This window comes from Megascapheus bottae, chromosome 17 (genome assembly GCF_031878675.1).
Source record: "Megascapheus bottae isolate mThoBot1 chromosome 17, mThoBot2.hap1, whole genome shotgun sequence".
Taxonomy (NCBI): domain Eukaryota; kingdom Metazoa; phylum Chordata; class Mammalia; order Rodentia; family Geomyidae; genus Megascapheus; species Megascapheus bottae.
This window is the reverse complement of record NC_143525.1, coordinates 36,793,437-36,863,744: the sequence shown is the minus strand read 5'-3', so window position 1 is coordinate 36,863,744 and position 70,308 is coordinate 36,793,437. Positions and strand designations below refer to the sequence as shown.

The 70,308-nt window shown below is 51.3% G+C and overlaps 2 protein-coding genes across 2 annotated transcripts; one reads left to right on the top strand and one right to left on the bottom strand.

Moving 5' to 3' along the window:
* Positions 1–5,371: 5,371 nt before the first annotated feature.
* Positions 5,372–9,057, top strand: Dlx3 (distal-less homeobox 3). The gene is made up of 3 exons (XM_090351734.1): positions 5,372–5,699; positions 6,672–6,862; positions 8,557–9,057. The coding sequence occupies exons 1-3, from the start codon at positions 5,372–5,374 to the stop codon at positions 8,902–8,904; spliced, it is 867 nt and encodes a 288-aa protein (XP_090207860.1). The 3' UTR covers positions 8,905–9,057.
* Positions 9,058–26,884: 17,827 nt separating this feature from the next.
* On the bottom strand, positions 26,885–31,449 carry Dlx4 (distal-less homeobox 4). Its single transcript, XM_090351733.1, is given in 6 exon segments — positions 26,885–26,975; positions 26,977–27,122; positions 27,747–27,778; positions 27,781–27,801; positions 27,804–27,941; positions 31,179–31,449. Coding segments are annotated over 6 exon segments (699 nt in total).
* Between the last annotated feature and the right edge of the window lie 38,859 nt (positions 31,450–70,308).

Genomic DNA, 70,308 nt, shown 5'->3' with positions numbered 1-70,308 from the left:
GGAAGTGGAGAGAAAAGGGTGAACAAATGCAGCAGCGGTGCTCACTGGACACTGTTGAAAATGAACTACATAGCTTGTGGTGTGGCTGGGAGGGAAGAGCTGGGAGACAGCAAGGGAAGGGGTGAGAATGTCCCCCAAGAAATGTACTCTGTTTTGTTTTGCCTATCCTGGGGCTTGAATTCTGGGCCTGGGCACTGGTCCTGAGCTTCTTTTGCTCAAGGCTAGTGCTCTACCACTTGAGCCACAGTGCTACCTTCAGCTTTTTCTGCGTGTTTTATTGGAGGTAAGAGTCTCAGAAACTTTTCTTGCCCAGGCTGGCTTTGAACCGCCATCTGCAGATCTCAGCCTCCTGAGTAGCTAGTGTTACAGGCGTGAGCCACTAGCACCTGGCAGAAATGTACTCTTTACTTATGTAACTGTAACCCCTCTGTACATCATATTTATAATAACAATTTAAAAATAAAATTAAAGGCTGCCAAAGTACATAAAGAATCAGCTTCAAATCCTAGCTACTCAGGAGGCTGAGATTTGAGGATCATGGTTCAAAGCCAGCCCAGGCACTAAAGTCTATAAGACTCCTACATCCAATTAACTACCAGAAAACCTGAAGTGGTGCTATGGTTCAAGGGGTAGGGCAGTAGCCTTGAGCTGAAGAGCCCAAGGACAATACTCAGGCCCAGAGTTCAAGCCCCATGACTGACAAATTATATGAGCTATGTTTTAAAATAACACTTTCCCATCATTTTAAAAATAGCGCTTTTTTTTTGCCAGTCTTGGGGCTTGAACTCAAGGCCTGAGCACTGTTCTTAGTTTGTGTTTCAAGGCTAGAGCTCTACCACTTGAGCCACAGCATCATTTCTGGCTGTTTTTCTATGTATGTGGTACCAAGGAATTGAACCTGCATATTAGGCAAGCACTCTATCGCTAGGCCAGATTCCTAGCCCTGGCCTTTTCATTTTTTTTTCTGGTTGTGGGGCTTGAACTCTGGACCTGGGCACTGTCCCTGAGCTCTTCAGCTCAAGGCTAGCACTCTACCACTGAGCCATAGCACCACTTCTGGTTTTCTGGTGGTTAATTGGAGATAAGAATCTCACGGTCTTTTGTACCCTGGCAGGCTTTAAACCACAATCCTCAGATCTCAACCTCCTAGGATTATAGCTGTGAGCCACTGGCATAGGGCTTAAAAATAGCATTTTTAATAATACTACACTAATTCATTATAGAATATTTAGAAAATATAGTAAAGCTCCTTTTTGGTCAGTCACTGGGCTTGCACTCAGGGCCTCGATGGTGTCCTTAAACTTTTTTTTCTCAAGGCTAACACTACCATTTTGAGCCACAGTGCCACTTCTGGTTTTCTTGTGGTTAATTGGAGACTTCCCTGTCTAGGCTGGCTTTGATCTGTGATCTTCAGATCTCAGCCTCCTGACTAGTTAAGATTACGGGCGTGAGCCACTAGTTCCCAGTCTGAGGCTCAGATTTGAGAATTGCTGTTCAAAGCCAGCTCAAGAAGAAAAGTCTGTGGAAGTCTTATCTCTAGCACACGATTAAAATAAATCTTAAAGTGAAACTGGGGCTCACGTGGTAGAGCACTGGCTTTGAGGGAGAGAAAAACAAGTCAGGGATAGAGTCTAGACCTTGAATTCAAACCCAGAGATGGGGATATTTTTTTAATGCTTTCTCCTGCTCAGGACTTCCAGTGCTGAGTCCTAGTTTCCCAAGTCCACACTTTACTGCCATGTTCCAGGTAGTCCCATGAGCCTCTGCGTGGCCTTTCCCAGCATCTGGGATCCCCTCCTTCTTTCTCCTTATCCCTTGATATCCCAGCCCAGTCCCAACACTGTGTCCATGAAGGGTTCAGGTCCCCCTGGGCTGTCACAGTAGAGTGAACGACTCCCATTCCAGCACCTATGACATGGCATTGAGTCTGGTGGCCCATGTGCTCCTGTTCTCTGCTGAGCTCCACAGAGAGGGATGCCATGTCTCCCTTGACTATCCCATCTGCAGATTATCCCATCCCCAACAAGAGGATGACTGTAGAGGCTCCCAAGAAATTCCACGCAGATGACTGACTCAGGAGGGACGTACAACCTGCTGGTGCTGGAAAGGAGTAGGTGAAGAGGGGGTACATCACCCCTAAGAGACAAGGGTGCTAGAACTTCACATAAAGGAAAACTAGAGCTGGAAGGAACCTCACAAACCATCAAGCAGTCAATCCATTTTCTAGTTTACAAATGAGAATCTCAAGAGAAGGAGCCACTGGCTGGACCAAGATGGTGGAGAGGGGAGGCAGAGGCCAAAGAGTAGCTAAAAGCAGTGATTTTTTTAAATGAATCTTTAAGGGCTGTGAGTGTGGCTTAGTGGTAGAGTGCTTGTCTAGCATGCATGAAGCCCTAGGTTCAACTCCGTACATACACAGAAAAAGCCGGAGGTGGTGCTGTGGCTCCAGGGGTAGAGTGCTATCCTTGAGCAAAAGAAGCTCAGGGATGGTGCCCAGGCCCTGAGTTCAAGACCCAGGACTGACAAAATCATCATCATCAGCAACAACAAAAATCTTTAGCGCTGACAGGGCCCCTTGCGCCCCCCACCCCCTGCAGCTCTCTCCAGCGGAGCTGGACACCAGTTCCGCACTATGTCCACTAGGTGGCGCCAGCTCCCCAGGCAAGATAGAAAGACAGGGCTGCCTGCACATCTCCCAGCAGGCATGGTCTCTGGGCTTCAGGAAACAGATCGCTTCAACAAGCACCTCCACCCAGTGCCAGAGGCAGAGGAGCAATGGACTTCGAGCTGGACAGACGCCAGCACTGCCCCCTCTCCCTCCTCCCAGAGCCTGCCCTGCTTCACCCCTTCACCAGGGGCAAGGAGTCAGGCCAGCTGACACTTGCTCATCTGGCCAGACCAGTGGGTGGCACTGGCCCCACTGCATCCTTCAGGTACCTCTCCCACCCAGCCAGCAGCTGGCAGCTCCATGCCTGCCTGTCTGATGGCGTTTGGGGGAAACCTAGTGGCTCCCCGGATGGAGGCCTCCTCCCACCAGGCAGGCCTCAGCGTCGGCCACACTAGCGAAGCATCAAGACCACTCAGCCCCTGTTAGGGAGTCACATGTAGTCAGTCAACAAGCATCCAGTGAGCACGATCCGAGGTATCTGAAGGCGCTGGGGAGCTGGACAAGGACAGGCAGTGGAGGGACCTCAATTCCCAAGGATCGTTTGGTGAAGCTCACGGCAGTTTCAGGCCCCAGCCCAGCGCGGTGGCCCTCGGGATTCCAGGCGCTCTGCGCGCACCCCGTGGTCAGGGGTGGCTGCGGTGAGGTGAGGAGGGAGGCTCCGTGTCTTTGAGTCACCTGACTTTTTTTTTTTGCTCTCAGTTGATGAATGAATAAACGAACCCTTGGGACAGGGCTTGCCCGACGCCATTCCCTCGGTGTAGGGAGTCGGGGGCCCTGCCTGCCGCCCCCGCTCGCACCCCGGGAGGGGAGCCTGCCGCCCAGTGCCCTTCCTGCCCCCAACGCCTCGGGCTCCCCCGGTGCCCTCTTGGCAGCAGAACACAGGGCATCCAGAGCGGGTGGCAACTCGCCCCGACACTGGCTCGCAGCGGCGGGCGATAGGCGCTGGGGGGACGCGCAGATAGACAGACAGATAGCGCTCCCCTCGCCCGCCCCCGCCCCCACCTTTCCCACGCGGTGGCCAGCCAGCACCCCCGCCCGCCCGCCCCGGAGCCCAGCCTGCGGCCCGCTGTCCTCACCAGCCACGGACCTCACAAGCATTTCAGGCCCGGTAGCCCGACTCCACGTCTGACTGTGAAAAGGGGCACAGAGCCCCCCTCCCACTCCCCCATCCTGGAGACCCCTCTTCCCACCCTCCATCCACCCCTCCACAGGGCTCGACGCAGGTCGGGGCGCTGCAGAGCCCGTCGGTCACCACTAGGTGGCGCGCGGGCACTACGCGTCCTCATAAGCTGGCCAGGCTAGGCAGGTCTAGGGAAGAGTGCTGGGGGGGGGGCAGTGGTCTAAGAAATGAGACTAGGCGATGCCCCCTTCTCCAAAAGTGCAGGACAGGAGGTGAGTGGGGGAGATGAAGTGCTCCTGAACTGCTAAACTCACCTAGGATCTGGGTTTTATAGGCCAGGCTGGACTAGAATGGGGGAAGATACTCTTTATCAGAGTCTTTGTGGCAGCAAGGAGTTCAGTAGTGCATTAGAACTACCAAGCAGGGGACTGGGGGGGGGGGGGACTGAGCTATGCACAGTGCTCATACCCACAGAGATGCATGCTGGAGTCCCAGCAGCCCTCTGGACGTCCCCACACACTGGCACTCCTCCTCCTGCAGGCAGCATCCGCACACATCCTGCACTGAAGTCTATCTGCAGTGTCCCACCCAGCCTTCATTCAGCCCTCCACCTCCCTCCAGCCCCCCAAGTGGAACCCACATAGTTCTGGAGACAATTCTGGCGTCACCCCCTCCTCCCCACTACCCTGTCCCACCCAGTAGGATCCCCTGGTGGCACTTTTGACCTTAAGAGGCCCAAGGTGCTTTTGCTTGGTGGGCTCCTTCCTCTGTACGCGTTTGAAAACTGCACTTCATGCACAAACATTTTCTTCCATTTAGACATCTTCTTTTTTTTTCCTTCTGATTTGAAGAGCGATTAAAATCTTTTCATGGATTCTGGGTCTTTATCACATTTTCATGTCCTTGTGCAGTATATAAACATACACCACACACACACCCACACCCGTCCACGTCCACCACTGTCAGGGCCTGGACCTGGCACTCATTGGGCCAATTCCTTTCCTGTCCAGTAGCACCTAAGCCCACCCACCCTCCAGTCACAGAACTGGACAGGGGTGGGTGATACACACACACACACACACACCCCTCTAGTTCTCCCACCTATACTCCAGCCGGATGAGACCTTTGGAAGGCGTGTGTGTGTGTGTCTGTGTGTGTGTGTGTGTGTGTGTGTGTGTGTGCCCGCGCCTGCGTTGTGGGTAACAACAAAGAAGGGGGGAGCGAGGGAGCGAGCGAGGCGGCGAGCGTGTTTTGCCTCGAAGGCAGGACTCGCAGCCAATCAGCGCGCAGGAGCCCTCCCTCCCTCCCTCCCTCCGCGACTCCAACATTGAGTCTATAACCGGCTGGCCGGGCGGAGCTGGCAGCATTTGGCTGTGGCTTGGGACGCGGAGAGTGGCGCGCAGCGATCCCCCCGACGGCTGGCTGGGGTCTCCGCGCCGCTCGACCGCCCCCTCCCTGGAGACGCGGCGGGACCCTCCCCCTCGCCCCCTGCGCGCCCGCACCCCGCCTCCCCGGCGGCGCTCCCGTCCGCTCCGGCCCCGCTCGGCCGAGGCCAGCCCGGGGGAGGCGCGGCGCCCGCCAGCATGAGCGGCTCGTTCGATCGCAAGCTCAGCAGCATCCTCACCGACATCTCCAGCTCCCTCAGCTGCCATGCGGGCTCCAAGGACTCGCCCACCCTGCCCGAGTCTTCCGTCACCGACCTGGGCTACTACAGCGCGCCGCAGCACGACTACTACTCGGGCCAGCCGTACGGCCAGACCGTCAACCCCTACACCTACCACCACCAGTTCAATCTCAACGGGCTCGCGGGCACCGGCGCCTACTCGCCCAAGTCGGAATATACCACCTACGGAGCCTCCTACCGGCAGTACGGCGCCTACCGGGAGCAGCCCCTGCCCGCCCAGGATCCCGGTGAGCAGCCGGGGGCCGGAGAGGGGCCCGGGAGGGGCCCGGGGAGGGACGCCGGAGGGCTCCCAGGGAAGGAGGGGGGTTGGATGGCAGCCGCAGTCCTCCCCGAGGAGAAGCGAACCTCCGGACGTTCCAGGAGGTGGGGACCGGAGACCTTGCAGTCCGGGGCGCGGGGCGCGCCGTCGGGGGAGAGCGCCGGGAGCGCTGCTCTCGGGGAGACTTTCCGGGCACTTGGCCTGGCTGGTGGTGAGAGGTCGGGAAAGGCCGGGAGCGGGGCGGCAGTGGAGACTGGAGGCCGAGGGAAGCCCCTTTTTCTTGGGACGTGGACTACGAGAGAGATGGGAGTCGTGAGGGGCACGTGGAGCAAGACTCGAGTGCAGAGAAGCTGGAGAGAGGGCGGCGGGGAGTGCAAGCCAGGGTGGAGAGGACGGAAGAAAGGGAGCGAGAAAAAGGAGGAAAGAGCGAAAAGGAAAGGGGGAGAGAAGGAAGGAGAAGGAAAGAACAAGGAGATGGGGAAGGAAGGAAGGAGGGGAGGGAGGAGAAGAGGAGGGAAGAAGGATCTGCACTGTGGCAACTCTTCTAACACTCGACGGCTGTTCGGAACTAGGTGACGAAGGGAAGCGGGGCTGTGGAGAGCGGGCCGGGCGCGGGGACGGCGGCGGGCGCCGGGCGGGAGCGCGTGCGGAGCGGAGCCGCGCCGCCTCGCCTCGCCCTCGCCCCGGCCGCGGCGGTGGCTGGCTGGCGCCGGGAGCAGGCGCTGCAGGGCCGGGGCGCGGGGCTGGGAGCGCCGCCGCGCCGTCGTCGTGGGCGGCCGCCGGTCCGGCTGGGCGGCTGCAGTTCCTTCCCGGGGCGCGGGCGGCGGAGAGCGCCGCGTGGGGGGGGGGGGGGAACCTCAGGGCCGGGGCGGCGTCGCCAGTGCTGGAGGGCGCGAAGGGGTCGCAGGCTGAGACTGAGCCCCCCCCCCTCCTCCCGCAGTGTCGGTCAAGGAGGAGCCGGAAGCCGAGGTGCGCATGGTGAATGGCAAACCCAAGAAGGTCCGCAAGCCGCGCACCATCTACTCCAGCTACCAGCTGGCCGCCCTGCAGCGCCGCTTCCAGAAGGCCCAGTACCTGGCGCTGCCCGAGCGCGCGGAGCTGGCGGCGCAGCTGGGTCTCACGCAGACGCAGGTGAGCTGGCGGCCGTGGAGAGCCCGCGGGGCGGGGGCGCGCCGAGGACCCCCGGGTGCCCGCCGAGCCCCGCGGGCGCCTATGGCATCAGTGTGCGGAGGGGGGACACTGGGGGACACTGTGCGTCTGTCCCAGCGAGAGGGCCCCTCCAGCCCCACAGTCCCCAGCTCTCCCGCGACCGAGACACCAAGCCGAGCCATGAGGAGTCCTTGCGGTGTTTCTCTTGCAGTCTAGGCCTGTGAACTAGGGGTACCGGCCTGTATGTGCGCAGACATGCCAGGGTCTGCACACAGCTGGGGATACTCACACCAGGCACCAGCTGCCTCACGCCCATAGACTCCTAGCTGCTCAGGAGGCTGAGGTCTGAGGACCGTGATTAGAGGCCAGGCCAGGGAGGGAAAAATCTATGAGATTCTTATTTCCAGTTAACCACCAAATTAAGAAAAAAAGATCTGGAAGCGGTGCTGTGGATCAAGTAGTAGAGTCTCAGCTAAGTAGAGTCTCAATGTCCAGGTTCTGAGTCTAAGACCCCTCAGTACCAGAACAACACCAACAAAAAGATGGAGAGCAATGATTGTGCACCACCTAAGTGAACGCACAAAAAATGCCCACTTGTATCAAAGCACCACATTCCTGCTTGGCACTCATATGGCCCATTGCTAAGTGAAGGGGTTGCCAACCAAAGGAACATAGGGAATCCAAAATGGGAGCCCAACCCCCCAAACGCCTTCCACCTCTCCCTAAATACCACCCCCTCCAAAAACAAAAACAACAACAACAAAAAAAAAAAAACTAAAAAAACTAAACTGTCACTGCTCTGGGGAGGAATGCTGGGTGCCTGGCTGGGTACAGGTGTTGACAGGCGGGCCTCGGTTGCGGCTGGCTGCGTGGGGCCTAGTCCGCTGGGAATCTGGGTCACCTGGTGAGGAGCTGATTCATTGTTTGTACCAGTCATGGGGTGGAGAGCAGCAGGAGGAGGGGGAGATACCCCAAGGGAAAATTGGGGGAATCGTGGCTCACCTGCTCCTGAGTCCCTAGGTCACCTCTGCGGCCCCCTCTCCCATTACCCAATGTAAGCTCCAGAGTGTGTGAGTGTGGGTGCTGGCATAGTGCTTATCTGGGTGTATCTGTGTATGTGTGTAGCTTTACAGTGTCTCTGGGAGGCTGTGAGTGAGAATGGCCCTGCGTATGGAAGTGCCTGGGTGTGGGTGTGTGTTTGGCTGTGTGTGTCTGTACCCTTCTGTTTATGGGCATCTCGTGTGAATGAAATGTCAGACTATCCATGTCTCACTTTTTATTAAGTGTTTACTGTATACCTGGCAGCTCTCTGCATGTGTCCTAACTTATTGAGCCTCATAATGACCCTTTGAGGTGGGCTAACAGTGCTGCCACCGGTTCCTTCCCAGTTTGCAAATCAATGGAAAGTGACACCAGAGAGGTTAAACACCTAGGCAAGGTCAGGCTTAGTGAGGGGAGGCAGAGCCCGGACCAGCCAGTCCAAGGCTTCTGGACATGGTTTCCTCCATCACGAGGGCCAGAAAGATGCTAGCCTGGGAATGAGCTCTCCCACCCCCTCCGACCTGCTTTTCCTTAGGTGACAGTAGATGTTAGCCTTGCTCTCTGTGGGCTGGACTCAAGGTGGGTTTTCTTTTGGCTCCCTGGAAGACTCACCCCTCCTTTCTTCTCTGGTCCAGGTGAAAATCTGGTTCCAGAATCGCCGCTCCAAGTTCAAGAAGCTGTACAAAAACGGGGAGGTGCCCCTGGAACATAGCCCCAACAACAGTGACTCCATGGCCTGCAACTCGCCACCGTCCCCAGCCCTCTGGGACACCTCCTCCCACTCCACACAGGCGCCTGCACGGAGCCAGCTGCCCCCGCCGCTCCCCTACAGTGCCTCCCCCAGCTACCTGGATGACCCCACCAACTCCTGGTACCACGCACAGAACCTGAGTGGACCCCACTTACAGCAGCAGCCACCGCAGCCGGCCACCCTGCATCATGCTTCCCCTGGGCCCCCGCCCAACCCTGGGGCTGTGTACTGAGCACCCACTTGGCCTGTACCCCCACGAAGGACCCCAGGACCAGGCAGAAGGAGCCCTGCCCTAGCAACACTCAGGAATCATGGAGGAGCACAAGGGAAAGGGCCCCTCCCTTTCCCCCTTCCTTGCCCTTTCCTCCAGGGACCCAAGAGCTAACAGATGAAATTTGCATGGACCAACGATGTCCCTTGAACCTCCCTGCCCCTGCTCAGAGCAGGGGACACCATCCAATCCAGATGTCGAGGCGTTCCACCCCAGTGAGGACAGTGGACCCTTTTGCTCCAGGAGCCTGGATTGGCTTTGAATGGCTCATGATCTACCAGCTTCTCCGTCCGTAGTAGGACTCGTTCCCCAGACTGGAGACCTTGGGGATGTGGAGATCGGGAGTGTTTGCAGGTCCAGCCTGGCCTGGGGCACCAGGCATCTGTGGATCCTATGGCCTGCCATACCCAGTTCCCTCTAAGCTACCTGGGGCCTCCCCACTCCTGAGCAGCTTTCCTGCCAAAAAGACAGTGGATATTGTGACGGTGATTGATACACAGGGTAGGGACTTGACCTAGTACCCGTTCTGCTCGTCTAGCCCTCATTTAAGACTTGAGGGTCAAGCCAAAGAAAATCTCCAAGTGAGGGAACCTCATAACATCTGGGATTTCAAGGAAGAACTAAAGGAGCCGTCTCCCTCTCCCCGCCCCACCCGCTGTTGGGAGGGGAGGGTCTCTCACTTCTTTTCCTAAAGACCTCTTTCTTCTTCTTCCGTGTATAGGACTTTGCACAACTTTGGTTTTAAAAGCTGTTGAAAAATAGGAAAACAAAGGGCATTGTTGACAGATAGGACCCAACCCCTTCGCCTCACCCGCTCCTCCCTCCTCCCGTCCCCCCAACACAGAGGCAGATCATTCTGCTCCCCTTCCTCCCCTCTTCCTCTCCTCCAGTAAATTGGCAATTTGGGGCGCCAAACCTCAGCTCTCCAAGTAGACATATCAGGCAAGGCAAGCCCCTCCAGACACGGGCAGTTTTGGAAACATTGCTCCTACTCAGCTGAAGAATGGGGGTGAGGTGCTTGGGGGAGAGAGAGGGAGAGAGAGAGAGAGGGGAGCTAGAACTCAGTGCCTTAGCAGAAGGGCTGGCCTCCTAGAAGGCTGGTGGCAGTGCCACTCTCTGGCTCAGAAATCCCCCCCCCCCCATGAAAGCTAACTTCTTTCCACCCCTCATGTGGTAAAACATCGAGGAAAAGAGGTAAAAAAAAATGTAGTGTTATATATATATATATAGTCTGCTTTATTTTGTTTTTGTTTTTGTTTTTTAAAGAGCAACAGAGAGAAACAGCCTCCTCCTTATTGTGGTTTCCTATTTATGTGACCCTTTTTCCTCCTGGATGGATCTCCTTCTGTATTGAGCTGAAAGAGGAATCTGGGCTCGGGCTGGATTTGGGTTTCCTGGAAGGTGCAAGAGCAAAGAGAGACATACAGTGAGTCTTTCAGGCCTACCCCAGGGGGACAGCAATGAAGCCAGCTCCCACCCCCTTTCAGCCTTCTCATTTCTGCTTTCTTACTGGACCCGTCTTTATATATAATGTTAATAAAAAAAAAAAAAAAAGAAAAAAGAACCACTGCACTCTTTGAACTGGAGGTTGGTTGATGGCAGGCAGCTCTTGGTGGTTGGGTGGGAGGACTTGGACATTGGTTAAGGTGTTGAGTGATAAGGGACCTTGATGTCCCCATGTTGGGGGGGGCTTTGCAAAGACCTGGGGTTACTCCAGGATGGGGGCGGGGGGGGGGGGAAATGGATGGCTGCTCCCAATTGGAAGTGCCCAGCCAGTGCCTCCCTGACTCTGCTCTATGGCTTGGCGTCCCCTGTCAGCCAGCTGCCCTCCACTGCTGTCCTGTTACTGCCACCAACCCCATTGCTGCCAGCTCACCTCAAGGCTACTCTTTGATCTTGAGCTCACACGCAGCCATGCTTTCACACGCGTGTAAACCCCCTACCTCCACGCCCAGACACTCCCAGCCCCTCACCCTCCTATCTGTCCCTCCCAGCTTGGGTGTCCAGGTCAGGCCCTGATTCAGAACTTTCTAGATGTTGACATGGACTGGAGCTGGGGCTGCTGCCATCCGCCTCTTCCAGCTCCAGGCTCCATAACTGCAAGAGAGAGACAAGCTGGAAGGGGGAGAATGAGTGCGTGGGTGTGGGCGAGTGGGGGGGTAGTGAACCTACAGCTTGACATAGAGTAGATATCATGAGTATGTGCACAACTTCTTCCTTTTCCCCTCTCCCTCTTTTTTTTTCTAGGTGTGTTGTATACACACACACACACACACACACACACACACACACACAATAGCAGTGACATTTCCCCATAGGCCCACATACACACATCACACCTGAGGCAAGTGGGCCATCCCCTAAACACAAAACTACACACCTGAAACACTAGAGCATCACATGCTCGGAGAAAGCCAAAGCCTCAACACCACAAGAGATCTAGACCCCTATCACACAAAGGCACAAACAGTCCCTCTAGCCCCAGACGCATGCGCACACCCACCTGGAAAAAAAAAAAAAAAAAGCCTTGCTCTGAAAATTAGCCCTATCACCAATGGCACTGTGACCCAGTTCAGCCTGGAGTCTCCCAGACAGGCCCTTAAGTGTCCTCTTCTGACAAATGGGGCCAACAGTCCCCACCAGGCTGGCCTTTGGGTATCCTATGAGCCATCTATGGAATACAAATTTGAAGGCGGGAAGAAGGCTCACTGATGGGACTTGCTTGATAGTTACAGCTGCCCAGAAGTCAGGCTCTCCCAGTAGAGCTCCAGATCTGGGGCTCCCCACTCCCCCTCTCTCCTCAGAAGCAAGCCCTGGCTCCCCTATGCCTAGGAGGCACAAGGGAGGAGGCCTTCAACCCAAGGACGCCAGCGGGCGTGGGCTGGCAAGGGTTAAGTTGGCAGCTGCCAGGCGGGGCTGAGCTGAGCAGTTTGGTTTGAGGGCTGCGTGCCGGCAGGAGCAGCGAGGCGGCAGTCGGGCAGACTCACTGGAGACACTGCATTTTATTAGGGCTGGGTTGCCAGCAAAGGGAGGGAGAGGGAAAAAAGGGCAGAGGGAGGAAGGAAGAAGGGAGGCTGGGCGGGCAGGCGGCGGCCACGGGATGAAAGGATGTTGTAAGCTCCCTAATTCCTCCCAGCTCCTCCTGGATCGGTCAAGCAGGATTAACTGCCCAGGTGACCTCCTGCAGGGGTCGGCCCCACCCCTGACCTCCCCTTCCTCCTCTTCCCAGCCCAGCCAGGTCACCTGCACCCTCTTCACTGGGCCTGGTAAGGGACGCTGAGGGGACAGCGACTTAGATGGGGACCTGGCATCAGGAACTGCCAGCTGTTTCTTCCTCCTCCTCCTCCTCCTTCTCCTCCTCCTCCTCCTCTTCCGATAACCTCAGATATTAGCCTCCTGAGTAGCTAGGATTGTAAGTGTGAGCACCAGCAGGTGGTCTTGATATATCCCGATTCATGATAATCCTTAGGGAGGAGCAGGGGCAACTACGAACCCCCAGGCTGCTCCAAGGAACACAGCTCTTTAAGTCTTAGAAGCTTGGCAAGTTAGTTGAATAGCGCCCATTTTTTTCAGATGAGGAAACAGTGTGTTTAGCATGCATGATGCCCTGGATTCAATCCCCAACACTGAAAATAGAAAGGGGAAAAAGAAAGAGGAAGGGAGGAGAAGGAAGAAAGGAGGAAGGGAGGAAGGAAGCCCAGTCTAGCTGGGCGATCACGGTGGCTCATAGATGTAATCCTAGCTACTCAGGAGACTGAGATCTAAGAATTGCATGTTGAAGCCAGCCTAGGCAGACAAAAAGTGAAGGGAGAGTGGAAGGCCCTGAGTTCAAGCCCTGGTACCCACCCCGCCCCATCCTGAATGACAATGCTGGGATGTGGACTCTGGTCTGCATGGAGACTGGGTCATTTTACTGGCTCTTCTTCATATGTTTACTAAGATGTCTTGGACAAAGTGTGAAAGAACTGGGGCCACTGCAGCTCCACCTACTGGGTGGCTAATTCTTCTCCTGGGAAGGGAATGGAAGCGGGGAGGGACTAGACTCCTTCCTCTGGGCAAGTCCTCAGAGAAGCTTAATGCTACAGTCAGGAATGTGCATGCTGGAGTCAGCTGAGCTGGATTTGAATCCTGCCTCCACCACTTTAGTAGCTGTGTGACCTTGGGCAAGTCACGTAACCTATCTAAAGTTCAGTTGCCTCCTCTTTACTGTAGTAGCAATGCTATCTACCCAGTATATTTAATCTGAATAAAATGAAATAATCTGAGTACAATGCTTAACTAGGTACTCAGCACTTGGTAAGACTGAGTTCCTAAATGTGGCTGCCAAAAATCCAGCCACTCCACACTTCCAATTTGAACCCAGACCCTGGCTGCCCTTGTCACATGGACTGACCTATCTCTGGGTAGAAAGTAACAAGCCAATTTGCATTTACCTGCTGTATACCAGGCATGGATGTCCAAAAGCCTAGAGAGAGCCTGTGCTAGGAGCTGCAGGGTCAGAAGTGGGACCAGCCAGGAGAGGCTCAAGTAATGCCAACCTGACAGAGTCCAGGGTAGACTAGACAGAACCCAGGAGGAAGGACAGGAGCTGGTGGCAGGTGGAAGGAAACCCAGAAATGCTTCATGGGATGGGGAGCTTTTGAATTTGTTTGATTTTTTTGATGGAGGAAGCAGGACAAGATGGGTTCTGAGAACCAAACTCTCCAGGGCCTGACCTGCCAGTGACTTGCCCAGGATTCCATGGGGCAGAGAAAAACCAGGCTTGAGAGCCAGCCTGAAAACAACTAAGCCAGGGCTAGGCCAAGGAGGAGTCCAGAAGGTCCCCAAATCCATCTTGGAGACTGGGTTTGCAGAAAGTTTGTAGGTTGGCAGTTCCAGTCCCTCAGATATGCCAGTAGCCTCCCTGCCACCTTGAGCTTCACAAAAGACTTAGGAGGAGCCATCTGGGGAAAGCAGCTGAGAAGCACGGTCTCTATCTCTGCCCTGAGGCTCAAGATGGTATCCCAGGCTGGAAGACCTTAGAGACCCCATCCAAGTCAGCCAGCCTCCATTCATTAACCCCTCTGTACAGCCCAGTCTCATTCTGCTCTCCCACTACAAACGGGATTGTGTAAGTGAAATGGGTAGGAGCGGCTTCAGAGAAGCCAAGCGAAAAAGACCCCTACCCAGCCACTAGCCTAGTTTTCAGGCTTTGATTGGCTAAGTCCATGGAGTTGCATCAACTAAGCCCAGAGGGGACTGAGGGGAAGGGGAGAAGGCAGGGGGGAGGAGGGGGGGAACCTGCAGCCAGCACCCTGGTCTCTGTTTTTCTAACTTTAATTGCAGCGTTAATCACCTTAATAAGCTGTTTACCAACCACCCGGCAGCCTGAGACTGGGAGGCTTAGAAGCTAAAAAGTGCTTGGAGATGAATTTCCTCTGCCTCAGGGAAGGGGTGCAGGAAGACAGGATGGATGGGACTCTGGTAGGACTGGGGGCACAGGGGATGGGGGCGGGGTCTGCAGGAGGAAGCTGGTGTTAGGATATCTGGGAAGACATAGCAAGGTGGACAGCATTCTTCCCCAGAATTCTAACCTGGGTCCTCAACCTGTGTGTTCGTTCGTTGTCACTCATCTACGCTTGTCTCCATCAAATCAAGCAATCTTTCCAGACCTTCCTTTGCTACTGCTGCTCAGCCAGAACTCCACATTGAGCCCTTTCAGGCTTCACCCTCAGTCTGTGGCATGGGCCTAGAGGGCTTTATTCTCTGACCCTGACCCCACCTGTGTCTAACTCAGGCTGGAAGCAAAGGATGTACAGGAGCACCAGACCCAAGAACAAAGCAAGAAGTGACAGAATTCTACCACTTGAACCACACCTGCATTTCTGGCTTTTTTTCTTTCTTTTTGGTGGCTAATTGGAGATTCAAGTCTCGTGGACTTTTCTGCCCAGCCTGACCAGCACACCTCGGGACAGGCCTCCTCAAATGAGCCCTTGCAGAGCCAAGAATGTCCTCTAAAGCACAGCTAGGTTGGGCTGAGGGCATCCTGGAAGGAGGTAGACCTGGGGTAGGGGATCCACAAGAGTTAGGGCCTCCAGGCCCAAATTCCTGGGTTGTCTCCCTGGGCAAATCAGAGCAGGACTGGAAGTGTCTGCTGAGTAAGCAGAGAGCAGAGCCTCCACGCCCTGGAGGATTAGTTGGGGGGGGGCATCCCCCACCCGAGGCAGTTTACCTCGCACCTGGCAAACTCCAGTAGCCTGCCCTTCCCTGAGCACTGAGGCGCCCAGCCATGTCATGCAATGCGTGTGGCACCAACCCACACCCACCTCTGAGGCCAGTGGGGCCTGCCTGGAGCTCAGGCATCACTAAAGTGTCCCTTGGCCCAGGAAGGGGGACAGCTAGAGAATTCAGAGAGCTCCAGGGAGCAGGAGGCAGACTGAGAAGGAAAAAAAAAAAAATAAGTAGAAGAAATTCTCCCAAGTGCCGCCAGATTCTCTCAAGCTCTGGGCAGCGAAGGTGCTCATTAAGAATTTACTGTGTGGCGGGGCAGGCGTCACCTGTAATCCTAGCTGCTCAGGAGCTGAGATCTTAGGATCAAAGTTCAAAGCCAGCCTGGGCAGAAAAATCCATAATCTCTAATTAACCACCAAAAAGAAAAAAGCCAGAAATGCAGCTGTGGTTCAAGTAGTAGAACACTACTCAGCAAATCAAAGCTCAAGGATAAGTGCCCAGGCTTGGAGTTCTAGCTTCAGAGCTGGCAGCCTCTCCACACCCCTCCCCCCAAATCTACTATGTGCCAGGCTCTATACCAGGCCAATACCATGCTTTCTTATTCATTATCTCATTTAATACTAACAAGGCCCTAATGAGGTTAGTGCCATTCTTAACTCATTTCACAAGTTAGATAAATAATTGAGGCTGTGTAACCTCAGGTCAGTCACCTGCCCTCTCTGAGCCTTACTTTCTCTCACCTATAAAATGGAGTTAATCATATCTCTCTTAGAGGGCTGCTGAAAAATATCAATGAGATAATACATCGAAAGGGCTCAGCACAAAACTTGGCACAGGGATGCGATCTTCAACAACTTGTACTGTCAGATTGAGAATAAATCAGCTCTGGGCTGAAGAACTCAGGGTTAGGGACCTCTATGTCCCCTCCATGGGTACAAAGTTGTCCCTTCCTCCCCTGCAGGGAAGATCTCCTGTAGGACTTTTCCCCAGACTAGGAAATTGCCTTGATGGTTTAATACAGGTTTGTTGTGGGCTGGGCACAGATGAATCATGCTTGTAAGCTTAGCTACTCGAGAGACTGAGATCTGAGGATCATGGGTTCAGAGCCAGCCCAGGCAGACAAGTCTGAGACACTCTTGTCTCTAACCAGCAAAAAGCCAGAAGTGGAAGTTTGGTACCAGTGGTAGAGCACCAGCCTTGAGGAAAAAAAAAAAGGGAGGGGGAAAGCTTGAGGTCTTGAATTTAATATCCAGTATTGGTGTATGTGTGCACGTGTGTGTGTGTGTGTGTGTGTGTGTGTGTGTGTGCACCCGCGCGTGTCCATTATGTTTCAGAGATAATGGAGGACTAAAATGGTTATGTGCTTAGCACCAACAGAAGGGATGAGGGTAGGTTCACTTTCTGATTAGCTAAAGAGGAGTTCTCCATACTTGCATGCTTATAGTAGTTTGTTGTTCTTCATTTCTATTATAAGAGGGATGCTTTTCTTTATTACTGTAATAGAAAACAGTTACTGATATATTTATCTTTTATCCAGCCAGTATACCACAATACTCTAAGGTTTTTATCTTTGTTTTTGGTCATGGGGCTTGAACTTTGGTCATAGGGTTTGGATGCTTTCCCTTACTTTTTTTTTTTTTTAATGAGGCTTGAACTTTGGGCCTGGGCCCTGTCCCTGAGCTCTTCAGCTCAAAGCTACCACCCTACTCCTTGAGACACACTGTCACTTCTGGTTTTCTAGTGGTTCATTGGAGATAAGAGTCTCATGGACTTCAATGCCCAGGCTGGCTTTGATCCACGATCCTCAGATCTCAGCCTCCTGAGTAGCTAGGGTTATAGGTGTGAGCCCCACCGCGCCTGGCTTGTCCTTGATTTCTTTTAGTGCTCTACCACTTTGAGCCACAACTCCACTTTCTTGAGAGTCTGCTGCCTGGGCTACAATTCTCAGATCTCAGTCTCCTGAGAGAGTGTGGGAGCCTTGTTTCTTTTGTTTTTCTTTTCTTTTCTTTTTTGATCTTTAGAATCTCAAGTTTTTTAGATATCTAATCAAATATGAGTAAAAAGAAATAATTTTATTTCTGTTGCTTTTTTTCTCACAGTTGGAGGGATTCTTGGGTTACAGGAGAGGAAATTATTTATAATAAAGGACTCAGTAGTCTGTCTACCTATATTAGCTGTGTCTTCACCTCTTCAGGTGTCTTCTCATCTGGGGTGCCCAGGGTTTTTCCTAGGTTCACAATCAAGACTTGCCTCCCCTCCTCACAAAGCAATTTCTGTCTACCTAACTACTTGTGCAGCTAGGTGCCTAAGGGAGACAGCCTAGCCAGGCTCTGCTCATTGCCCAAAGCTTGGTAGGAACAGAGACTCCCCAACAGAGCAGAATGACAGAGGAGCAGGGGTTATTGGGTAAGATCTCTCATGGACAGAGAAAGTTTTGTTTTCTTTTCTTTCTTTCTCTTTCTTTTCTTTTCTCTTTTTCTTTCCTTCTTTTGTACCAGTTCTGGGTGTTGAACTCAGTCCCTAAGGTTTTTTGCTAAGGGCAAGCACTCTACCAGTTGAGCCACAGCTTTACTTCCAGTTTTCTGGTGGTTAATTAGAGATAAGAGACTAGCAGCCTTTCCTGTCTGGACTGGCCTCAAACTGTAATCCTCAGATCTCAGCTTCCTGAATGGCTAGGAGTACAGGCACCCAGCTCAGAGAAAGCTTTCTTAAATGGAAACTGCTGTCTTATAGTGTTTTTGTATTTTAATTCCTTTAGTTCTCATGACAACTTCTTTTTTGGGGAGACTGGGGTTGCTGAGCATCAAGCCAGGGTCTCATTCATGCTAGGCAAGCACTCTGTCCATTGGGCTACAGCTAGTCTTGGTCATCATCACAACTTGATAAACTACATGCTATCATCCTCATTTTCCAGGTAGAGGAAGACATGTTTGAAACTTAATGAAAAGTCATGAAGCTGGATTTGAACTTGGGAATCTAGCTCTGTTTTAATTTTGTGTTTCTAGGGTAGAAGTATACTCTGCACTATTACCTGGTAAGCTGGCGGGTGAGAGGGGAAGTTTGGTGGATAACAGGAGAGAGACATTCTGGAACAACCTGGTATGGCCAGTGTGAAAGAATATGCCATTGTATCTCTTGGCATCCCCAATATGTTTCATAATAAATTTTCAGAGGTGATCTTTGAAGCATGAGTTTGGTTACTGTCCCTGTAGCATAATTGAGAAAAAAAATAATAAAGATCCAGAGAGAGCCAGGCACTGGTGATTCATGCCTATAGTTCTAGCTACTCAGGAGACTGAGATCTAAGGATCTTAGTTCAAAGGCAGCAAGGGCAGACACATCAGACAGAATGTTGTGTTCAATTAACTAACAAAAAGCCAGGAGTGGAAATGTAGCTCAAATGGTAGAGCTCCAGCCTTGAGTGAAAAAGCTAAGGAACAGTGCCAGGGCCCTGAGTTCCAGCCCCCCAGTATGGGAATGCACATGCACGCATGCACACACAAACACACTAAACCCAGAGGGTAGAGTGACTTGTTCAGGGATTTAGTTGAGAGTACAAATCCATGAAAACCATGCATTCTGTCTGGAGGAGGAGACAAACTTGGTTTTTCATGGGGACATTAGGATATTTCTCATTTCTCACATGGGGTTGGCCAAAGGCCTGGGAATTGGGAAGGCCCCAATGCTGGAAATGAATCTCAAGACAGATTTCTGAGTTTGGGAGGGAGGCAAAGACCTGGGGTCACGGAGTGGGGAAAGGAGTGGAAAAGGCCTTCATTGGTGGAGCCAGCTGATCCCCCTGGGCTCAGGGAATGTGACAGGAGCTGGGCAGAGGCATGTCAGAATCCTCGTGCAGTCTGGCTTCCCCCAGGATCTGTTGAAGCAAAGAATTCCCGGGCGCTCCCGGGCTAGGAGGAGGAGTGTGGCAAGCCCCAGCTTGCAGAGACAAAGAGAGCAGCGCTGGAGTCCAGCAAGAGGGGTGGGCTAATGGTTCTGCAGACCTGGGGCCAGGGGAGAGCCATGAGAAGAGACCACATACCTTCCTTCACATTCATCCCTCTCCTCTACCCAGTTCTGGGAGCTGGGCCCCTTCCCCATTCAAGAGAGTGGGGGCATCAGGGGAAATAAAGAAGCCAAGGAGCCCAAGGGCAACCAGTGTGAGAGGGAAGGTCAGTGCCCTGCTTTCTGGCAACCTCATCTGAGGGAAGAGGACAAGTCTTCACCGGTCAGGCTAACGTGCAAAACAGGACAGAGAAAATGATCCTGATGCCTTCTGGATACAGGGGGTTCTCAGGGAGCTTTAGGACCTAAGTGGGGGTCACCTAGAGGCTCACTAACAACCTCGTTATTTAGTTTATATCTTGTTTACTAAGTTTGAAGTGGGAACGAGTTGGGGTGGGGGGCGTAGGCCGAGAAGAATCTCCTGATGACAGTGAAAGTTCATCGTAGGATCTCATGTCCAGTTCAGTCTGACAGGGAAGGGCTCGGATGGGCTGAGAGTATCACATGCCACAGCGATTCGCAGACTTCTCCTGGAAATGACATCATTACTTCATTTGGGGGCCAGGGATGCTGAGGGCTGGTCCTCAGTGAGTGGCGCTGAATCATCAAAGCTTGGTGTTTGGAGGAAGTATGAGACCCACTCCCTGCCTCTTCCTGGGCTGGCCAGATAATGTCCCCCCAAGATGCCAGTCAATCCAATCGAATGGAAGACGTGGAGTACCAATCCTGAGCAACCTTCAGGCAGATGGACGAGGTAATCTACCTAGCACAGCCCCCAAACTGGAGTGGAGGACGTAGAGTAGACTCAGACTACTGCTTTCTCTGCCCCAAGACTTAGCGAGAAAAATCATGCCAGGCCTTCTTCTCCCTCCCTGGGGGCTGGAGTCAGTGTCTGAACAAGGAAATAGAGGGCTCCCTTAGCTGAACTTTAGATTCTTGTGGCAGAACTGGACTCTATGGCCATGTCTGAGAGCTGTGAGCTAAGCCAAGAAGACCTAGGAACAGACAAGAGCTCTGCTTTCTAGAGCTCAAGAAAAGAAACAGGCAAGGCTTCAGGAAACAAAGAATAAAATCATCCTAAAATTATCAGTTTCTGTAGCTGTGCAGCCTCCCTCCCTAGATGCTCACCACAGAAATGTTTTCAGAAAATATGAGCCAGGAAAAGGGGAGGGCAAGAGAAAGGGTGGGAGAAGAAGAAAGATCTGCCCCCTAGCACACACACACACACACACACACACACACACGCACACACACACACACACACACATCTCCACACAAACAGGGAAGCTAGTCTACAGATTCCTGTGCATGTATTGTCTGTTTATGTTGAAGCCCTGGGTATCTCCTTCCTGAGCCATTGCTCTGGTACTGAGCTTTTCTCTGTGAGCAAGGAAGCTGTAGATGAATTTTCCTGTGTGTGTGTGTGTGTGTGTGTGTATGAACCACTGTCGTAATGCTTCATGCACACATGCAAATATGTATCTCTACCCACAGCTCTGCCCACTCTGAATGTCTTATATGTGTCCACCTGTGCATATTCTGTGAAAAGGTGTCTTGGTCTTTGGGTCTACCCACTGTCAGACATTTGTATGAGGTCTTTTTTCTCTTTTCTCTCTCTCTGTCTCTCTCTCTCTCTCCTTCCTTTTTTTTTCTCTTTCTTTCTTTCTTTCTTTCTTTCTTTCTTTCTTTCTTTCTTTCTTTCTTGTATTTGAACTCAGAACTTTAAGTTCTCATTGGACTGTCTTACTCATGGCTGGTGCTCCACTGTTTTGAGTCAATAGCTCAGATTTTGTTATTGTTTTTCTGGTCTATGGGAGATAGAGTGTCAGATTTCTTTCTTTCCGCCCCCTCCCCCCTTTCCTTTCTTTTCATTTTGCCAGTCCTGTGTCTTGAACTCTGGGCCTGTATGCTATCCCTGAGCTCCTATTTTCTCAAGGCTAGCGCTCAAGCCACAGTGCCCCTTCTGGCTTTTTTTGTGATTAATTTTAGGTAAGATTCTCATGAACTTTCTTGGTGTGATCTCAGCCTCCTGAGTAGCTAGGATTATAGGCATGTGCCGCCACCACCCGGCTATAGATATCTTTCCTACCTCACATGGCTTCTAACAGTGTATCTCAGACTCCTGAGCTAGGATAGCGAGGAGCACAGGCTGAGCTACCAGCGTGGCCCTGGGGTCTTGTATTTGGAGATGGTGGGTCTTTTTTTCCTGCTTTTTGTTGGATCGGAGATGACTAGGGAAGAGAAAGTGGAGGGCAGCCCATGAAGCTCTTCTTGCCCCCTGGGCTTGTTCACTGAGGAGAGACAGCCGTCACCAAGGACATTTCTCTCCATTCCTCACATCCTGCAGGCTAGCTGCTCTGAGGAGCTGGTGCCTGGGGTAGAGCAGAGAGAACTGGAGGTAAAGGGACTGCTTTGGAGGGGAAGAAGGCATGAAAGAAATACTTGAGTAGAGACCTTTTCTTTTCTACCATGATTGTTATGGGCAGGGGCTCCCAGGGTGGGCTGGGAGTATTTTAGAGCCTTTGTGTGGGCAGGGCTGACAGGCTTTGTGGCTGCTTGAAGCCCATCTCAGCTCCTGCCTCCCAGCCTAACCTCTAGGTCCTTCTGGTTTCATCGACTTCCTCTCTTTATCTCTTCCTAGGTCACAGGTGAGGTGGAGGCTTGGAATACCTGTAGGATGCTTGGGGGGGGGGCGGGGAGAAAGACACTTCAGTAGCCCTGAGGACAGAGAGCTGAGAGGAGATTTGCCAACCACTACAATGGTAGGGATTGAGATTAGAGTCAGGTAGAACCAGAAACCGCGGGAGCCTGGGAGGTGAGATGATTGGAGAGGGAAGAATGAAAGGGAAGGAAAAGAATATTTTAGCTGAAACTCAGAAGCAGGAAGTCACTTGTCCACCTTCTCTGGCTCTTCTCATCTCTTCTCAGATCCCTTATAAATTTCAGGGAAGTCCTTGATCTCCAAGGCCCCCATCTACACAGGCCTTAGCTACCTGGATAACATTCCATTGACTCTGGATCCAATCCCAGAGGCAAGTCCAGGCATCCGAACTCCAATGAGGCTGCAGCTGAGTAACCAGCTGCTGCAACTATGCAGACATTTTGTCGGGGAGCAGGGAACACCCCACCCCCACCTCACACAGGAGATTTGGGGTGGAGGAGGAGCGGACTGTCACTCCAAATCTTCCATCCCCCTCCCACCACCACCACCATCTCCTCCTTCCCACCTGCAAGTAATTTGGCCAATGGGAGGGCAGCTTAGATTGCAGTGTGGAATCTTTCTAGATCTGTGTGCATTTGGTGAGGAGGGGTCTACCTCCCCCCCCCACCCCGACCCCATGTAACCTTTTCCTCTTCACAGAAGCAAATTACTCGTAATTATCTCACATTGAAAGCCTTCAGGAGCTGCTTCCAAAATTGCTTTAATTGAATTAATTGAATCTCATTTTGTCAGAGGACAGAATGAGGGGCATACCTTAAAATAGTATAGGGGTGGAAAGGGAGGGAAAGTGAGTGACCCAGGGGGAGGGAAACCCCAAGGCGGCTTTCCCAGCACTGGAGAACACATTGCTGTTCCCTTGTGCCTGGACCATTCCCGGACACGCCTTCCATTTTCCCCCCGTCTCAGCAAATTTCAGCAAATATCAACTGCAGGGCCTTGTGTATTATTTAGGACCTCGCATGGGCCCTGCTCTCAAATGGTGCTGCCCAGATCCCTTTCCCCTCTCTAGCCTCAGGAGGCAGGTCTGCTGGAGACCAGGAGGTGAATGGGTTGCTGTAACTCCTCTCCTCCTTGATAATCATAACAGCAGCTATAAATGCCATTTATTAAGCTTACTGTATTCCAGCACCCAGTCAAGCATGCTACAAACACTATCTCATCTCATCATCACAACCACACCAACTAAGCCAGTCCTGTTAGCATGCCCTTCCTAAAGTTGGGGGAGGGGGGCAAGGCCCAGAAGGAAGTTAAGAAATGTGCCTAGCCTGGTGCAGGGTGACTTCTGCCTATAATCCAAGGTATTCAGAAGGCTGAGATCTGAGGAGCATGGTTCAAAATCAGCCCAGGAGAGTCCCGGAGATACTCATCTCCAGTTAACCAGGAAGAAGCTGGAAGTAGAGGTGTGGGTCAAGCAATAGAGTGCCAGCCTTGAATGGAAAAGGCTAAGGGACAGTACCCAAGACCTGAGTTCAAGCCCCAGTACCAGCGTATGTCTGCATGCGTGTGTGCACACACACAGGAAATTTGCCAAAAGTCACACAGCTAATGAGTAACAGGGCTGCGACTCTTTGGGTGCTAAAATCCCTACTTAGTTTGGTTCCCCTTCCCCGATGTTTCCAGTGGGGCTTGCTCATAAGAAGCAGCCTTGGGGCACCGCTCAATAGCCATTTGGGTTTGAGAGAAGTGGGAAGGAGCACTTCTAGGTACCTAGTACGGGAGTACACCACTTCATAGGCCTGGGAATTGGAACTGGTTCCCAAGTGGAATAAGGAATTCCTGTTTCCCCTGGAAAGAGGATGAGGATGCGGACAGGAGCTCTGTGGGCTGGGCTCAACCAGTCCCTGGCTGCAAGAGCAATTACATTTCTTCTGCTACTTAACTTTACAACCTGGGCTGTTGTTTTAACGACAGGACGCGTGTTGGGCTGTCCAATTAATCGGCCTGTGGAGGCTTTCTGAGATGGGGCGGTAGATTTTATCTGGGTGCTGTGGAAAGAAGAGTGTGCAGCCTGTCTGGGAGGGAATAGCTGCCCCAAGGGCCTGTGGCCTCAGAGAAGACCCAGAGAAGGGATCTCAGGCCAGGCCACCCCCAAAACAATAGAGCCAGGACTTCATGGGGGTGGGAAGCATGGCAAGGAAAGGCACTGGAAGGGAGGATGAAAAAGGGGCCTCTCCTCTGGGCACTCTGACTTCTCACAGCTCTGGGTCCTGGCTTTGGCCTGTTCTGTGTTATTTGCCATCCCTAAGAGAGCCCTAGGTGTGTGTCTTGGGTCATTGGGGGTGGCCCCTGACCCAGAAGAGGGACAAGGAAGGATTGTTTGCAGGCATCCTAAAGGGGTTAGTGGTTCCACTGAATGTGACACCTCTCCTGTCCTACATTTGAACCCAAGTCAGAGCTTTTTTCTCTCTGGCACTGAGTTGAATGGGCTTTTCAGCCTGGGGCAGGTCGCCCCCACTTCACAGTGCTAGAGAACAGGTTTAGGCAAGGCAGGAAGCTCTCCTAGGAAGCCTTTTGCCTAGAATTGGAGGCCCCTCCCTAGCCCCTGGGGATACTGTTGAGTTGGATTCCCTGGATGATTCTCCTTGTCCTCTGCCCTCCTCCCACAGCCCTCCTCACCCCATGCTGTGTGTGTGTATGTGTGTATGTGGTGGGGTACAGTGGCCATGAATCACCACTGGGGCCTGCTGCTCCCAGCAATGGCCAGCCCTCTCACCCAGCATTGACCCCCTCAGCACCCACTGGACTGAACTAGAAGCCCTGGACAGTGCCCACAATGCCACCTATCTTGTCTGTGTCTTTGTCTCTTGCCACACAGCCTCTGGTCATTTGTCTGGCTCCCTCTTAGCCTGAAGCAGCTGCCTCAGTCACTATGCTATCCCAGGATCTATCACACCGCAGGGCTCATGGCTGTTAGAGAATTCCACTTCTGGATGGAGTTTTCCTTATCCTCCTTGTTCCTGGTGGTGGGCAGAGGCCATTCTACTTGGAAGCAGGACATTTGTCTTAAAAGACTGGTCAAGGCTGGGCACTGGTGGTTCACACCTGTAACCCAACTACTCAGGAGGCTGAGATTTAAGGATCGTGGTTCAAAGTTAGCCCGGGCAGGAAAGTCTATGAGACTCTTATCTCCAACTAACCACCAGAAAACCGGAAGTGGTGCCGGGGCTCAAAGTGGTAGTGTTAGCCTTGAGCAAAAGAGCTCAGAGACTGTGCTCAGGCCCTAAGGTCAAGCCCTGTGACTGACAAAAAATGAAATTAAAAAAAGGTTCAGTGTGTGTCTTCTCCCCGGGGAAGCAGGGCTTCTGTTTGGGGCTGCAGGTGGATTGTGGGGGCTATGAGGTGCTGGCTCCTCCTCCAAATGAAGCCAGGGCAGATCTGCTGGCAACAGACCACTCTGACCTTGGTCATTCTCAGCATGGGCATCCTCTCTCATGTCATACCACAGCATATGAACTACAGGCATTAGTACAACAATCTAGAACGAGAACCATGGAGCTAGGAAGTGGCAGAGGCAAAATTAGAATCCAGGTCCTCTGATTCCTGAAGCAGATGCAACAGAGAGACAAGAAGCAGACAGTGGAGACTGCTGTAAAGTCAGGAGGCAGAAACATCAAAGACAGGACCCAGGATGGTAGACACGTGGAAGTGGACTAATTCAGCCTGAGGATGAACTTGAATGATTCCTCTGGGCAGAGAATGCTGTTGCTCTGTGGCTGAAGTGTCAGGCCAACCCCACCTCGTTAGGGTAGGCACTCATCTAGAGAATCTGTGTCTGTATTTCCCTCAACTGTTTACCTTACAGGGTTTCCAAGAGTCTGGTGTTTGCGAATATGTTATGCATATAAGGTTGAGAGTTGAAGGGAACAAAACTCTTAATACCTGTTGAATTATATGGATAATTCTATCCCTTCTCTACTCAAAATGGGTAGACATGAGGAGAAGAAAATGTTTTTAGGAGAGGAGCATAAAGCTGGGCATTGTGGTAGTAACATGCTTGTAATACCTGGTACTCAGAAGACAGACTGTTTCTTGCTCTGGAGCCCAGGCTAGCCTCAAGCTCAAGATCCACCAATTTTTTTTTGCTAGTCTTGGGGCATGGGCTCACAGCCTGGACACTGTCCTTGGGCTTTCCTCAAGGTTAGAACTCTACCACTTGAGCCACAGCACCACTTCCGGCTTTTTCTGTATATGTGGTACCCAAGAATCAAACCCAGGTCTTCGTGCATGCTATGCAAGCACTCTACCACTAGGCCAAATTCCAGATCAGCTTAAATTTTTTTTAAACAATTAAAAAGGAGATGAGCGTGGATCAACAAAGTCTACATTTGCACAGTTTTAGTTGGCTTGGTGCGGGGATAGAACTCAGGCAGCTCGTGGATGGAGAGCACTTGGTCTACAGTGAATTATACCCCTAATTACAGAAGTAATGAGCTGACCACCACACAAAGAAAATCTGTAGCTGGCTGGAACCTGACGGAGGTCAACTGTGTAGACCCCAAGTGTCCATTTCTGCTTTATCTCACAAATGAACATACTAGAATCCAAGGCGCATGCTGAGAAAACAAACAACAAAATATATATATATACTCAAATGTTTCCTCCTGATTTTGACTCCAGACTGTGGTGGGGCTTCAGTCCTTTCAAGGGGGAAAGGGAGTAGGCGCCTCTGGGTTCTGGAGGAGTCAAAACTGGGACCAATGATCTCTCTCTCTCTTGAGCCTCTGTCTAGTGGAGAGAATGCATCTAGTCCATGGTAGTGGTGGGGGCAGTGGTGAATGCTGAAACCATTCATTTAGCTGTTTGAGTCAGGCTGGGCGGTGGGGGGGGAGGGGAAGAGTGGGGAGGAGGGGAGGAGGGGGGAGGACTCCACCATTCCTTTTCCTCCTCTAGCTCTTCAACCTGAACAAACTCATCTGGAACTGGTTTCCTCTCATCCCAGAAGAGGTACAGGTGTGCTGGGTCCTGGGCTTGGCAGGAGGGCCAGGGCCTGGCTAGCCCTTCCTCAGCTCACATCATTTGAGGTAGAGCCAACATATCTGGGGAGAGATGCTGATACCAGGCTTCAAAGCTGTTGCCATGGCCGCTGGCAGACAGGGTACTTAGGGAAATCCCAGAGAGATGGAAGGGGTGGGGAGCATGAAGATAGGGAGAGAGGTCTCTCAGGGAAGTCCCCTTCTTCACCCCCAGAGTTCTGTTTCAGGAGCTTCTTATATTTAGAGCGTTTGTTCTGGAACCAGATCTTTACCTGAGGGAAAGGGGAGAAAGGGACGGAAGGAAAGATTAGGAGTATGTATGGAAGAGTTTTTTTTTTTCAAACTTGCAGAACTTATTGGAAATACATTCATGTTAACATTTACTACTCTGAATTTACTTTTAATATGTTTACAGACGTTTGATATATATATATATGTGTGTGTGTGTGTATGACATGTTGGTTGCAATTATTTAAACCTACTTAATTTCTCTAATAAGGGGCCGGGAGTTTGGCCTAGTGGTTAAAGTGCTTGCCTAGCATGCATGAAGACCCGGGTTCGATTCCTCGGTACCACATACATAGAAAAAAGCCGGAAGTGGTGCTGAGGCTCAAGTGGTAGAGCTCTAGCCTTGAGAAAGTCCAAGGACAGTGCTCAGGCCCTGAGCTCAAGCCCAGGACTGGCAAAAAAAAAAAAAAGTATGAAAAGTTCGTGGAAGGATAAGATGTTTAATAAAATGTGATTTAAAAAAATAAATAAAAATAAAAACACCTCATTGTCTGCCATGTATGGAAGAGTTTTTGAGGACGAGGAGGGGACTCAGCTGCTTGGAGCAGCTCTTCTTCAAGAGCAGAGCAAAGGCTGAGAACATCTGCAGAAGGGTGAACTGACCTCACCTGGGTCTGGGTGAGGCGGAGCTGGGCTGCCACTGGGCCCTCTCAGGCAGCGCCAGTACTGTGTGTGCTGGAAACGCTGGTTGCGGTGCTGCAGCTGAAGGCTTGAATAGATGGTCCTCGGCGTGCGCTGCTTCCTGAGGAAGGTCTGGGGGTGCTGTTCTGAGGGCTCCAGGGATAGCTTCACCTTCTCAGATTCTGGGAGGTGGCACAAGAGGGCAAGGACTGGAAAGGTCAGGCATTTTCTTTCTTTCTTTCTTTTTTTGGGGGGTGGGGAGAACTCTGGGCCTGGGCAATGTCCCTGAGCTCTTCAACTCGAGGCTACTACTACCCTACCCTTGAGCCACAGCCCACTTCCCATTTTCTAGTGATTAATTGGAGAGAAGAGTCTCTCGGCTTTGTAGTGCCTGAGCTGGCTTTGAAGCACGATTCTCAGATTCTCAGCTCTCAACCTCCTGGGTAGTGAAGCTTACAGGCACGAGCCACCTCACCCGGCTAGGTCAGGCATTTTCACAGGCTCATTTGCACCTCACCTGCAGGTCCACAGAAGACTAACAAAAAGTACTGTCACCACCTCTGAGCCTCGGCTTCCCGCCCCTGCCCATCTCTTATTTTTTTCAGTCTTCTAAGTATCCAAGGTACTAGACCAGACCTGTTCTTGCGCTCCAGGAGCTCACACTCATGGGCTCTGAATGCCATAAGGGTCAGGGGCCAGAGCTAGGGTACCATCCAGGAGCCTGCGGTGGCGGGGGGTGGGGGGTGGGGGGGGATCAGAGTTCAGTCTTCCAGGGCTAAAGGCTGGGTGGAGGACTGAGAAGGGTACTGGAAAGCCATGCTGGTGCGGGTTGGGGAGGGGGCAGACAGAGATAGTGTTAGTGTGGCATCCATGGCTGGAAGGGTTATAAAGCTCTGTCTGACTGTGCCTCAGTTGGCATTCGATTCCCTTACAGTAGCAGATCTCCCCCCTCTCCCTGCAGGCGCTCCCTGTAGGAAAATGACCATTTCTCTCCTCCACGGATGGAGAGAAAACTTTTTTTTTTTCAGGGCTCTCAAGCCAGGCTAAGGGAAAGGCAGTCCTATTCTCCCGTGGGCTGCAAGAACTGAGGGATTCCTTCGTGGCTGGGAAGGTGATGCAGCATCCCAGAGCACGGCATGAGACCACGAAAGTCACCAGGGCTGCCTGACCTGGACTTTGCGGGGCAGGGCGCTCCACGGCAAGATCTCTCCAGCTCCCCTGGTTCTACAACGGCGGCTGGACCCTAAAATGTGGTGCAGGGGCCAGGGAGAGGAGGGTTCCACAGTTTGTTTCTCCAGCGGCTAGTCAGTCCCAATTCGTGCCACTTGGAGAAGACACTTGGAGAAGAATGTGTCTCCAGGCATGACTTCTGTCACCTCTCATGTGACAGCCTGCCATGATCTCCAGATGCCTTTACCTCTCCTGTACACACACATACACACTCCCTGGACCCCTGCCTCATCCAATTCCCAGAAAAACCATTGGGTTTCTGCTCCCGTGCTTGTCCAGCTTCCCCAGCTCTCAGCCCGGGACTGGCAACCCAGCGACCAACCTTGCCTTTGTGGCTGTGTAGACAGCATTATCCCTGCATAAAGCACAAAGTCCGCCTCTGATGCTGAACTCTTAGAGCCCTCCACACCCGACTTTCAGAGCAGAACTGCCCCCCACACCCCAAGTTCCTTCCAGGACAAATGCCATTTCCATCCCAGCTGCAACAAGTCACAACTGGATTTACCCTGGTCTGGATAATGGAGCCCCAGGGTCTCTCTGGAGGCACAGTTTTTTGTTTTCCTAATGAAACTTCTGGGGTATGGAAGATGGACAGGCAGTAGAGGTAAAAGGCGGACCCCTTCTCAATCATTCACACCCCGTTCACTCTAGAGCAGTCTGAACACTCGGTTCCAAAAGAGAAAAGCTACAATCTAGTTTAAAGACATTCTTGTGTTTGCCTGGTGAGCGAGTATGTGTAGCTTTTCGTTGGACCCGGGTAAAGTCTAACAGAACGGAACTCTTCACTCCAGGATGTCTTCAGATAGAGAAAGGGAAGGCAGGAGTGTGGGCGACAGGACAGACAACACTTAGCACAGTGGGTAGTTTTCCCTGGGCTAGTCTCACCCCCCTCAGTCCCCCAGGGTACATGCACACACCACATTGACATAGCTTTAAGGAAAGTTCGGGGGATTCACTTGTAAGATCCCCCTCCTGTCTCTCCTCCAATGACCCAGTAATTTGAGAGGGGTACCCTCAAATCTGTCACAGAAGGCACTTAGCAAGGTTCTGAGAAGTTCCTTAAAGTTCTCTTTTCTGACCTCACACAGTGAAAGTGGCTTTGCCTATAGCCAGAGGCCTGGAAACTGGCAGTGTCTTTGATCCATGTGAACCTTTTCCTCTTGCCTCAGTTTGCTCATCAGTAAATCAAGGAAGTTGAGCTCTCAAATGCTAAGGTCACTTCAGATTCTGATAGTTCTGGAGTTCAAGTCGGGGCAACAGGAGATGGAAGGGAGTTGACTGAAGTAAAGTCACTTTTTAGATGCGCATCCTAGGAGGAGACTGTACCAAAGACAATGCTAGGGGCCTGGAGGTCATTTTGGGAGTGTATAGAGGGCACTAGTACTGGGGGGGGGGCACTATGTCAGCTCAGCTGTGCAAATTAGGACCAGAGAAGACCTGTTAGTTCCTTGGCTTCATTGACAGCACTTTCTCAGGAGCTCAAAGTTGGTCCAGACAGCAGGAACTGGGGCCTAAACTACCCTAACATCCAGGGTGGGGATGACAAGGTTGCTGCCACCCTATTGACTGGCCAGTCAACTCGTGGCTCGGTTCTTTGAACAATGGGTGATGGGGTACTAAGCCCAGATTTTGCTAGGCCAGCTTCCAGTTAAGGTCCAGCACAATCTGGGGGAAGGAGGTGGGGCCCAGGAAGTGGGAGGAGAGTACCCCGCCTTGATGTCTATTGCTCTCCAGCTGGGAACAGATTTGAGTTCTTAGCAGGGTTTGCTTTCCTCTACAATAAAGACCAACAAGGGGCGGGGAGTACAGGTTGGGGAGAATCCTGAGGAAGGGGCTGGGTCCCCACTCCCACATCTGGATTGAAGCGGCCACCCTAAGGTTCACACCACTCAGCAGCTCTAGCGGGTGGGGAAGGGAGACCTCCCGCCTGACTTCACACAATGGCAAATCAAAACCTGACAGGTTTTTGAGATCAGGATCAATTCGTCCCTCAGCTCCCCTCCCCCTACCCCCCCCAAAAAACCATCAGGATGCTTCCCGCTCCATCCCCTTTGCCCTCCCTCCCCCAGATCCCAAAGAATCTGAGTAAGGTTTGAATCCCGTTAGCTGCTTGCAACCTAGCGAAGGCGAAGTTTAGGGGCGCAAGGAACCGGACCTGGGAAGTGTGGAGAGCTGCCACCGCCACTTACCAGCCTCAGGTTCCTGGGGACCACAGAAGGGCTGGCGTGGCGCCCCTGGTTGCTGGCAGGACAGGTAAGAGGCTCCCGAGGTCCCCGGTGCGGTGTAGGAGGAGGACAGAAGGTGGCCATATGGCTGGGAGGAGGACATATCAGGGAGGGCTGCGGTTGTGGGGGACAGGCTAAGCGGGGAGGCAGCCACGACCGACGGGATGGGGGCGAGGTCCGGGAAGTCAATTTTGGAGGCGTCCTGGCCAGGGAGGGGGCAGGGCAGCGAGGCCATTGTGGCCGAGGCTGGGGCTGAGGGGCGCGCTGTCCTTCTGCCACTGGCCTTTCCCAGCCTCCAGTGTTGGGGTGGACGAGCCCCCCGCAGCCGGCTGCCCCGCACTTAGGATCCCGGGAAAAGGATCTCTGCGCCTCTTCCAGAGCAGGGCACGCACCCGGGAGCGGGGCTCCGGGGGGGCCCTCATGGCTTCCCCCTCCCCTCCCCCGTCCTTGAAGTTCCCCTCCTTTGGTTCTTGGGGTTCGGCTCCCGAGATTCGATGGGGGCCACTCCCACTAGGACGTTCGCGATTGGCTACCTCGCGGAGGCCTGGAGCCGGCATCCGCCCCTCGCGGGGTCGCCGGCCCCCGGGAGGTGGGAGGGGGGCTGGGTGCCACTTCCTTCCATCCCGGGGTCTCCTCGGTCCGGGGTGATGGATCGCCAGATGGTGGGTACGTCAGAGATCCGGGGAGCTGCGCCGAGCTTCCCCACGGCTCTGGGGTCCGCACGGCTCCCCCAGCCCAGCCCAGCCCAGCGTCACCCCGCACCCGGGAACCCCGAGCCGACCGCCAGCGCCGGCGGCTTATTCAGCGCGTCGGTATGCGTCGCTGCTGAGCCCTGGCAGTTTGTTGGTAAACAGACGCCGGGACCGGGAGGGTGGGTGGGAGGGAGGGACGGAGGGAAGGTGCCGCGGGGCGCCCGGCCTGCCCCGCACGCGCGCTGCGCCCTGCGCCCGGCACACCGCCACCGCCGCCACCGCCACCCCCGCAGCGCCTCGCCGCCCCGCGCCTCGCCGCCCCCTCCTCCGCCAGCTTCCGCTTCCTGCGGGGGCCCCAGTTTGGTTGCGACACCACCGCAGGCCCCCGAGGGTGCGGGAGGGATCTGCTGTCTGGGATTTGCCGGTCGCGCTGCGCCCCGCCTTTCCTGGCGCCCCAGGAGCTGTGAAACCTCCTAGGAATTGGGACAAAATCTGGGAGTGGGGATGAGTTTAGCTTGTCGGTTCCTGGGTGGATGGCATGGAAACTACAGCGGGGGAGATCTCCCCGGCTGTGCAGAACTTGTCTCCTCTAAACTCGGCTACCGAAGGCCTCAATGGATATGTGTCCGTGTATATACATGCATCTGTTGCCACCTACACACAGATGCACAAGGCCTCAAATACAACCCATGTCTGCTCATAGCAATACACAGGTGTCTGCACGTGTGTTCACATTCGCATTCCTCCATGAAAAGCTTCTTTCTGGATCTGCAAACACAGAATTTTGGCAGTGATGTAAACCCAAAGATGAAGAGCAAAGTCCTTGAATAAAAGCACTGTGAGTTTGTCACTTACACAGACAAGTATTTTACACAAGCAAATCAGTTTGGGTACACACTCAAAAATACAGAAAATCCAAGCATTTATGCATGTGTACATACCCTGTAAAAGACATCCCAGCTGCTTCCTGCTAGGGGAGACAGCCAGATTCCCTCACAGATTCTCCTGACAAACTTATACTCCTTTTCCCATTATATGCAACTTGGCAGGCATCTTCTTGCTTATGCATACACATCACAAGACCGCAGACTTGGGGGATTAGGGAAGGACAACTATCAGAGAAAGGAAAACCTGAAAGAATAAGAGAAGCCAACTTCCTGGGTGGTGGTCAGGCCTTCTATGTGAGAGAAAAATCTCAAGGTCTATGGGAGTGGTTGAAGCCCATAGTCAATTATCAGCAGTAGAGGAAAGAACCAACTTCAAATAATACTACTCCCCCTTCTCTTCTCTTCCTGCCCCTGGAATGGATAAAAATGAGTTTCTCCAGGAAAATCCTTTTCTGGGCCTTGGCAGAGTTCTCTACTCTGAAGCCTTGAAGCTCTTAAAGGAGAGTCTCTGCAGGAGAGCCTCCTCTTCCAGGTGGCTGGCAAACCCACTCCCTTTTTGTCTGACACAGTGCAAGGTTTTGCTCATTGGAGGCATGCTACTTCCATATGGGATGCAGGACCACTCTGCCCCATACTCCAGTCATGTAGCCATCTCCTTAGAGCCTGGGGCATGGATTCGAGGAAGTCTTTGCAAGACTTCCTCTCTAGCACCATCTTGTTCCTCTGGAAGGAGGCTGTCAGGGTGAGGTTCTGAGGTTGGCATATTAAGTGAAGTGGAGGAAAGGAGAGCTCTCGGAGGCAGGGTTGGCTGAGAAGCTTTCACAGCAGAGGTGCTTTGAAACTAGAATTGAAAGATTGGTGAAAGATACTTGCATACTTCTTTCTGGCTAGGAAGTGCAGGTGTTGGTCTGGGTGTTCTCCAAAGCTAGGTGTTCAGTTGTGCATGAATTTCCTAAACTCTCTTAAGTGCTTAGGGGATGTCTCTGAACTCATAGATGATTCTTATCCCAGTGCAGCAACAGAAAACAGACTACTGCCCTTTTGAGACGCATCACTCACACATAGCACTCTGCATCTTTCCTAAAACCATGGGAAGCAGGTGCTGTTATCAGCATCATCTTGTTCTTCTGGAGGGAGGCTGCCAGGTGAGGTTCTGGGGTTGGCATCTTAGGTGAAGTTGAGGAGGACATCTTTCCAGCACTCAGCTCTTTGGAGTATGGGAAGAGGGAGGCACAAAGAGTATGGGACTTGGGCAAGTGGCTGGAAAACCTGGGGGTTTCCTTTAGATACAAATTCCCAAGAAAAGGGTCTCCCTTTCCTGAGATTGAGAAGATGTCTTGGTTCTGTGCTCTGTGATGAATTTACAAAACCTCATATCTAACAACAACCAAAAAAAATAACAAAACTGAGGATGGGGTAGAAAAAGGAGGAAGACATACTGTCAGGGGAAACAAAAACGAACTTTCTTGTTCAGTACTTCAGTCCTAGTGGCTCACAGAAGCTCAAAATGGCTTTCCTAGCTTTTCATATGCAGATCTGACTTTGTTAAAAGAGACCGTCTTGGAGAGGGGAGCTTCAAAGCAGAGCCCTGAGGGCAGACTGCAGGGTGGAGGTCGAGACCCTGAAAGGTGCTGTGGGGCTTCCATGAATTCAATTGCTTTGGCTGGGCAATTGAATCTTATCTGATTCTAGTGTGGGTTCTTTGCTGGTCAATCAGCAAAACACCATCTCCACCCCCCAGATGGGGTCAGGATCCTTCACTTGGGATTTTTTCCTTGCTTGAAGTTATTTCGATGTCTGTCCTTTCTTGTTTCTGGAATGCCACTCAAACCAGCAGTACATCACCACCATCCCAAACACAGCGGGGACTGTGGGATGCGGGGTTCTCTGCAGGGTTGTGGGGTTCTGCACAGTGTAGAAGGCACACTGGTGAGCAGATTGGCTTGTGTGCCCGGGGTCGGGCGTGGAGAACTGTCATGGGGCAAACAAACCGCGCGACTGCCTGGATCTGAAGTGCGACCCAGGTTCTAAGGGACCGTGGTTTGGGATTATCCGCCAGCCCGCTCACCAGCCCCAAACAGAATTTTAGTTTTGTTTTGTCTGCTCTCAAGATTTTTTTAAAATTTGAATTCGGGGGCTTTCTTTTTTTCTTAAAAATTTTTTTTTGCAATTTAGTTTGCAAAAGAAAAAGAAATAAAGAATGAAGAAGGGTAGGGGTCTGGGTAAGGGCGCGGCGTGGTTGCCGCAGCCTTTCTGAGCTCCTTCCTTTACGCTGTGAATAAAACCCCAGCTCTCCTGTAGGCCTGAGGAAGGCGCATTCCTGTAGAAACCTCCGCACCCCCAGACTGCTTTGAGCGTGCCAACGCTTTGGAACCGCTATCTCTTTTTCCTTTCTGATGGCGCACGTGGGGGTGACCGGCTGGTGGCCGGGGTGCTGCCAGCCTCGGGCTGACCAGGGCTACGCTCTCTCCGAGCTCCCGGCTCCATCACTACCCCAACAGCCCCGGGGAAATGCCGGTGGGCTGGGGAGGGGACTGCACACCCTCAGCGACTTTCTTGCCTCGTTTCCAAATTTCAGCCTCGATTCCAGAACATTTTTTTAAAAAAGTCTGTTTTATATATTTTAATTGTTATTTAATTGACTCGGATGTTTTAAACACACGAATATTTTTCCAACACGGTAAAAGCAGAACTAGGAACAACGATGGGACGTGTCACTTTTCGAAAAGAAGAAAACGATTAACTCAAACTGCAAGGGTTTGGAGGTGAGGTGGGGGCGCCCTGGGCTGCAAAGGAGCGACCGAGCGGGACGTAGCTCCCGAGTGGGGTGCTTTGGCTCTGGGCTTGGCCGTGGCTGCGGTGGCACTCCCAGCCACCATCCCCAGCTCCAGATCCAGCCGATCCGATTGAGTGGCCCCGGCGCAGGAGCGCAGCGGACCCGGGAGCGCAGCGGACCCGGGAGCGCGCGCCAGGCACCCAGGCACCGGGCAAGCGGGCGAGAGGCGCCGAGGCAGACCCGGCTGCTGCGAATTCACCCTGCCCGGAACCGAGGCAGTTCAGTTCGGGTCTTCAGACTTCAGAGGTGGGCACGGAAATGAGGGTGTGCCTCCCTTCTCTTCATTGCCAGACCCGGGATGAAAACCAGAACTAAGATGTGGCTGGAGCTGGAAAGAAGCGTCTAACCCACGGCCACACGTGAGTGTGCGCGCGGGCACCCATGGTATACACACATAACACACACGGGCCACAAACACACAGACCCGGACTCCCACAAGAGCCTCAGCACACACTCCACAGGCGACCGCAATGCAGCGCATACACACACACCACACACACACACACACACACACACACACACACACACACACACACACACACACACACACACACACACACACACACACACAGTGTGTGTGCTTGCACCCTGCTCAAGCTGGATTTCCAGACCTCACCCTTAGGCCGAGGGTCTGTCGGCTAGATTATCTATTTCTCTCCCCCACTTCCAGATCAGAGCCTTTGAAGGTCTGGAATTTTTCTTTCATTTAAAGAAGAAAAAACAGTCCCCTAAACACAGCAAAGTCCTGTAGAAGAGGGTCACTTTACATAAGACTGCAGCTCTGGGCCTGGGAGGAGGGGGGAAATTTTGCCTCAGGGCAGAGCTGGATGGCTCACCCCCATTCTTTCCCCCAAAGTGAGAAAAATAATCATAATTACACAAACCCAGTTCAAACCCTAGGACCACCAAACAAACACGCAATAACAAACAAAAACCCAAAGGTAAACTTTCCTGCGGTGCTCCATAAACTGGGGCACAGGCTGTGGGTCTAGTCAGAAGTGAAAGGCAGTTCAATCCACCTCCTTCTCCTCCTCTCCCACTCCAGCTGGCTGGGGGATAGGACCACTGATTCTCCTGGGGTCCAGGCTCACTTGGCTGGTGGGGGAGGCTGGTGAAGGATGGAGCCAGTAACTCACCAATTTCTTCCAGTCTGGATCCATTCCACCCTGTGTCATCCATCACCTTCTTCCATTCCCTTTGGAAAAGGACCACACAATGGCTGCTATCTAGATGTGGCCAGAGGAGGTGAGGAGCCAGGAAAGGAAGTGGGCAAAGAAGTTTGCACAGCTTGCAGGAAGGAGGCTGGGAGTTGGGCAGTAGCTTCTAAGGGAACTAAATGTGTTATGAATTTTCACCTCCTCAAGCCAGTTTCCCAGTCTCCAGAGCCCCCTCCCCGCCTCTGAGCCAACTTCACTTGTCCATTGCTTGGTGCCGGCACAGCAGGAGGGGAGTGAAGGTTGACAGGAAAGAGCCTTCTCCTGCCCCAAATTCTGGGTGACTGTGCCCAGACCTAGCTGAGAGAAGCTGAGCCCATACTCTCAGCCACCACTCAACCCATGGGGCATTGACTGGAAGGCTAGGTTACGGTCTTCTATATATCCAGGGCACTGGAAGCCCAGCTGAAGAAAATGTCCCCAGACACTTCTAAGGAATCATAAGGAGCCTGTCCCGGGGCTCAGAGAAGGGAGCTGTGGTGATCTGAGGCCTTCAGTAGCAATAATGACAAATGTTGTCTTCCCAGCACCATGCATAGCCTTTAAATGTATCATTTAATCATCATAAGAATTCTATATTCTATATTATCTAATTCTGTTAGATACTTTAATAAACCATTTAATTATAAGAATTCTGTATTAGATTAAATTGATATCTAAATTTCCATATTATCCCCTCTTTGCAAGTGAGGAAATGGAGACACAGCTGGAATTGAAATCATCTGGTCTTCTGAACTCCCATGGGGCTGGCTTCACGGGTGAACTACTATCTAACAGGCAGAGGAAGAGCTGGGAAGGGGGAGGAGGGGCCTCAGAACAATATTCTCTGTGAAAAGCAGAAGAAGAAATAGCATTAATAATGGCTGGTATTTATTGGGGGTTGACATGCCAGACATACTTTACATGCATTCCTCATTGAAATCTTCACACAGTCTCCTGCAAGAGAGTCTTCATTCATTTCTCACTGTTACAGCTGAGCCACAGAACAGGCACCTGGCTAGAAGGTAAGAAAGAAGGGAAAGCTGAGGCAGGAGGCATGCACTACCAGGGGTCTCACACTTCTAACAGTGGGGAGGACCAGGACGGGAGAGGAGCCTCTTGGGTACCAGAGTGGGTGGGGCAGAGGAGTCAGGTGTCAGAAATCCAGGAGGAAGCAGGTGCATGATGTGGAAGGAGGGCCACAGGTGCTAGTGCAGAAGGGAAATAGCAGAAAGGTGGCTCAAGGACAAACTCGAGTGAACCTGGTGACTATCAGAAAAAGGTTGAAGCAAGAATGACTGTGAAGGGGCCGGGAGTTTGGCCTAGTGGTAGAATGCTTGCCTAGCAGGCACGAAGACCCGGGTTCAGTTCCTTGGTACCACATACTTAGAAAAAGCCAGAAGTGGTGCTGAAGCTCAAGTGGTAGAATTCTAGCCTTGAGAAAAATCCAAGGACAGTGCTCAGGCCCTGAGCTCAAGCCCAGGACTGGCAAAAAAAAGAATGACTGTGAAGCCAGGCTTGGTGGCTCATGCCTGTAATCCTAGCTATGCAGGAGGCTGAGATCTGAGGATCAAAGTTCAAAGCCAGCCAGGGTACAAAAGGACTTGAGACCCATCTCCAGTTAACCTCTAGAAAACGGGGGTAGGAGTGGGGGCTTGACTCAAGGGTAGGGCAGTAGCCTTGAGCTGAATAGCTCAGGGACAGCACCAAGGCCGAGTTCAAGCCCCATGACCCACCAAAAAAAAAAAAAAAAAAAAAAGTGTGTAGTTTCTGGCCTGGACAGGAACAAAGCCATGTATTTGGCTCAGAGAATTAGGCTTGATGAGGGTGGATAAATCGTGGACCAAGATTCTGAGCTAATGCTCTAGCAGGTGGACAAGCACACAATTTCCCTCCGTGTGTCTGCACAGGTGTCTGTCCTAGCCCTGCCAGAGCACACAGGTGAAACTTGCATATATGCAGATGTATGCAAATGAGAGCAACTCAGTCTGGGCTAGGAGCCAGGAGGCAAGTCCTCCCCCACCTCCAGGGAAGGAGAGGGCTGCCCCAGTCCTGACTCACTCACTGACATGCCGCCTGGAATGCCACCTCCCCAGCTGGTACTCTCCAACTTGGCAAACTTGCTTCTGAAATCATCCTGAAGCTCAGACCCAGAACATAGCAAACTTGAAGACTTGGGGCTGGGTTGTAGATGAGGGAGTTCTAAATCAAAGTAAGGATTTCTTCTTCTAAGCCTCCTGACAAAAGTCAAGTGTGGTAGGGACAGGGCAGAAGTCTAGGTATATGACATTTAAAAATATGCATCTGTCTGTGGCATTCTCTAAAGGCTTTGACACTGATGACACTGGAACCATGGAATAACTTGTAAAGTATGTGTTTTACTAGTGCCATTTTATTGATGAGGACACTGAGGCCTGAGTGCTCTTCTTGCTGGGAAAACCTGACTGGTGGGTAGAGAGCTGGATTTCCAGTCCAGGCCTTCTGACTCAGTGCTCTATGCTCCATTCTGGGGTTTGGTGATGGGGGAGGGAAGGGGGAGTACATTCTAGAGCCGGGACCTCAGTTTTTCCCAGACAATCATGGGAAAGATGTGTCTTGGTTTGTTGTTTGCAGTGCTGGGATAGAACCCAGAGCCACAAACCTACTACTCTCTGAGTGGTGGGGTAAGCTTTTAGTTCTCTTGGTCTTCAAGAATTTCAGAGAGGAAATGAGCTCTTGCTATGGAACTGAAGCCATAACTTCCTGTCAAGCTGGGTTATGCACCTCACACCCTTTCTCTCTCCTCTCTGAGGCAAGATCTTGCTATATATCTCAAATTGTCCTTGAACTCAGAAGCCTTGTTTTCTCTCTCCCTCGCTCCCTCTCTCCCTCCCCAGTGCCTGAGCACTGTCCTTGGGCTTTTTCAAGGCTAGAGCTCTACCACAGCACCACTTTTGGCTTTTTTCTATGTATGTGGTACCAAGGAATAGAACATGGGTCTTCGTGCATACTAGGCAAGCACTCTTACCGCTAGGCCAAGCTCTAGCTACAAAGTTGGTATGGGGAGCCATAAGAGATTGACCTCGCTCCCACTCAGCAGGGAATTTGGCCAGGTGTAGGTATTAAAATTATGGAAAAAAGCAGAGAGTTTGGCCTAGAGGTAGAATACTTGACTAAGATGCATGAAAACCCGGGTTTGATACTTTGGTACCACATACATAGAAGAAAGCTGGAGTGGTGCCCAAGGACAGTGCTCAGGCCCTGAGTTCAAGCCCCAAGACTGGCAAAAAAAAATTTATGGAAAAAAACGCAATTCAAAATACATGCATAAGGCTAAAAATGTGTGATGAAGTAGGAACTTGGGCTAAGAAATGGAACTTTGCCAGCTCCCAAGGCGCCTACTCAAGAGAGTTCCTTCTGGATCTTGACCCTCTCCTTCCTAGGCACACTGCTTCTGTTTTTCTTCTTCTGGCTTTCCTTTACAGGGTTACCACCTGTTTGATACTTTCACCTGTTTATTGACTTTACAATTGCTCTGGCTGTCACTCAAGGATTTTTGCTGTGAGGCTTTGTTTCATCTCATTTTGTTAGGTTGAGACAGGATTTTACTATGTAGCCGGGGATGGCTTTAAACTCCCAATCTTCATGACTCCCAATCTTCATGCCTTAGCCTCCTGATTACTGGGATTTCAGATGTGTACCCCACACCCAGCTTTATGTTTTCCTCATCCAGTACAAGGGCACCTAGGGTTTTCCTGGAGCGCACACTTGTTCAGCTGCACTTTCCTTCCCAATCAGTGACTCTTGGCTGGGTTTGCTCCACAAGGACTAGATGAGATCTTAAGTGCTCAGTAAACAGGCACTGAAGAAGTGAATGGGGATGAGTGATATGTGTACCTCTGCCTCACATACCAAAGATCAGAGAGGCAGAGGTGGTATCCAGGCCACAGGCCCTGCTTCCTCCCTTCCTTCCTCCCTCTGCCCCTATGGAGACAAGAAGCAGTCAAGGGATTCTGCCTTTCCCCCAGCCCAACCAAGTAATGCGCACTAGCTTGGAGCCAGACAGATCTGAATTCTAATCTGGCCTTCTACTCCTACCCGCCTGGTTGATTTAGTCAAATCAAGCTTCCCTGTATCTCAGTTTTCTCATATGTGAAATGACATAACTGCAAGCCTGGCCTTGGGAAGCTGTGAAATTGAGTAAATAATTGTCTCTGTGCACAGTTGGTGAAGTTTTACATGCCCCAACTCCTCTCCCTTTTTGTATTGGCTTCCTCAGCTCACCCACATAAAGGCCCATGTTACCAGCTTTCAGTGGGCCTCTTAACTTGATGCACCTGGATGTGATAACGCATACCTAGAATCCTGGCACTTGGGAGGTGAAGGCATGAGGATCTTGAGTTCCAGACCAACCTCAGCTACATAGGAAGACACTGTCTCAAAAAAACAGAAAAAAAAAAGTTTTTGTGCCTAGAGGACATGCTGATAGATAAGTATGTCTGTCCCAGGGTAGAGCTCTGCTTTCTTTATCGTACTGGGCACTGTCTCCTGAAGTGCCCCGCCAACCAATCCTAAAGCCAGCCTACACTTCTCCAAGTTCAGGACCCCCTTGGGTCACATATGGAATACTTCCATATTGGGATCTTGGTTAATCTTCACCACCCTTTCAGGTGGGGCAAGTATTTCTGTCCCCACTTCACAGATGAAGAAACTCATTCTCAGAGCAACCCAGGGCCTTGCCCAACATTACACAACCACTTAGTAGCAGAGCTGGGATTGGAACCCCAGCCTCCTGACTGGGGTTCTCTGGATTTTTCCAGAACAGCTCAGGTGCCTCGGAGTAGGCAAAGGAGGCAGGTGGCAAACTATCAGCCCTGGCCAAAGGGAGCTTCTGAAGAGGCTGTTGATGGCATTGTGTACTGTTTTTGCTGAGACTGAGCCAAGAGGCAAGACTTGGGGAGAATTAAGGAATGGGCTCCATGCAAATGCATAAAGAGCTTCTGACCAGTTCTGTGTGACTTGGGAGGCCAGAATGCAGAGAACCAAATGGAAGCCACAAGAACGTTGATTTAGGTTCAATAGAAGGAGGGTATTTTTTAATAATAAGAGCTCTGAAAAACAGGACTATCTCCACCTCTGTGTTAGCCACAAAGTCTTTTTCTTTCTTTCCCCAGTCCTGGAGCTTGAACTCAGAGCCTGGGCACTGTCATTGAGCTTGCTCAAGGTTAGCGCTCCACCACGTGAGCCACAGAGCCAGTTTTGGCTTTTTCTTTGTATATGGTACTGAGGAAAGGAACCCAGGAGCTTCGTGCATGCAGGCAGTCTACCACTAAGCCACATTCCCAGCCCCAGCCACAAAGTCTTTCTACATGCATGTGTACAGGGTGATTTGATTATTCCCTGTCTGGTTTCCTCTTGTAGAAGGAGACAATCTGGGGGCAGGTTCACTTTTCTCACTGGGCTTTGCTTTCTGCAGTGGGTATATACCATCTGCTTTGGTTAACGTCTGTTATTCTAATAGAGGCACAGGCTGGAGTACACCAAGAGGTGTGGATGAAGAGCCTGCACTCTAGACCAGGTACAAGAGCTTTGAACAAGCCCAGTTCTGTAGTTTACTAGCAAAGGACTTCGGACAGGTGGCTTAAAATTTCTGAGCTTCATTTTTCTCATGTGAATAATTCCCTACCGCATGAAGTTGTTGTGAGGATCCAATGAATCACTGTATGTGCCTAGCAGAGTGCCAGCCCATGGAAAGCCAATAATGCAGCTTTTTTGATGATGTGTGTAGTTGAGGGGCTGTATCACGGGACAGAGGAATGGGCTGGGTACCCACTGAGGTCATATGATTCTATTCCATAAACATTAGGAAAATAGCTATGTAGAAATCAGGAAGCAGACTGACTCAACATAGGAAACAGTGAAAAATAAACAGAACCCTCACTCAAATCCCTAGTTACTTTTCTTGCCTTTGCCCTGCCTTTTTTTAGGCCCTCAGGCCTGGGGGGGGTGGAGGTGGGGTTAAGATCAGGACTCTCCTGGTTCTTGGATCTGGGCAACACTTGGTCTGAATTGTCACCGTGAGTCCCCAAAGAGTCCAGTCCACCCTGGAAGTCCAGCTTCAGCCAATCACAGAGCTGGAAAGTTCTGATTTGGTCATCACCTGCTCTAACCACAAACCCTTTCCAGCCCAAGCCTCTCCATCAGCGAGATGACGTGGCATCTTGCCTCTTGGAAGGTGGTGGTGGCTCCTGTGTGCCAGGCACTGGACTGGGAGGGGCCATCAGCAGCCTGGGGACAAACCCTTAGCCTCCAGCAAGGTTACTCAAGCTTCCTAGACCTGAAAGCTACTTCAGAGGTTCCCAGAGTCAGGTTATCCAAATCTGGGACCAGGAGGGTCTGGTGTTACACTTGGAAATCGGCATGTTAATGGGTGCTGTTCCTCCAGTGACACAGGAAGAGAGGGCCATACTGGCCCAAGGCAATATACTGAAACTGGGTGAAAAATGGCCATCTAGACTCAAGAATAGCACATCTTTCAAGACTGTTTCCTTGCTGGGCATTGGAGGCCTGTAGTCCTAGCTATGCAATAGGTTAAGATCTAAGGATCAAGATTCAGAGCCAGGGGTTGGGTATGTGGCTTTTCAGTAGAGTGCTTGCCTAGCTTGTATGAAGCCCTGGGTTCGATTCCTCATTACCACATATACAGAAAGAGCCAGAAGTGGTGCCATAGCTCAAGTGGTAGAGTGCTAGCCTTGAGCAAAAGAAGCTCAGGGATAGTGACCAGGCCCTGAGTTCAAGGCACCACCCCCCTAATCCCCTGGCCAGGCAGCAAAGTCTGTGAGACTTTTTTTTCCCTGCCTGTTCTGGAGCTTGAACTCAGAGACTGGGCACCATCCCTGAGCCTCTTTGTACTCAAGGCTAACACACTACCACATGAGTCACAGTGCCACTTCTGGCTTTTTCTAAGTAGTTTATTAGAGATGAGTCTGAGATTTTTCTGCCTAGGCTGGCTTCAAACTGTGATCCTCAGATCTCACCTCCCTGAATAGCTAGGATTATAAACATGAGCCACCAGTGCCCAGCTTGTGAGACTCATCTCCAATTAATCAGCAAAAAGCTGGAAATAAAACTGTGGCTCAAGTGCTAGAGCATCAGCCTTGAGTACAAAAAAACAACTAAGGCCCCAAGTTCAAAACCCAGTACCAGCAAGGGGAAAAAAAAAAAAAGACTCACTCCTGCAGAAGGAAAGGACTCTTTTGCAGGGAAGGAGTCCTAACTTTGTCCCTCATGCTGAGTCAAATATAGACTCAACCACACAGGAACCACTCACAATCCTAGAAATGCTAGGATTTCCCTCCTAGGACTTACATGGGGGCAAGATGGTGTTTGGTCCATAAAGGTATGCACATAGAAATAGCATTCAACTGTGTGTGTGTGTGTGTGTGTGTGTTGGTCTCAGGGCTTGAACTGGAGCCTGGGTGCTGTCTCTTTTGCTTGTGGCTAGTGCTCTATTACATAAACCACAGTTCCACTTCTGTTTTTTGGTGGTTAATTGGAGATAAGCGTCTCACAGACATTCCTTCCCAGCCCAACTTCAAACTGAGACCCTCAGCCAAGCCTATAATCAATCCTAGCTACTCAGAAAACTGAGAGCTAACAGCACCTGGTAAAAGTCCTGTGGCCAGCACTGTCCCCTGCTCCCCAGCCTGGCCCCCAGAGTTGGATAAAGGCTTATGAGGGAGACATGCTGGATGATGTTTCACAGAGGCAGAACTCAGTTCTGTTCATGACAAGGGTGTGACGTCTCTGCCAAGCCCGGCAAGCACATAGAGTGGGTACTCAGAGCTGAGGATGCCAAGGACATGTAGCCAAGAGGAGGGAGAAGTGGGGCCGGCAGCTGTGAATCACACTCCTTGGTTCCACCCCAGGGGCCAGCAGCCATTGGGATCATAGGTTCCATGAAAAGCATACATCTGCGTGATTGTATGCGTAATTGTGTGGCTAGTACAAACAACTGACACCATGTGAGTAGTGTGTAACTGTACATGGTGGGTGTGTAACAGACTGTGTGTGTGTCTGTGTGTGTGTGTGTGTGACTCCAGTGGGTTGGGTGTGGCTCTGTGCATGTTGTAGCTGTATGTGACTGTGGTTATGTTTGTGTGACTCTCGAGAGGGGTTCTGAGAGCAGTGGGGTGCTGGGCATGTGCATTTGACCATGTGTATAGCTAGGAGATGCTTTGAATGACCCTGTGCGACCCTGTGGCATTGTCTGCAGATGTGTGGGACAAACTGGCTTGCTTGTTTCCATGTGACCATACCGAAGCCAGTGCCTGGTGGGGGCTCTGGCTTTGCATGTGTGGTATGGGAAGGTGTCACAGCCTCAGATCAACGGTGTGTCACTGTGTGCTCCTCGGAAGGACTCAGCTGGGTCATTGTGTGTGACTGTGACTGTGTGTGTGACACAGCATCCCCTTCAGACACCTTCCTCAGATGGCTTTGATGTGGTTGAGTTTCTAGGGACCACAAGGACGCCTGCCTCACTCTTAAGGACTTCAAAAGATTTAGATCCTCTCTGCCAGCCAAGGAAAAACCCCTCTTTCCTTTTCCTATCACCTCCTGCCCTGCCCTGCCTTGCCCTTCCCCACCCACTTCTCCCTTCCTGCCCTTCTCCTCCTGTTCTGCCCTTCTCTGTTGCCTACCCTTTTCCCTGCCTGTCCTCTCCCCTGCCCTGCCCTGCTCCTTACCCTCTCTTCACACCTTTCCTGCAGGAGAAGCCTGGTTGTTTTCCTATTTTTCCTGCCTAGAATGAATTCATGGCCATAACTGACTCACCTCTCTTTCCAAGAATCTTGGAAAAGAAAATAGGTCCCCTGATTGAGACCAATGTTTGGTCCCAATCAGAGTTTGGATCATTCACAACCAAGGATCACTTCCAGGTCTCATAGGCCTCTCTGAGTCTGAAGATCAAAGATAGCTCTTTAGACGTCATGCTCTACTGGAATGAGAAAGCGCTCTCTTTATCTGCAAGTTCTCCTTCCCCTTAGTACCAGGCCACTGAAAAGAGCAGTTGCTGTGGCTGCAGTGCTAGTTTCAGCCCCATCTCACTGAGAAACCTATCCAGCAGGAGCAAACCTGTGCTTCCATAGCACTGTGTGGGCGCCCCCTATGGACAGAGCCTGCCCAGGCGGAAGCAGGTGGAGCTAGAGGAAAGAGGTTGACAAAGTTCGATGGCCACAACCTGGTCCTTGTCCCCAGGTACTCCCTAGGTCTTAGGGGAGTCATAACTCCTCGCGCGCCAACACACAGACTGGGAGACAAAGAACATAAAGAATCAGAACCTTAGCTTTCTGGGCTGGGAGAAGAGTTTTGTTGACTCTGAAGAAGTGGAAAGGATTCTGGGAGTGGATCAGGGGAAGCTGGTCCCTGAAAGGAAAGACATTTGTTTTGCAGAGGGTTGACCAGGAGAAGCCAGGGATGAACCAAGTTTCTGGAAGGTACACAGGGTAGAAAAGAAATGTTTTAGCCCAAGCTAGACAGAATGATGCAGCCTCTTAGCCTTCCCATCTTTCAATGACAAAGAAACTCTACCTCAGCAGAGTCCAGAGTAGAAAGTCCCTCTAGTATCTATCTGGTATCCTTCTAGCTGCAGCCAGCGTAGAGCTACCCATGGTTAGTTGCCCAGGAGCTTTTGAGTCTGCAGTCTCCCCTCTCCCCTCCACGCTAGCTAGGGAAGGCAGATATCCTAACTGTGCTATTGGTCAGCCTGAAAGCCCTGCCAGCCCCATGTCCACCCTGAAAATGTCCCTGCCAGGCCCTTGCCCAGCCGGTGGCTAAAGCCATGAAAATTTCCCTCCACCCCCGCCGTCTTGGCCTGCTGCCTCATAGGCTTCTTCCAGCTCCTGGGACCAGCTAACTCAGCAGATCTACCCTTCCACCAGCCTGGCCCTGGCCCCAGACTGCCCCCATTCTGAGTTTAGCAACGTTGGGGCCACTTTCCTGGACAAATTGGTAAGAGCCTCAAGCTGAGGAGTCAGCAGGTTGGGCTGCAAGGAATCCACTGGAGAAGGCCCAGCCTTGGTTTCTCCATCTACAAAATAGAGTTCATGGTGCCTGCTCTGGGTTCCCAGGGTGGGTGGGGAAGGATCCAGTGAGCTCATGGGTGTGAAGGCCCTGGTGAGCTGTAAATAGTCCAGTGCTGTGGGAGGGAGGGAGGGAGCCTGTGTTATTCCAGCTGGGCCTGGCTGTCTGCAGGAAGGCCTCGCCAGTGGGGGTCAGGAGAACTATGAGGGTCTCTGTGCTGAATGCTGGCAACCATAAAGTTTGAAGCTGGCACCTGCCTCACTGAGGACTAGACAGGTCCTGCAGAGGTCCTGCTCGGGCCAAGTACAAAGTGACATCAGCAGGGTCTGTAATATGGGGCTTCAGACAAGTCACTTGCTTTTTCTTTTTGTTTTGTGCTGGTCCTGGGGCTTGAACTCAGGATCTAGGCACTGTCCCTGAGCTTTTGTACTCAACGTTAGCGCACTCATCTCCAATTAACTGCCAAAGAAAAGCTGGAAGTTAAGAGTCTCAAGGACTCTCGACTTAGGCTGGATTTGAATCATGATCCCCAGATCTTAGGTTCATGAGTAGCTGGGATTACAGATGTGAACCACCTGTGCTTGGCTAAGTCACTTGTTTTTGTTTTGTTTTGCTTTTGGTATCCATACAGGAGCCTGGGTGTCCACTCAGGGCCTGAGTGCTGTCTTTGCATTCTATCACTGGAGCCACAGCTCTACTAGTACCTTTCTGCTGGTTAACTGGAGGTAAGAGTCTTATGGACTTTCCTATGTAGGTTGGCTTTGAACTACAATCCTCAGATTTCAGCCTCTTGAGTAGCTAGGATTACAGGTGTAAGCCACCAGCACTTAGCAAGGACATTTGACTCTGACAAAGCTGACTTTCAGAAGAGGGATGGCTAGAAACTCAAACTTATCAGGTACCACCACTCAAGCGGACACTTCTCTTATCTAAGGTATCATAGCTGACCCTAAACCCTGGCTTGATTAGCTGGTATAGACAGGCAAGTCATCTGTAGCTTTCTCTAGTACATTCTGGACATCTATAATCTTATCACTCAGGAGAGAGGCTGAGGGAGGAGGTTTGCAAGTTTAAGGCCAACCTGAGCTTGTCTCTAAACCAGAAAAAAGAATGCTAGAAATGTACCAGTTTACCAGGAGAGTTTGCGACATCTTTCTTTAGACTGTCAGAAGGTTCCAGAGCCCTCTTCATATTCTTCAAATGCAAGAACCAGAGCCTTTTGGCCTTCCCCCTTTGAACAGGTTGTTTCCCTCCTCCAGACTGCACCTTCCACTCCCAATCACAGCCCACTCTGCCAACTTCTAGCCATGTGATCTGGGCAAGTCACTGCACCTCTTTAGGCCTCAGTCTCCCTGTGTGTAAAATGGGATTAACATTGCCTCCCAGGGTGGTGAAAACTAAGAGATGACATACGGAGCCTGGAGTCCAGCCTTCTCTGCGGGGGAGGCTCGATACTTTGCCCGTCCTGGAGTCCCTCCTACATCCGTTTGCCTGTACTAGTTTGCCTTGGGTATTGCTCTGTAAAAAATCCAGACAGATCTTTATTGAGGACTTCACATGCATTTAGCAGTGCAACAGGTTCTGGAGACACTGGGAGGGGGGTTCTCTACCTGGGTGGGAGGTGACACTTGTAGGCATAAAATATTTAGCCACAGCTATGGTGCCAAGCTGAGGGGACAGATCAACTGGAGCAGGCGTGCTGTGTGGAGGGCTTCTTGGAACCTTTCAAGACTTTCAAGGGTAGACAGAGGACTCACTACAGTGTGCTTACTGCGAACACAGAAGGAGCAAGATTGCGAATGGAAGTTTTGAGGGTAAAAACTGTACTGAAAAGCTCAAGCCAAAGCAGAGCACGGTGGTACCCACCTTATAATCTTAGCTCCCTGAGGAGTAGAGACAGGAAGATTGTGAACTCAAGGCCAGCCTGAGCAAGGTTAGTGAGACCTCACTGTCTCAAGAAACAAAATAGAAACAAAAAGGCTAATGTGAGACAGGGCTTGCAAGGCCCTAAATTTAGTCCCAGAAAGGGAGAAAGAAGCAAATAAGCAAGGGAGGGAGGGAGAGAGAGAGAAAGGAAGGTAGGAAGGAAGGAAAGAAGGGAGGGAGAGACAGGAGAGAAAGATAATTTAAAAAGTCCAGGCCAGGTATTGGAGACCCTCAAAAGCTAGAGATAAGTTTCCATGACACATTATAGAATAGGAGCCACAGCAGGATTTTGGGCAGGAGAGTAAAATAGGTTTTCTTTTTCTTTTCCAGATGGAGAAGAAATCGTGAGCTTTCCAAGGCCACGGAATAAGGAAAAAGCAAGTTATATGAAGTCTACCCAAGTCTAGTCAAGGTACTTACTTGTCAGCATAATCGAGTGCCTCTGAAAGAGTCAGAAGCCTTTCCCAGGTCCTTGCTGGCTCCTGGTAGGATCTGCTTTGGGTGGGGGCTGTGGCGGTCTCAGCCTGTGGGAGTGAGGCTGCCTCAGAAGGCTGCTTTTCTAGTTGTTGACTGGCTGAAGAGGTCATGGAGGATAGTGGTTGGGCCCAGCAAGTGAGAGGTGAGTATGGCTTTCACACCTGCCTTCTGAGGAGAACAGTAGGAGCCTGGGCGCTGCAGGAAGGATGAGGCACTAGGTTTAGAACATGCTTGGTCTGATGTAGTGGGCCAGGCTGAAACCACCTCCATGTTCTCCATTGGAAACAAGTCTCAAAGCTTGGTGGAAAGCCTGAGCCCGGACTTTCCAAGCACTCTCTCCTGTCTCCACCTGACTGGGATACCAGAGACTGAGAATGATGGAGTCTTTGCCATTCCTCCCCACGGCACTGACTTGTGTCCTGAGGTAGTGACCAGGGTATGTTGAGAAACAGGGAGCCACTGATGTTGAATGGAAGCTGCCAGCCCCTAAGTTGTGGTTTCTACCAGGCCCACCAGCCTAAAGTTATTAGTTCAGAAGCAGGGGTAGGTGAACAATCTGCTCCTGGCTCAATTGTCCCAGCCCCATGCTACACACATTGCCATGACCTGGGGAGCTAAGATGAAAGCAGAGGTTCAGGCCAGAACCAAGTGATTACAGGAAACTCACCGCATGAGTGTGAAAAAGAAGGACACGAGGATTGTGGAGAAGAGGGGTGGAGGTATCAGGAGACGATAGGCCACCATTAAAGGAAGTCTAGAAGCCTCCTGATGTTTTATTTATTTTTAAGTGTGTGTGTGTGTTCACGTACATGCACATGCTAGTATCAGACTTGAACTCAGGGCCTAAATATCGTCCCTTAGGTCTGTTGCTCAAGGCTGGTGCTCTACCACTTGAGCCACAGCTCCATTTCCAGTTTCTCGCACAAAGCCCTGGGTTCGATTCCGCAGTACCACATACACAGAAAAGGCTGGAAGTGGCACTGTGGCTCAGGTGGTAGAATGCTAGCCTTAAGCAAAGAAGCTCAGGGACAGAGCCCAGGCCCTGAGTTCAAGCCCCAAGACTGAAGGGGGAAAAGAGTATCCTAGACTTTCCTACCTAGACTGGCTTTGAATTGCGGACCCTCAGCCTCCTACGTAGCTAGGATGACAGGAATGAGTGAGCTACCAGCACCAGGCTCTCAGTTCTCAGTAACTGGACTAAGAAAAACCCTACGGTCTTAAGAGCATCCTAGTTAGAAGGAACAGGCCGGTACAAAAACACTAAGGCTGGGCCTGGGGCTGGAGGGTGTGAGCAATCGCAAGAAGGGGCCCGGGCCTAGAGTGGGATGGATAAGGAAGCAGGAGATGAGGCTCCAGAGATGGAAGGTCTTAGAAAGACCCAGAAAGAAGATGAAAGATTGGTGAGCGGAACGCTATCTCTGAGACATTCTTCATTCCCCCTGGCTCTTAAGAGGGGAGTGCTGAAGTCTATCAGAGTCACCTTTTTAGAAGCTCCATGTCCCCTACCTCCCTAGACGCAGGCTCTAGGGGGAACATTCCGGAGCAGTGAATTTCATTTATTTTTTTCATGATGAGGAGGGTTTGCGGAGAGAAGCTGTCATAGAAAAGCTGCCTTGTTTGCGTGTTGGGGGTTCCTGTGTTCCTGCTGTGGGATGCCTGTGTCAGGAGGAGGGCAGTGACTGCCCAGGGTTGCATTAACCCCAGACACAAATCTCAGGCCAGGAGAAACTGTCTGGACGAGGAGAGAAGGGGACTTTCGCCCCTTGTTGTCTCCTACATCATTCTTGGGCCCAAGTAGCACTGGGGTAGCCTCAGTCAGGGTGGAGCACGTGGAAGCTGGTGGTCTCCTGGGGCTGACCCCAGCTATAGATGCCCAGCAGCAGGACTGAGGAAGCCCAGGAAGGGACTGAGTCAGATCCGGAAGGCGGCAGAGGCAGCCCAGCTGAGGTCACGGTCTGGTGGCTGGAGGTGGCCTCTCGACCCCAGTCCTCCACCCCAGCTGCTGTTTGTACAGTGCGTGCTCCGACTGACATGTACCAGGCGCCTTCCTGGCCTCTCAGCAGCACTCCTGGGACACCAGATGCTCCCAGCCAAGCCTGGGCGTGGCAAGACGGCTACTTCCTCCCTTCCTGTGTGCCTGGGCTGTGGGAAGAGCCCCCACCCTGCTCTCAGGGAGCCTCCAGTCTGAGAAAAGCCATCTCAGTCCAACTCTGTCTTCACAGAGCCCCCATCTAAGAGAAGATAGAGTCATAGTTGAAGAAAACAAAGGTAATCCTTGAAAAAGCAACCCTTTTGGTGTGCGGAGGCAGCTCTGTGGTGTAGGGATGCAGCTCTGGGGTAGAGAACTTGCCTACTAGAAACAAGGCCTTGGGTTCTATTCACAGCACTGCAAAAAAGGAGACGGAAACTGGGTGCTGGTGCTGGTAGCTCATGCCTATAATCCTAGCTACCCAGAAGGCTGAGATAGAAGGATCACAGTTGGAAGCCAGCCTCCACAGAAAAAGTCTGTGATGGTCTCATCTCCAATTAACCAGATAAAAGCTGGAAGTGGAGGTGGATGTGGCTGAAGTGGTAGAGTACCAGTTTTGTGGGGAGTGGCAAGCCCTGAGTTCAAATCCTAGTACTGGCACACGCACACACACACACACACACACACCCCTAAGCAGATCAAGGCTGATGGACATGTTGGTACTTGATTGAAACCCTAGCACTTAGGAAGCTGAGGCAGAAGGAACAGACCAAAAGTTTGAGGTCAGTCCTGGTTACACAGGGAGTTCAAAGCCAGCCTACCTCAACATCATTCCTCTCCCATGAATGGAGAGTGGTTAGAATGGGAGAAGCAGGGAATCTGGCCTTTAGCGAGAGTAGTGCGAGCCATGCCAGGCCTAGACTTTGAGCTGTGACACAGGGTGCTCCTGCTCAGAATGTCCCCTCTCCATTGTGACCTGGCCTAAGAGCAGCTGTAGGCTCTTCATCCCATGGCATCCTCCCAAGAGATGACCAAGAAGGTCCCTGGTGTCTACTTGGACGGCTCGGTTCCTGATCCTCTACCTGGAGCTGGGCTTCCGGCCGCCTGGTGACCATGGTGCATTGCAGCAGGGAGTTGTGCAAGGCAGCACACAGGCTGACTGTGGAGGGGGGATTCCCAACTCTGACCCTAGCCCTTCAGGACTCCCTCCATGCCCTTAGCCTTGGCTTGATGCAGTCAGCCAGCACCCTCCTCCGCAGTGGTTGGTGGTGGTTGTGGACTGTTGGGGCTTGTTTGGCCTGAGGCTTCTTACCCCATCCCTCCTCCCCCTCCCCTTCCTGCCCAAGAACAGCCGCCAGAGGCCTAAAACAGAGGAAAGCCAGGGGCTACAGTTAAGCTGGCACAAGACTGAATCCCAGAGCTCAGTGGGAGACTCAAGTGTTCATAAACAACTCGAGAGAGAGAGAGAGAGAGAGAGAGAGAGAGAGCTCCTCAAGAGGAGAGAGGGGATTTTAATGGCCACAGCCACCTCAAAGGGTGGTGCTGGCAGTCTTGGGAGAGAGAGAATGAGCTTCCCATCAAGGGAGGCATTCAAGGAGAGGCCGCTGCAATGAATCAACCTTTGTGATTATTCACTGGGTGGCCCAATCCAGGCAGGCGCTGCTGAACCACGTGATGGTTTAAAGAGTGCTTGGATCTCTGAAGACTGGATCAATCCAAGCAGGGTCCTCAGAGGTGGTGGACAGGACCAAAAACAAATAAACAAAAGATGGGGACCTGCCATGGAGGACTGGGACTGAGCCAGGCCTCATGCTCTGGAGCCTGTTGGAGCCTTGGGCAAGCCACTGCTAGACATAGTCCCCGCCTCAGGGAGTGAAGGGGCTTAGGTCCTGGGGGTGTTGGGCAGCAAAGGGGAGCCAGACAGCTTCTTAGAAAGTGGCAGGCAGGTGAGCGGGACTCCCCAGTGATAATTAAGGAACAAAGGTGCCGAGCAGCGCAGAGCCGCGAAGGCCTCTGGGGCAGGCGTGCTAATGGGAGCCTGGAGGAGAGGTAATAACAAGCGGACGAACAGAGCAGACAGCCCGGCGTCGCTACGCCCACAAGCCGCCCCCTCGCCCTCCTGCGCCAGAACAATAACTGGAGCTGGAGCGCCCAGCTGGGTGAAAACACAGATGAAGGAGGCACAGTGGGCTGCTGAGGTAGCTGTGTGGATGCCAATCTGTAGAGAGAGGGGCTTGGTGAGGCAAGGTGGTGGTGGTGGTGGTGGCGGTGAGGTGGATCAAGGTGAGGTCAGGGGCAGAGCAGAGAGCCTGGGCAGGTGTTCACCTGGGAGAATGCCCTGCCCACTCTTAAAAGCATCCAGGTCCCCCCTCTCCTCTGACCCCTAACCACATTCCAGTGATTCACCGCCCCCTAAGCTGGAGGTGGCCTTGGGCAAGGGCACTGGCTCTGGAGTCCTAGGGTCTAGCTCTGCTTTGGCCAGGAGTGTCCCCAGGCAAGGTTTTAGGAGCTCCATTTACTCACCTGTTGCTATGGAAACAATAATATGCCCCATGAAGGACGGATGAGCTGGCGTGTACAGAGGTGTGCAGATGTTCCTAATACTGGAGGGAGATGAGAGCCACATATTACACATTCCTCCCCTCCCTGGGCCTCCAAGTGCAAAATTTACTCATAAAGCCCTTACCCTTCCAGCCCTGCCTCCTACATGCCATGCCCACACACACACACCTGAGTGGCACACCTGGACTGTACAGTCCCACAGAGTTTGTGCACGGCTTTTCTGTGGCTCCCTGGTTACACCCCCTACAATGTTACTCCACACCAAGCCCCCTAGAGTGTGTACTCTTATGACCACACAGGGCCCCAAGGATGGTAGATTGTGCACACACATCTTATAGAGGTGCACTCCTGCACCTTAGGAATGGGTCTGAGAAATGGTCTAGATCAACCCCTGCTGCAGAACTGGAGACCATTCAGTCACGTCACAGGTATTGGTTGTCTAGAGATTGTAAGTCTCTGTTTGTACACACATTATATGTTCACATGCATATGGCTTTGTTGAAATACTTGCCTAGTACATGGCTTTGTGAAACATTTGGCTAGTATCTGCCTCCCCTCCCTTCTTATCTTGTGTGTGTGTGTGTGTGTGTGTGTGTACGCATGCCAGCACTAAGACTCAAACTCAAGACCATACTTTAGTTTTTTCAATCAAGGCTAGTGCTCTGTCACTTAAGCCACAGCTCCACTCCTGGCTTTTTGGTATTTAATTGGAGGTGGGACTTTCATAGACTTTCTTCAATGCTCAGATCTCAGCTATTTTCTTTCTCCTCAGTAATGGAGCTTGAACTTGTGGCCAGGGCTCTGTCCTAGAGTTCTTTCAGAGCTAGTGCTCTACCACTTTGAGACACATCACTTACAGCCTCTTTTGTGTCTCTATGTGTTGGTCCTGGGTCTTGAACCCAGGGTCTAGATACTGTCCCTGAGCTTTTATGCTCAAGGCTAGCACTCTAACATTTCTCCATTTCCAATTTTTTGGCAGTTAGTTGGAGATAGGAGGCTGAGGTCTGCAGTTTGAACCAGCCCAGGCAGTAAAGTCTATATGACTCTTCAGTAGCTAGGATTACAGGCATGAATCACTGGCATGGCCTCTTTATCTCAATTTGATCCAGTGCAGTGTCCAGTCCCTGAGTTCAAGCCCTAGGACTGGCAAAAAATAAATATATAGAAAAAGGAAATGTATTCAACCTGACTTATGTAACTATAACCCCGCTATATATCACCTTTACAATAATTTAAAATATAGAAACATTACTAGTAAATAAAGGTTTTAGTTCTCCCTTTTCAAGAAAAGTGGAACCCCGGGAAGCTGGGCCTTAGGGAAACTGAAGGCTTGATTGGGGACTCAGGGACCCTGGGAGGAGATGGCTAGCCCAAAAAGAGGCAAGGCCAAGGGATACTCCAGTCCATGGGAGAGATTGGAGGCAGAGGCAGAACAAGCTTCTCTTCTGGTCTCATGCACTACGGGCTTCAAGGGATGGGCACTGAGTGGTGGGACCAGGAGGCTTTTCCACGGGACCTGCTGTCTGTCATGTTGGGACTTGGAGTGTGTCCTCAGTACCAAGGGTTGCACGGGTCTCCTAAATCTCAGGGATCATAAGAGAACACCCTGGACCAGAAATCTGGAGACCTGAGCCCAGTTCTGCCTCTTACCTAAGGGAAAGTGACTCTTCCCTCTCTGAGCCTCAGTTTCCTCCTCTGTTAAGTGAGAGACTGAAATTAAATAGTCACTAAACCCCCTGACAGGCAGGTTATGGTTCTCTAGAACAACAGCACATAGTAGGTGCACCTGCCCCACACCTCTGCCATAGGAGCCTGAAACTGACCAGCATATCAGCCTTCTTGGTCCCTGCCTCTTTCTAGTCATCTCCATCCTTTGTCTCTTTCCCCTTCCTTCTCCTGCCCTGCAGCTGCAGGACAAGCTCCGATTTTCTTCAGAAGACTCCAGTTCACCTATCCTGGCCACCAATTACCACCACCCTAGCTCTCAGCCATGGCAGCTGACAAGGGAGGCCAGGGACTTCCTTCTACCTCTCACACATGAGCAATGGTTCTCTGGAGTCTTCTCCCCCTGGGCAATGCCACAACCTCAGTTTCCCCTAGAATTTTGAGTTTCTTCAGGGCAGACTTTAGAGCTATGAACGCCCCCATGGTCCCAGCACTGAGCTCTGAGCCCTGTAGAGGCTTGGTTCCCTTCCACTGAGCCTCCACATTCCTGTCCACAAGAAGGCGGAGGTAGGGACAAACTTCCCTGAGTGATGGAAGAAGCATTTTCACATGGGTGTCTGGAAGGTCACTGGCTGCCTGCCAGAGCTCTGGAAAGGGCACTAGACTGAGGCTTGAAGCAGGACATGCTTGTTGCTCAATGGGAAAGGAAAAGTTGGTTCAGCCTGGGACAGATGCAGTAAAATGTGTGTTCTGGGAACACCAGTGGTCTGGGGTGCCATGAAGACATCCAGTGCACAGTGTGGAGAAGCAAGCAGAGGCTAAAGTGTGGAGGTTTTGCAACCATGCTAAGTCCAAGGGGAAGTGAAGAACAAGCCCAAATGTGCTGGACTCAGTTTGTGGCCGGCCCTTCAGTGTGCCCTTGCCCTGACATAGCAGGCAACTGAACAAAATACATTCTTTCTGATGTGGGTGGTAGCACTCACGATAATCCTAGCACTTGGGGAGGTAGAGGCAGGAAGATCACAAGTTTAAGGTCAGCCTGGGAAATATAGAAAGACCCTGTCTCTAAAATAAAAACAAACAAGCAACAGCAGCAATAACAAAATGTTCTACCTTCTTTGATAAGATTCCTTTATAACAAATTTTCAAAAGTTACATAAAGCTGTGTTTTTATAAGGCTGAATATTTGTGATTTAAAAATATTGTAATTTAGCCAGGTGGTTCACACTTGTAATTCTAGCCACCCAGGAGTCTAAGATCTGAGGATCGAAAGACAAAGTGATTCTAAAGTCCACGAGACTCATCTTCAATTAACCACCAGAAAACTGGAAGTGGTGCTGTGGTTCAAATGGTATAACTCTTCAGCTCAAGGCTGAAGAGCTCAGGGACAGTACCCAGGCCCAGAGTTCAAGCCCCATGACTGACAATTTAGCTATTAAAATTAAAAGATTGAACCAGGTGTGGTGGCGTATACCTGTAATCTAAGCACTTGGGAAGCTGAGGCAGGAGTATCTCTAGGTCCAGAGCAGCCTGGGCCACATAGCTAGACTCTGCTTCAAAATTAATTATTAAAAGGCAAAATATAAATGGCAAGTAACAAATACCAAAATAGTAAATTAAATCTACATTTTTAAATTTAAAATTATATATAACTGGACTGATGGTGCATCCCAATTAGTAAAGTACTAGCCTAGCAAGCTTAACTTCCTGAGTGTAATTCCCAGGACCACAAAAAAAGGTCTAAACTTGAGAGGGGGGAGGGGGAGGGAAGGTGGGACAAAAACATGAGATGTTCAAGAAGTAATGCACCAACTATCTGACGAATGTAACTGTAACCCCAATATATGTTACCCTGATAGTAAAATTACAATTTTTATGTAAATTTAAATTATTTTTATAAAATATGTTTGGAATTCCAACCTCGATACCTATCAAATTGGCAATTTCAAGATTCACTATTAAATTTTAAACCTGTTCCACCTACATCTATCTTTTTTTAATCAAACTAAGAGTCACATGGGATGTTTACGCTACTAGGAAGACATTTATTTACTTGTATATTTTTTAGTGCTGGGGATGGAACCCAGGCCCTCATTCATGCGAGGGAACGGTCTACCATGGAGTTGTATCTTGGGGCTGTACATTAGGAAAGTTTGTTATACAAGAATCCTGCTTTTTTGTTTTTTGTTTTGTTTTGTTGTTTTTTGGTTACTGGTCATGGAGCTTGAACTTAGGGCCTAGGTGCTTCCCTGAGTGTTTTACTCAAGGCTAGCGCTTTACTGCTTTGAGCCATAGTGCCACCTCTGGTTTGGGGTGATAAATGGGCAATAAGAAGCTCATGGGGACTTTTCTGCCCAGGCTGGCTTCAAACCATGATCCTCAGATCTCAGCCCTCTGAATAGGAGTACAGATGTGAGCTACCAGCGCCTAGCTGCTGAACTATTTTTTTTTTTCTAGTCGTGGGTCTTGAACTCAGGGCCTTGGCACTGTCCTTGGGCTTTCTCAAGGCTAGAGCTCTACCTCTTGAGCCACAGCACCATTTCTGGCTTTATTTTCTGGCTTTATTTTCTATGTATGTGGTACTGAGGAATTGAACCCGGGTCCTCACGCATTCTAGGCAAGCACTCTACTACTTGGCCAAACTCATGGTCTTGAACTATTTTTAAATTAAAAAAAAAAGAAAAACCCTACTACATGTATGCAAAACCTATTGTATTTATTTGAAAGATAAAATTTAAAACAACAACAACAAAAAAAAACAAACAGGAGGGGCCGGGAGTTTGGCCTAGCGGTAGAGTGCTTGCCTAGCATGCACAGAGGCCCGGGTTCGATTCCTCAGTACCATATACGTAGAAAAAAGCCAGAAGTGGTGCTAAAACTCAAGTGGTAGAGCTCTAGCCTTGAGAAAGTCCAAGGATAGTGCTCAGGCCCTGAGCTTAAGCCCAGGACTGGCAAAAAAACAAACAAATAAAAAAAAACCAGGGCCAGGAGTTTGGCCTAGTGATAAGAGTGTTGGCCTAGCAGGCACAAAGACCTGGTTCAATTCCTCGGTACCACATACATAGAAAAAAACTGGAAGTGGTGTTGCGGCTCAAGTGGTAGAGTTCTAGCCTTGAGAAAGCCCAAGGACAGTGCTCAGGCCCTGAGTTCAAGCCCTAGGACTGGCAAAAAAGAATAAATAAATTAGTGCTGGTGGCTTATGTCTATAATCCTTACTACTTAGTAGACTGAGATCTAAGAATCTCAGTTTGAAGCCATTAAGAGCAGACAAATCCAAGAGATTCTTATCTCCAATTAAGCAGCAAAATACTATGTGGCTCAAGTGAGAGAGTGCAGCTTTGATCAAAAAAGCTAAGGACAGTGCCTAGGTCTTCAGTCCAAGTCTCAGCACTAGTGCACATGCACATGTTCACACACACGCACACAATTTTTTCTTCTTCATTGTATGTCTTTAGAATCTTCTCGCCAAGGTTAGAAATGAGAGTGGGACACAGGCCAATAATCAGCTAACATCAGAGAACTTCAGAATTGAGGACAAAAGATGGCCAAGGCAATTCCAGTCCTGACGTAGTTAATGGTAGCTGCAATGAATTAAAGGAGACAAGGCCTGGCTACCCCTCCCTATACTGCTCCTTGCAGCAGAGGAGTCTGAGTTAGACCTCAGGGAACACTGCTCCAGAATACATACAAGGTGGACAGGCTGGTGCCACAAAGTAGCACCCAGCCCTGGAAGCCATCCTTGAGCAGGGCCTGCTTGGTTTGGGGCCTGGAACCCCAAGGTCTAGCTGACTGGACAAGATGACCTCAGAGGGAACCCTTCCCACTTCAGGCTCTTTACCTTGATCCAAAGGCTAAAATCCTTCCTGCATCCTGCACATCCCACCATGTCTACACCTGGCAGCCCTTACAGATGGTTATCTCCCCTCCCCCAACCCACGCCTCCACTGGGCCCCTGCCTGTCCGTCTGCCAACAGCCCCACTCCTGGCCTTTCATCTCATGCCACGGCAGCTGGCCATGATGCTGTAATCCCCCTCTCCACTGGCCAGCTCCAAAGCTTCCCCTAGGTTTGGGCTCCACAGCAGCCAGAGACCTTGGTCCCTAGGGCCTTGCTTCCTGCTATAGACCTGCCCAGTTAAGTCCAGAGGCACAGCCCCTCCACCGCTTGCAAATACACAACACACACACACACACACACACACACACACACACACACACACACACACGCACGCACACACGCACGCACAGCTTCAGAGTGCCAGGTGCGCACACCTTCCTACCCTCACATGCTCAGGCCCCACCTTCCCTCCATGGATCCCCTTCCTTCGTCACTGCCAGCTCAGAGCCTGTTGGTCTCCAGAGCCCTTCTGCTCTCCCCTGTCCCTTCCTCCTCATCTTCATCCTCTTCATTGATTTTTATTTTTTTGGTGCAGATACTAAGGCTTTAAAGAAGAGCTTGGGTGCTGTTTCTTAACTTTAATGCTCAAGGCTAGTGCTTTACCACTTGAGCCATGCTCCACTTTTGACTTTTTGGTGGGTGAGAATCTCACTTTTTTTTTTTTTGCCAGTCCGGGGCTTAAGCTCAGGGCCTGAGCACTGTCCTTGGGCTTTCCTCAAGGCTACTGTTCTACCCTGAGCCACCACACCACTTCTGGCTTTTTCTATGTATGTGGTACTGAGGAATGGAACCTGGGTCTTCATGCATGCTAGGCAGGCACTCTACCACTAGGCCAAACTCCCAACCCGAGAATCTCACATTTTTTTCCTGCCTGGGATGGCTGTGAAACAAGAGCCTCAGATCTCAGGCTCCTGAGTAGCCAGGATTACAGGTATGAGCCACTGGTGCCCAGCCTGCCCTGTCCCTTTTGACTTAAAGGTCCAAGCATGCAGAAGAAGGCAGCAAGGCTCCACGAGAAGGCTTCAGCTGCTCCATCTGACTTTCCTGCTTTGACTACAATTGGCAAGAGGTAGGGATAGGGGAACGGCCACTGGCAAGTCAAGACGATCAGCTTGTTAGCCCACTCCTAGAATCCCAGGTAGGAGATTTGAGTTCCACATCAGCCTAAACTACATTAGTGAATATATAGTGAAACCCTATCTCCAAAACAACACAATAAAATACAAGATGAGCAGCTCCTCAGGTGGACCTGTTGCCACTGCAGGCATCAGCTCCCTCACAGCCTCAGCCCTGGTTCCAGAGAATGAGGGGGGGAGATGAACAGGTATGATGAGCAGGCCAGAGGAAGTCTTCTGACCCGGGTAGGTGCCCACAGGCTGCTGCAGGCCAGTGGGAAGAGGCCGAGACCCATCCTGATGAGGCAGGAAGGCTACAGTAACTGCTCATAGTTTCCCTCTAGGACTTGCTGGGGAAGGAGCTGCTGGTAAAGCAGTAAGAGCTGGAAGACAGCCTCCTCCTCTGGTTACGAGTGAGGCCAGGTATAGTTGTGCCTTTTTTTCTTGCTAGCCAGAGCACATATGGCAGAGGGTCTGTCCAGAACCTCCACCCCCAGCCTTAGGTACACATGGCTGGGTCAGCCTTGGTCCTTCTGGGTGACCATGGGTACACATGGCTGGGTCAGCCTTGGTCCTTCTGGGTGACCATGGGTTGGGATGAGTAGACACCTCTCACAGACTATGGGACGATATTAGGGTCTTCTGTGCCTTCCTGCCTGCTCTACCATAGTGCTGGGGAGGTGGGGAACAGCTGACTCCAGCCATATGGCTTTCCCCCCTACATCTGATGCACTTCATTCACAGTCTCAATGTCAAAGGCAGAGTACATCCCAGGAGGAACAAGGCAGGGTGGGGTACTGGGGGCGGAAACAAAGGCAGAGGAGGGAGGGAGTCCTGGGGCCTGGAGCTCCTCAAGACTGAGGGCACCCAGGATGGGCAGGAGCCTGAGGGAAAGCCCCGTAGCAGTAGGGAAGGAGGACTAAGGAGGGGAAGGGCCAACTGGGTGTGCCCACCACCAGAGCCCAAGACAGAGCTGCGAAAGGCAAGAAGAGCGCATGTGCACACAGAGGGGACTGAAAAGGTACCCCCAGGCCAGGAGAGGTTTGGGGAAAGGGGTGAGAGGAGAGCTGTATTTTACTGTTTGTTTTGCCACACTGTTGAGCCAAATCCAAGAATGCATGTATGTATTACCCGTGGAATTTAAAAATGTTATCAACAGTGAAATGTGAGTAAAGCATTGATGTTAGTTAATAGTAATGTGCCAAAATTGGTTCCTTGGTGGTGACAAAGGGACCCAGGTGATAAAGGACATTAACAATGGGGGATGCTGGTGACAAACATGAAAATTCTCTGTCCTACATCTTTTCAACTTTTCTGCCTAAAACTAATAAAAATCAATAAAAAAATAGATGTAAAAATATAATAGTAAGTCTCACCTAAAGTGCTTCAGCTGAGAAAGTTGGTTACCTGGATACGCCAGAGGATGCTGGCATTGCCTGATGGGGGGGACCCAGGGGGGAGCAGGCCAACAAGAGAGGGGTTGTATTGCAGGACACAGCCAGGACAAGCACTCTCGGTGCCTGGCCAGTAGGCATCTGAAGAGTTTGTCCGATGGGCTAAAGACATTCTAGGTTAGTGGCAGGCCAAAGTGATAGCTACTATCATTCCACCACCAATGTAACTCGTTCTGATGGGGTCATTGTAGTGGCTACATTGGGCCGCTGTGAGGGCTTGACCCCAACTCACACTTGGGGTGGATGCAGTACTTCATGTCTGCAGGTCCGTAGGTGGACAGGATCAGGGAGGAAGGCCTTCAGAGTAGAGAACCAGCTTGTCCAGGCTCCTTCCGGCTGGGGTGTAGAATGGAATGGCAGCACCAGCCCCTGGGAGAACACAGCGTGGAGTCTGCTGGGAGTCCAGACTCCTTACTCATCCTGTCCTTGAGTAAGGCACTCAGCCTCTGGAGGCCTCAGTTTCCTCGTCTATAAAGTGGAAATGATCAACCCATCTGTCCTGCTTGCCTTCTAGAGTTGTAAACGTCACATGAGACAATCATCAGGAAAGAACCTGGTATGGAGGAGAATCACCCTAGAAAAATGAACTCCAGGTTCACGCGTGAGCAGAGTGGAGGTCATGCTCTGCCCAGCAACAGTCAGGCCATGCCCAGCCCGCATGCCAGGTCCTCTGCAGGAGCCTATGTCTGCCCCATCACTGCTAGGGGAAGATGCCAGGCTCTCCCCCAGATCCCACAAGACAGACCAGAGTCCCCCCACGACGTGAGGGCTGGCAGTGGGGGCCTGGGAGAGCTGGCTGCCAGGGCTGGGAAGATGCTGAAGTGGAGATGGAGGTGTCTGTGAGGGCCCAAGCCCAGGGGGGAAAAAATTCTTGCTGGAGCTGTATAATTAAAATCCTATTAAGCGGCGCCTGGCAGTCTCCCATCAGCCCCCACCAAGACTCCCTCGAACCTTGCAGCAGCTGCAGCACCCTTCTGTCCAGGCACTGGCTGGGGGTGGGGGGGGCTGGCTTGGGAAGATCTGGGGGCCAGGTTGGCGGAGGGCAGAAGCTAGGGTGGGCATAGGGCTGCAATGCAGTTAACGCTCCAGCTCAGGCCTATATCTAGGTTCTACCAGGTGTCCTTCCTCCACCTCCTCAGCCCCTTGGCCCTGGGACCAAGGCTTCCTGGCTCCCTCCTCCGCTCTGTCTTTCCCAAACCCTCTGCTTGCTGCCCTTGGAAGTAGTTTCTTTGAGTCCCAGCCTAAGGAGTCACGGAGGCACCCTAGTCTCTGGCAGCAGCTAGGAGCTGCCTCGGCTTGAGCAGAGTCAGGGTGGGCATAGGGAGGGGAGGTGGGAGTTGTGCAAGGGAGTATCCTTGACAGCCCTGCCATGAGTTCAAGCCCCTTCTCTTTGGAGCCCAAGCTCCTCTTCCATTCAGTTTATCAAGGACCCCCTCCCCAGCTCACATATTCATTGCCTTCTCTCTGTGTCCTGGTCCCTGTCGCACAGTGGTGGGAATCTCTCTAGGACCCCATGCCATCCTCTTAAGGAGTCTGGATGAATGTACACTCACTTCTCTCGCTTGATACCATTTTTCTCCTTCCCCCAGTTAGCTCCCACCTCTGTAAGACCCTTCCTGCCAGGTAGCCATCAACTCCTACCCGTGGCCATCTCATTTCAACAAGCATTCACAGGACACATCCGGTGTGATATGCCTCAGGCCAGATGAGAGAGCCACAGGTAAGACTTGGTCTCTGTCTAAGGCACCAGCTTCTTATTTAGGTCTCTTAGGAGAGAGACCTTAGGTGTAAGGCCCCCAGCACATGGGTACAAGGGCCAGAGCTCCACCCATCACATCAAACATCACACCTGACTCCTTGGAATAGGAAGCCTTCCAAATTGTTCCTGTAGAGATTGCCAAGTTATTGCTGTTGTTACTGTGGCATGAGACTCAGGCCCACCGCCTCTACCCCTGAGCCATGGAGCCATCTCAGGGGAGAAACATCCTTGTTTTAGAGATCCCACATCTGAGTCCAGACAGTAGGAACCCGTGGACAACAAAACAGCTAGGAGTGCCAGATCACAGGGAAAGCATGGCTTGGGACTGCAGAAGGCGCAATTCCTGCTGACTCCACAAGAGTGACCCCCGGGAGGCGGGGGAGGAGGGAGTAAAGTTTGAACGTATTGGAGAGAGGACTTCTGGCCACCCTGGATCTACCTGCAGCACGGCTCTGCGCCCATCCACAGAAGTCTCAACATCTGGGCATCCTACATACCACGGCTCAGATCCAGGCCTTCTGCTCTTTCCTTCCTAAATTGCTTTAGCTGGCCTAGGCAGCTCAGCAGGAGTCACCAGGATCCTGAAGAGATGGCTTTTGTCCTGGAACAGAATGTTAAGGAGATAAGGTGGGGCAGATGAGACAAGTAGGGAGCCAGGCTCTCTCGTCTTGATTCTGGTTCTCTTCTTTGTGACTCTGTGACCTCCTTGTACGACTCAGTGGAGGTGTTTACAGTTTACAGTGAAGGCTCAGTAGGTAGAGACTGCACATCTGGTCCAAAGTTGCAGAGATGCCACCTCCAGTTTCCCCAGATGTGGGATCTTCCCCCCCTCGCCACACACACACTGTCCTCAACATGGAACGAGAAGCTTGTGGACTTTGTCATCATAGGGAGATTCATGTGGGGATACCAAAGACAGCCATCTTCTCTCAGGGAGGGGACTGGATACAAAAATGCAAAGTTCTTCCTCAAGTCTACTCTCCATCCCTAGACCTCAGATTCTGTCTGGAAAAAAAAAAAAAAGGGCCGGGAGTTTGGCCTGGTGGTAGCATGCACGAAGCCTAGCATGCACGAAGACCAGGGTTCGATTCCTTGGTACCACATACTTAGAAAAAGCCGGAAGTGGTGCTGAGGCTCAAGTGGTAGAGCTCTAGCCTTGAGAAAAATCCAAGGACAGTGCTCAGGACCTGAGCTTAAGCCCAGGACTGGCAAAAAAAAAAAAAAAAAGAATTAAACATTTTGGGGCTGGGAGTTTGGCCTGGTGGTAGAGTGCCTGCCTAGCATGCACGAAGACCCAGGTTTGATTCCTCAGTACCACGTACATAGAAAAAGCCAGAAATGGTGTGGTGGCTCAAAGTAGAACACTAGCCTTGAGGAAAGCCCAAGGACAGTGCTCAGGCCCTGAGCTCAAGCCCGGACTGGCAAAAAAAAAACAAAAAAAACAAAAAAAAACACACACTCGCCAGGCATAGTGGCTCACGCCTGTAATCCTAGCTACTCAGGAGGCTGAGATCTGAGGATCAAGGTTCGAAGCCAGCCTGGGCACAAAAGGACCTGAGACTCTTATCTCCAGTTAACCTCTAGAAAACGTGACATGGGGCTTGGCTCAAGGGCAGGGTGGTAGCCTTGAGCTGAAGAGCTCAAAGACAGTGCCCAGGCCGAGTTCAAGCCCCAGAGCACTCACCATGACTACTAAGAATCTGGGATTCTGAAGATGGTAGTTCAAAGCCAGCCTAGGCAGAAAAGTAACAAAAAAAAAAAAAGAGTCCACCTCTGGGTTGGTGGGAGGTCAGGATGGAAGCATGGCTCATGCTGTAGAGCACCAACTGAACAAGCACAAGGCCCCAAGTTCAACTTTTGGGTAAGGGCAAAAAAAAAAAAAAAAGATATTGTCCCCCATGTTGGGGGGGCGTCTCAAAGGTTTTCTAGCCCTATAAACCCCCGTGGGCCAAGCCAAACAGGGTGAAGGAGTTGGCTCTGCTCCCAAGCCACAAGGGAAGTCTTCCAAGGAGGGGCTGAGACTCAGGACTTTTCTCTCCCCTGGTCCCCGAGGGCAGGGCTGTCCTGGCTGGCAGCATCATCTCAGAGCCCTCCCAAGTCTCACAAGCGTCACCCCGCCCACCTCCCCCAGACTCACTCAGGGTGACCCATCCCCAATCCCTTCCACATCCAGGCCTCTGGCAAAACTGACGAATAGAAGGGCGGGGGTCCCTCCACTCCCCAAGTCCTATTACCTGCAGTGCCACCGCCCCGACTCTGCAGTAATTGGGGTCCTCATTTGCATTTTGCTTGTGTGTGATTTTGGAAAAGCTCCCTGCCCACCCCATCCCAGGAGCTCTCAGCTCTGCTTCAGACTCTCTTGCTAACTCCAAGAAAAGGAAAAAGAACTGGGAGAGGCTGGAAGTGGGAGCTGAGAGTGGGCATTGGTCCTCCAAGAAAGGGGGAGTCTTGGCAGGGTCCCCAAACCAGTGTCAGCCCTGGCTCAGGGGCCTGGGTGGGGATAGAGGGGGTGACGTCCTCCACCATCCCAGTCTCAGTTTCCTCATCTGTAAACTGGGGCTAATGACACTTAACAAGCGAGGGGGGTGGGGGGGCATGTAATTAACTCCTGCTGGCTTTGGGCTTTGAAGTGGGGTGGAGGAGGGGGCTGGCTGGGCAGGGTGCAACAGGCAGCAGAACAGAGTTGGAGACATAAGTGCGCTGGCCCGCAGGGATGAAGATACCCAGGGATGGGACCCAGGTATTCCCTCCAATCTGGGGGAGATCAAGAAGCTGGGGTCACATACCTCAGGGAGGTACTGGAGGACAGGGGACAGGCAAATGGACCCAGAGCGATCCCAGTGTGAATAAAAAATGCCTCCGGCCACTGAAGGAAACCAACTGTGGCCATTCCACCTATTAAGATGGAGTTACTGGGGTGCAGAAGGAGGTGGGATCCAGAACCATGGATCTTGTTTGCTGGGCTTCTTATATCAGTGACCCAACAGTGACCAGGAGCACACAAAGGCATGTCTTCATGAGCAGGGGCAATAGTTTCTGGAGCAGAAGCTCATGGGAGAGGACAGGGGGTGTCGGGAGGGTAGAAGGTTATAGGGACTGAGCCCAGGGAGGTGAGGACAAGAAGGAGGGAGCCACCACCTCCTACGCCCATGGCCTTTCCGCTCGCCCCATGACGTCAGGGCTGAGTCACTGGGAGAGGCCACTGTCCAGCGGGAGTGGGAGGACCTTGGGGACCAAGGTCTGGACACTCTCCCAGTCCCAGCAGAAGATGGAGTACCTTTGGCCAGGTTGGCAGAGTCCACAGATGCAGGCTTGAGCCAACTGTCCACAGTCCAGCCACCCACGCGCGGTAGGGCCTGAGAGGCACATCCCTGTGCCTCTAGACCATTCGACCAGGAAACCATCTAAGATATGCTAAAGCATATTGAGAGGTCCTTTTTAAATTTTTTTAATGGGGCTTGAACTCAGGGTCTGGGCACTGCCTCTGAGCAATTTTGCTCAAGGCTAGAACTCTACCACTTAGAAATTCAACGCCACTTCCATTTTTTCTGGAGGTTAATTGGACATGAGAGTCCCAAGTACTTTCCTGCCCTGGGTGGTTTTGAACCATGATCCTCAGATCTCAGTCTCCTGAGGCCTGAGCTGCCGGTGCCTGGCAAGAGGTCCTTCTTGATGTCAAAGCATGAATCCTCTTGCTATAAATGCCACCACTGTGCCTAAACAGGAGTAAAGGTCGGGGGATCTCTGCCCACTGTTTCCTGTCATACCTTCTCCCTTCAGCTCCTTGTATGTGTCCTGGTACATAGTGCTTGGAGGTGACTGGGTTTAATCAGTGGATACAGTCTACCCGCTGCTGTACAGAAGTCAGGACCCCAGGATGACAACCCAGTGATTTATTTGGTAGATCTCTGAAACTATAATTACAAGTGCTGATTTCATCTCCCAAACAGAAAAAAAAGAATATTCTTCATTTATTTATTCATTCCACAGGGAAATATTGGTATCTACTAGGCACCAGGCACCATTCTAGGCAGAAACAATAAGCAAAAAGCTAGCCCTGACTGCAAACCTCTATCTCTAACCAGAAGACAGGGTCTGGAGCCCTTTTGAGATGCAAAGGGGCAGTTTCTAGACAAGCTCAGAGAGGAAGATTTCAGCTGTCCACGGAAGCTGTGAGTTGAGACTCCACCCGTCATAAATCCCAGAGGCCTCTTGGGAATGGGACACTACTTTCCCACTGGCCACTATAAACCCTGCTGAGTCTGGGGTTTGCCAGTTGGACCATCTGGAACAAGTGATGTGGCAGGCTTCTCAGCCTCACTCCCACCCAATCCGCATCCGCCAAGGAGGATGGCAGGCCAGATTTATGTGACACTACGTGGTACGGCTTGAAATGCAGCACTTTGTTTTGCTGTGCAGTCAGTCCTCCAATGTCCGGGGAAAATGAACCCCTCAAGGTCATCAGGCACCAGTTCAAAAGCTCTTTTGAGATCCGGGAATACAGGCCCCAGAACACTTTCACAGCCATGCCTGAGAAGTGGAATTTACCTTGCATTAGTTGATTGAGGGGTTTACATCCCAGCCATCTCCTTTCCTTGTCAAGATCTGCAGAGAGTAAACCAGACTGGAAAGTGTTAGGACCACTCCACCCGCCACAGACTCGCCTCCAACCATTCAGCAGGAACCTTTTGCCTTCATGTCTCTGGAAAGCTCTGTCAATACTTTTGCCTTTTTCTCTGGGATTCTGTGACTTCTTAGGTTCCTATGAATTGCAGGAGGAGATTCTGTTTACAAAAACCATCAAAAAAAAATGTGCCAGGCTCTACTCAAGAGGCTGAGATCTGCGGATTGCAGCTTGAAGCTAGCCAGGGCAGGGGAATTTGAGAGTCTTATCTTCAATCAACCACCAAAAAGCCAGAAGTAGAGAGGTTGCTCAAGCGGTAGAGTACCAGGTTTGAGTTCAAGTTTCTTTAGAACTGGTGTGCACACACACACACACACACACACCCCATTCATACCCCCTTTGGAATACAGTATAGGATGGTGGATTAAATACTATAGCAAAACAAACTTATGAAATTGTAATTGATAACTGTACTGATGGGGAAGAAAATCTCTATTCTTAGGAAAAATACATTGAAATATTTAGAGAAAAAGGACCAGAGTGTCTCTAACTTGCCCTCTACTTGCTCAGAGGAAAATGATATTGACTAGGAGAAAATGAGGGAGGAGTACCAATGTTTGACAAGAAATGTCCTCATCACCTTACTTATGTAACTAACCCCACTGGACATCATCCTTACAAAAAAAAAAGAATTACAAAAGTAAATGGGTGCCAGGCACTGGCAGTTCCTACCTGTAATCTTTAGCTATTCAGGAGGCAATTTGAAGCCAGCCTGGCTACCAAAAAAATTAAAATAGCAACAATAAAAACCCATAAGTGGGGCTATGGTTTAAGTAGTAGAGCACTAGCCTTGAGCAAAAAAGCTTAGGGACAGCAACTGAGCTCCGAGTTCAAGCCCTAGGACCAACACACACACATGCACGCACGCACGCACGCGCACCCAAAGTATACAGATAATAGCTAGGTAGTGGCTCATGTCTGTAATCCTAGCTACTCAGGAGGCTGAGATCTGAAGACTGAGGTTTGAAGTCAGTCTGGGCAGGAAAGTCTATGAGACTCATCTCCAGTTAAGACACCAGAAAACCAGAAGAGGTACTATGTTCAAGGGTAGAGCTCTATCACTTTGAGCCAAAGAGCTCTGGGATAGCATCCAGGCCCCAAGTTCAAACCTTAGGAAAAAAGAAAGAAAGAAAGAAAGAAAGAAAGAAAGAAAGAAAGAAAGAAAGAAAGAAAGAAAGAAAGAAAGAAAGAAAGAAAGAAAGAAGAAAGAAAAGGATAGTGGTAGATCCATCAGTCCAGAGCTGGGATGTGATCCAGTCCCGGGTCAGCTCTTCATTGATTCATTCCTGTGGGAAAACGTGCTATTTGCACCATCTCGCCATCGGCACTTGTGCATTCTTTCCCTCACCCCCATGGTCTGTGCCTCTCAGCATTCTGCATGTGTTCCCTGGTGATGTTAGAGGTGGGGGAACCAAGAGGAGAGCTACAGAGCCCAAGCAGAGCGGGGGGGACCTTAATCAGTCCCTGATTCCTTTGACACTGACCCTCTCCTCAAAGTCTGTGTCACCATTTCCATGTGTCTGGGGTGGAGGTAAGCGCTGGGCTACTGGGCCTTAGTGATGCCTGCCTCCTGCAGCCTATGACAGGAAATACTGCCACCCTCTCTCCCTTTCATGTTAGGAGGGTAGACATGCTCAAATCCAAAAGCCCAATCAGTCTGGCCCAGAAAGGGCCTCCCTCCGCCTTCCTTCTTGGAGCCCCTTCTGATCACCCCTGGGCCTGGCCACGGTCCTTGTCATCTTTGGTCTGGTGAGGTGACATCACCAGGGCTCCCCCCACGCACACACACCCCACTGCAGCATCAGCCGGTCCTCAGCACCATCTCTCCATCTCTTCTGGGAACATCAAAGGTGCAAGGAGCAGCGTCCCCCTCCTCCCGGGCCCCGGGCAGTAATCAGAGCCAGGTTTGTGTAAGTGCTG

What these genes read in the sequence shown, in the direction of transcription:
- Dlx3 (XM_090351734.1), top strand. Translation starts at nt 5,372, where the DNA reads ATGAGCGGCTCGTTCGATCGCAAGCTCAGCAGCATCCTCACCGACATC. An exon ending in CCTGCCCGCCCAGGATCCCG is followed by an intron (nt 5,700 to 6,671) that starts GTGAGCAGCCGG and finishes CTCCTCCCGCAG; the next exon opens with TGTCGGTCAAGGAGGAGCCG. An exon ending in TGGGTCTCACGCAGACGCAG is followed by an intron (nt 6,863 to 8,556) that starts GTGAGCTGGCGG and finishes TCTCTGGTCCAG; the next exon opens with GTGAAAATCTGGTTCCAGAA.